The following is a 51,499-nucleotide window of genomic DNA, read 5'->3' as shown; positions in this document are numbered from 1 at the left end:
ATAGGATAAATAGACAAAGTCTTTTCCCTGGGATCGGGGAGTTCCAGAACTAGAGGGCATAGGTTTAGGGCGAGAGGTGAAAAATACAAAAGAGACCTTAGGGGCAACTTTTTCACGCAGAGGGTGGTACATGTATGGAATGAGCTGCCAGAGGATGTGGTTGAGGCTGGTACAATTACAACATTTAAGAGGCATTTGGATGGGTACATGAATAGGAAGGGTTTGGAGGGATATGGGCCAGGTGCTGGCAGGTGGGACTAGATTGGGTTGGGATATCTGGTCGGCATGGACAGGTTGGACCGAAGGGTCTGTTTTCATGCTGTACATCTCTATGACTCTAAGTTATCAAGATGATAGTGTCAAAACAGGACAGACATTAAAACACTTAAGAGCAGTCTTAGACTGCCACCTAGTGTGAATGCTCAGTAACTGATTGGTTAATCTGACCATTCTCCTGAATTGGTAGGGGAGCCTATGAAGAGAAAAGCTTCTTTGCGCTTCACTTTGTTATTTTCTAAATCGTTCAAATGTGTTTCAGTTTCTGGTCTATGATACTTTATGTTGTGCTTTGAAATGTATTCCATCCTTTTTGTGACAAGATTTTGTCTTTTGGGAGGAGGTGGTGTTGCAGTAGTGTTAGGAAAGGCATTCATTTCTATTATAGTAAGCTTGGAGAGATTTATTTCCCGATCACATGCCTATCAGGTCGTCTCTCAGTAAATCCACTCTATTTCCATTAATTGAATCAACAGAAGGACATACGGTATTTAAAAGTGTGTGTGGTGAAGAAGTGTCAACAACTGTTCTGTGTAAAAGAGCCTCCTAACATGGTATATATATATGAACAAACCATGTAAGGTATTTCTTGAACACATTTCTCTTGAACACTAGGCACAAACTAATCAAAATCTGTGGTACTTGAATTTTTTAAATGGTTTCAAGTTGCTTATATAATTCTTCTTGGCGATGTAACTATTATATAGGCAACAACTAGGAGTGGCATGGTGGCTCAGTGATTAGCACCACTGCCTCACAATGCAAGCATCTCTGGTTTGGTTCCAATCCTGGGTGCCTGTCTGTGTGCAGTTTGTATGTTCTCCCATCTCACAGTGTCTGTGTGGAAGGTGCTCCAGTTTCCTCCTGCAGGTTAGGTGGATTGGTGATGGGAAATTGCCCATAGTGTCCAGGGAGGTGCAGGTTAGGTGGGTTAGCCACTATAAATGTGTGATTACAGGGATAAATGGTGTCTGGGTTTGGATGGGATGCTCTTTGCATGGGTCAGTACAGGCTTGATGGGCCAAATGGCCTTCTTCCACACTTTAGGGATTCTATGAAGTGCAATGTGTGGATAATTTAAAGAAAACACAAGACAGAGGTTTAAGTCAATAGTTCAATTTATTTTTTTCATTTTAGTTTAGGAAAGATAAATGCAGTTTTTATATATGGTTGTCCTGAATTATTTAATTACCATTTAATGAGATTTAACACAAATGTTTCCATTGCTCTTTTAACAAAACTAGTAGTCACACTCATCCAGAACAAAAATAGTTATTTCACCAGGCACATACAAATTGTTCAAATATCATTTACTGAATAAAAATATATCAATATCTTAGTATCTTTCAGACTATATTAATACATTTTAAATATGAAATATGGCAAAGGAGTAAAAGAAGATATGGCGTTTGATCCAATGGAGTTACATTTCTCTCGTAGCTTCTTTCACCCACTGGAAGATAATCTATTTTGAACAATGAATTTATTCTTCAATAGTCTAAACGGCGTGCTATTCAAAAAGGTTTAACATTCTGATTTTTTTCTATCAATTCTTCAGTTTCTCCTTCAAATTTATGTCCCTTAGCATGATTTTCATGTTTCATTTGAAGTTGTATTCTGGCAATCGTTTTAATTATTACTAGGGTCCCACTTAACCAATACCTAATATGCAGAGCTGAACTTATATAGAATTTACTTTATAAGTTAAAATTTTATGTATATAATTTAAGCCATACAGTAAATGTCTGTGAGTGGTATACTCAGACTGTGTTTACATATGCTGGATGCATTATTGATTTATGCACAGAAATCATTGAATTCCTCACTGACATGGGTATTACAGATACTGCTGATGACAATAATTCTCTTTCTCTACTATAACAACCTTTGTAGTACAATGATTATTATGCTGATAGATAAAGACTGGATTGTACATAGAAGACAGTTCTTGTTGATAGAAGATGATGATGAATCTATTTCTAAAATCAAAACAAAAAGATTTTTAACTCAAATTATTCAACATGTTTTGAAAATCTCAAAATGCATTTCTGTTATCAGTAAATGTTATTAACAGAATTCCCTTATAAACAACTTCACTTACCTTGGATACTTATTACATCTGGAGGTATTATGTCTGGGCTCCCTCCTGTCAGGCCAATTTTCAGGCTCCTCACCTCACTTACTGTATGTTGACCAATCCACATTTGGACTAATGTGGAATTTTCAGCATCCTTAACAGTTTGAAGGTTAACTCCAAGCAAATTTCTCAAGTCACCAGGGCTGAGTGTCTGAAACAAAAAGAATTGTGTGCCACTTTAAGAAAAATGGTCACTTTTGTACCACACAACATACCTTATTGATGCTGCATAAAGTGCTGGAAAGTGACGAAATTGTGGGAAAGAACTGAAACTTAAAGAATAAAAATGATTTGCACTTCCATGAAGCATTCATGAACTCAGAATGTCCCATCATGTTGCTCAGTCAATTAAGTACAGCCTTCAAATGTGAATGTTGTCAGTTTATTGAACCCTAGTTTATAACTTAATCCAATTTTCACATTTACTATAATATGAAATGATTAATAAATGACATGACCAAATTAATAACGCTCATGCTTTTTGAGGCCATAATCTTACTCAATGCCACCCCACCACGTTTCACACCATCCTGTCACTTTTCTAATGGCTAGCTCTTGGTGTGGAATCTAGAAATGGTAGACATTTACTACTTAAACTGAGTAACAATTGTCTAAACTCTTGTCAAGAATGCTTATTAGCAGATTATTTGATTTTGAAAGTCACCACTGTACAAGGACAAGCTCCATTCTGTTCACCATCTCCTCCCAGCTCTCTCTCTCTATCTTGCACACATACACAAAAAAAAAAGTATTTTGTTTTTCCATACTTTTACTTGTTCAGGATTCAGTGTCAAGAATACACTAGGGTCCATGTTGATAGTGTCGGCAGCAAGAGTCCGTAAATCAGCAGTTGTTGCAGCAGCTTTAGAAGATGAAAATTAACTTGTTAAATAAAAATGACACTGTACTTTCCGAGCACTGACATCTTAAAATAAATACAACCTCCTGTGTGCAATAAGCTTCGGTAATACAATGATCATTATCAGTTCCTAGGTAACATTCTCTTCTCATACTGAGACAAATCTTATTTGTACTTGATCTGCCAGTTTTTATTTTTACAAGTGTTAATAAGAGGTAGACCTAAAATACCAAAACAAGGCACACAAAATTGAAATGCAGCAATTTTTTGGGAGATAGTACCAGTTCAATCTCAGACTACTTTCATTCTTAGTGTCTATGTCAATAGTCTGTCGGTTAAATCAGCATTTTACAAACAGCCTCAAGTAGATGTTACTCCTTAATTTGTTACAATAACTGTACCCGTGTAACTAGATAAGAATTAGGTAGAAGAGGGTTTTTCTTAAGAAAAGCAGCAGAATATTTCTTCTGCTTCAACGTCATATTCTGAGGAATTTCATACGTTCAATTTGTACTTCTACAAATTTTATTAGTCTTTTGCCAATCGTGAAAAAAGTCTTTTTTTATAAATCAGCCCTGAAAATTGTACAATTAAGTACAGAAAATAAATCCAGAATTCAAAACAATTTCTCTATTGCAATTTATTTCTGTATTACTTACCAAGGTATGTCTTCATCTGATTATAATAAATGACTGAATCAGAAGTTTGTTTCTCGATTATGCTTTTTGCTTTGTTGTATATTAGCGTTTTCTTTGATTGAGAGCATGAGGAAATATTCAATGTGGATGCATTGCTGCGGGAAAATTGTTAGAACAGTCTGAGTTATTTTACTTATGGAAAGCAAGCAATATTGCATTCAACTAGTGTATTTTTCAAAGGATAATTCAGTGTCGGAGACCTGGGTACCAGTCTTAGCATTGCAAGTGGCCATGGTAGAAATGGGTCGATGTGTTGCAGTTTAATAGTATCTTAGCAGGTACCCAAGGCCTCAAAGCATTGGGAGGAGATGCTTAGATTTCCAACAATACTCAGGGAGATTACTTTTGGAATATTGTGTTCAATTCTGGTGTCCCTGCTATTGGAAAGATGTTGTGAAACTTGAAAGGGTGAAGAGGCGACCTAGAAGGATGTTGCCAGGGTTGGAGGGTTTGAGCTCTGCGGCGAGGCTGAATAGGCTAGGGCTATTTTCCTTGGAGTGTCGAAAGCTGAGGGGTGACCTTGCAGAAGATTATAAAATCATAAGGGGCATGGATAGGGTGAATAGTCAAGGTCTTTTCCCAAGGGTAGGGGAGTCTAAAATTAGAGGGTATAGGTTTAAGGTGAGAGGGGAAAGATTTGAAAAGGGCCAAAGGGACAACATTTTCATGCCAAGAGTGGTTCATGTATGAGTCATAGAGTCATAGAGATGTACAGCATGAAAACAGACCCTTCAGTCCAACCTGTCCATGCCGACCAGAGATCCCAACCCAATCTAGTCCCAACCGGCCCATATCCCTCCAAACCCTTCCATTCATATACCCATCCAAATGCCTCTTAAATGTTGTAATTGTACCAGCCTCAACAACATCCTCTGGCAGCTCATTCCATACATGTACCACCCTCTGCGTGAAAAAGTTGCCCCTTAGGTCTCTTTTGTATCTTTCATCTCTCACCCTAAACCTATGCCCTCTAGTTCTGGACTCCCCGATCCGGGAATGAGCTCCCAGTGGTGGTGGAGGCTGGTACAATTGCAACGTTTAAAATGCATCTGGATAGGTATATGAATAGGAAGGATTTAAGGGGCTATGGGCTAAATGCTGGCAAATGGAACTACAATTGAGAATATCTGGTTGGCATGGATGGGTTGGAACGAAAGGTTTGTTTCCATGCTGTACAACTCTATGGCGCTATGATTGTATTAGCTGGCCTAAGATTTTGAATCACTGAGAGAGGTATTTTGAAAACAAGAAGGTTTGTAGTGGATGTTCTTAAGGTCAGATTGAAGAATGTATTAAGAGTATCACATAGAACAAGGGAACACTTGGATTTATGGTTGTAGGACTTAAAAAGCTTGAGGAGGGAAAACAGTTAAAAAGAAACAGTGATACTCAGAAATGAATGTACTGCAACGTAATTCCATGGCTTATAAGATGCAGTGGAGCCAAGTTCAGCATTCATAGGTTTCCCTGGTGTTTCCTTTTGGATTGGCTGGGGGTTTGGTACATTAAGAGTTTTTGAAAGCACTACTGGAGTTAACACTCCTGTTGAGGAGGGATGGCCATGAAAATGAACTCCAAACTACCATCATTCCCGTTCAAATGATCAACCTGCCCCAACTGTACTTCCACATTATACATCTTTACCAGCACTTTGCCCATCATCATTTATGGTCCTATTATGCCTGATTTTTATGTCCTTATTGTCAAGTACTTAAATCCATTTGTTCAAGTTAAGGTACTTCAAATTACTGGCTAGGAATGTGGAATTTTCTGATCAAGACTGCTAGGATAGTTTACAAATACAATAGCAAGCTTGCAGAGTTATTTAATTATTTGTAAGTTTGCAAAAAAAAACTCCTAAAATGTTGAAGTTTTTGTATCAAACAAAACATTACACCTTAAAAAATGCTGAGGAGGGATTTGTTCTTAATTGAATCTCAAACAATAATCAATGAAAACAAATTTTCTCTAAACAGTCTGTTAACTGGATGAAAATATTTACAGCCAATTTAGTCTCATCCAAATAAGTTTCATATTCTACCCTTATTTTTAGATATTATTTTCATTCTCTCCAATTATTTGTTGTCTAGGGAAAAAGAAATAGGGCAATGTAGTTGCTGGTAAAACGAAAAACAGTTCACCACATTGACATTGAGTTAGAACAGTCAGATAGTATTGTACCAACAGTGGTGGGAGATTGTAATTACAGACAATTCTACAGAGAGAGTTTCATTAGAAATGGGGACATGCGAGATTAAAACAAATATTTGTGCAGTCATCACTTTTTACATATTCATTTCCATTGCATCTTCAATGGATTGCTAAATTTTTAAACAGAATTATGTTATTTACATATGACAGCATTTGTTGTGCATCTTTCTGTGTTGTGTTGAAACAGGCCTTTAAGGGAATTAAAATCTAACTGAAGCAAGTAGACCTCAAGACTAATTCAAAATTATATTTTCTTGCTGAGAGCCTTTGGAGAATTGGAAAGTGATTGCAAATTTCCAGGCCCTTATTGAAGGGAATCAGTGCAAAAAATGAGTTCCTGTGTGGGTTAGCACTGAGACATTTACATGGTGTGATGATGCTGTGGCCTTAAGAGGTTATTTTGTCCTGCTGTTCTTTGAAGAGAGAGATTGAATAAGAGGTGCTGAATACTCTGTGGCAACATAAACAGGTTGTAAGGCTTTAGTTTCGTTTTTAAAGTTGGAACAATAGAAGCAGTAGCCTGCTCTCTCAGACCAGGACTTCTCATTTTACATTTTTTAAGCTTTAAGCAGTTGTTGTTGAAGTTTCAACAGAGCTGTTCCTGTTGTGGGCATGAAGATTTGGAAGCTGGTTTTTGATTACAGCTGAGTGTTCTCTTCCTAAGCTGCTAGATTGCAGGTGAGACAAAATTGGTTTTCTGAATTTGTCTTTTTGCCAAAGGGGGTCTTTATGGGATGTTACTATATTGGAACAGTTTATTAGTAATAGTTACTGTATCTATTATTCTGTTCGGTTTTCTAATAGAGTTATGTTATTCCAAATTCCTCTTTTTTTGTTTGTATTTTAACTACAGTGTTTAAATAAATTGTGTTTTGCTTAATGTTGAGTAGTTTGAGCGCTCACATTGCATCTGGAACAGGCACTTCACATTTGCCTTTAAAAATAAGAAAAAGCTAGGGCTAGGCTACCTGCTTAAACTATTTTGAGGGTGTCTGGCCCCTAACAACGGCCACATAAACACAGAATACAGGTAACTAATTCACAGCATCCTGGACATAAGGAACACTTACCTGATTTCAGTGGCGCTGATTGCCTGGATTTGGCTTTCATCAAGAAGACACAGCACATTTCCACCAATCAAATTCAACACATTTGCATCTAACACTCCACCCGCTTCCAAGTACCTTGAAACAATTGCTTTTCTCTGCGTATTAGAGCGACAGAATGTTAAAAGCATGACTGTAGTCACAGCAAGTAATCTTCTATCAAAGTGAATTTCCCATGACAAAGATTTCAGTGTATTTTAATTTATTCTTTTTGGTTAGTATTTAATTTATCATTTTTTTTTCATTTTTCAGTACCAGAGAGTATTCAGTTATGACACTTTGTTAGTACAACGGTATCTGTTATTGCAGAATCAAGACTGCCTTCAGTGTGTTCTGTTTAATGTCTAACCTCAATCTCAAAGCTTAATTAGGAGAACACCTTCTTTTCACTTTGCAGCAAATCTGAATGGCCTGTTCAGTTGAGATTATCAACTTATAGTAACTGTGAGTTCAATATCTGCACTCGCTGAGTTGGGTGAGCCAAATATTTCACAAAGAATCTTTCGACTAGATTTGAGTTCTGATCTTAGGGATAATTGCCCAGGTATTCTGATGATGTTATGAAACCTTTTTTTAAAATTCATTCTCTAGATGTGGGCATCGTTGGCTGAGCTAGCACTTATTGTCAATCCATAAATGCTCAAGGAGGTGGTGTCTTCTTGAAATGTGACAGTCTGTAGGTAGATCCACATTGCCATTCGGAAATGCGTTTCAGGATATGACCCAGCGACAGTGAAGGAACAGCGATATATTTCCCATGTAAGGATTTTAAATTAGATTAGATTCCCTACAGTGCAGAAACAGGCTCTTCAGCCCAACCAGTCCACACCGAACCTCCAAAGAGTAACCCACCCACACCCATTTCCCTCTGACTAATGCGCAATGGGCAATTCACCTGACCTGCACATCTTTGGATTGTGGCAGGAAACCTACATAGACACAGGGAGAATGTGCAAACTCCACACAGCCGGTCGCCCAAGGCTGGAATTGAACCTGGGACCCTGGTGCTGTGAGACAGTAGTGCTAATCACTGAGCCACCGTGCCGCCCCCAGATGGTGAGTGGTTTGGGAGGAACTTGTCGGCTGTGTATTTCCCTCGTATCTGCTGCCCTTGTCCTTCTGGTAGTAGTTGTGGGTTCTGAAGGTGCTGTATGAGGAGCCTTGGTGAATTTCTGCAATGCATCTTGTAGATCATACATGCCACTGCTACACAGTCTTGGTGGTGGAGTGAGTGAATGTTCTGGGTATGGTGCCAATCAAGTGGGCAGCTTTCTCCTGGACAGTGTCAATATCTATGAGTGTTGTTGGTGCTGCACTACTGCAGACAAGTGGAGAGTATTTCATCACACTCCTGACTTGTGCCTTGTAGATGGTGGACAGGTGTTAGAGAGTCAGGTGGTGAGTTACTTGCTGCAATATTCCTAGGCACTAACCTGCTCTTGTAGCCACTGTATTGATGTGACTAGTCCAGTTAAATTTCTGGTCAGTGGTAACATCCAGGATGTTACACAGTCGGGATTCAGTGATGCCATTGAGTGAAGGAGCAATAGTTAGATTCTATCTTATTGGACATGGTCATTGCTTGGTACAAATGTTATTTGCCACTTGTTAAAGTGAGGACTGCAGATGCTCGAGATCAGAGTCAAAATGTGTGTGCTGGAAAAGGTCAGGCAGCATCCGAGGAGCATTAGAGTTGACGTTTTGAGCATAAGCTCTTCACTGGGAATGTAAATAGAATTATGTTATTGGTCCAAACCTGGATATTGTCCATTTCTTGCTGTATGTAGCCCTGTACTGTTTAATATCTGAGGAATTGCAAATGGTGCTGAACATTGATGTTTGCACCATGAACATTCTCACTTCTGACCTTATGACAGAGGGAAAGTCACTAATGAAGCAGCTGAAGATGGTTGGACGTAGGAGACTACCCTGAGGAACTCCCACAAAAATGTTCTGCAGCCCTGGAATTTAGCTTTTTTTGTCCTTGTTTAAACCAAGGTTGTAATGAGGTCAGGAGTTGAGTGGCCTTGGCAGAACCCAAACAGGGCATCACTGAGCAGGTTATTGCTGAGTGGGTGTTGCTTGATAGCACTGTTGATTGATGGTGAAGTAATTGGCTGGATTGAATTTGTCCTGCTTTTTGTGTACAGGACATACCTAGACAATTTTTCACGTTGTTGGGTAGATGCTAGTGTTGTAACTGCACTGGCTCAGCTTAGGTAGGGGAGCAGCAAGTTCTGGAATAAAGGTCGTCAGTATGATCAGAATGATATCAGAGTCCATAGCCTTTGCAGTGTCCAATGCCTCCAACCATTTCTTGATTTCACGTGGAGTGAATCGAATTGGCTAAAGAGTGGCATCTGGGATGTTGGGGACCACTGGAGGGGACCAAGATGAATCATCCAGTTAGCACTTCTGGCTGAAGATTGCTGCGAATGCTTCAGCCTTACCTTTTTCACTGATGTTGTTGTGGGTCGGAGACAAGTGGGCAATAAGAGGAAACGGTAGGTGAAGGAGTTTGGGTGCCATCTCGGTGAGATACCAGAGATGTGGATGACTGCTTATGCTTGGCTTGAGGAACTAACAAGTTGGGAAAGAGGGGCAGTGGTTGGTGCCAGTTTGGAATGTGGGGAAGGAGGGTGTTGGATCCAGCTGGGTTGAGTTTAGTAGTTCAGTTTAATAGATATCCAGGAGTTGAAGCAGATTTCTCTAATTCACACTCAACCGTTAAGTTTGGCTGAATTGGAACTCTCCAACATCCCCAAAATTATGGTACTTTCTTGGAGGGTTCCAGACACTGGGGAGTTGCCCATTGGAATTTTCAACTTCCTGGACACTTCCTGCAAAGTCAGCTGCTACCTCCAGATGGTACTAATGTACAACATTGGTTTACACTTCTCTTACAACTATCTGGCCATTGGAATATCTGGGGCAATAAATTGAAAGCTCTATCTACAAAATCCACGTTTCCATTTTGGGAGCAGCCTTTTACAAGGAGTAATTTTAAAAGGAGCAAAATTCCCCACAGTAACCATTAGGCCGTTATAAAACAGTTCTCCATTATGGGATGTCAATAAAAATGATAATTAATGTTTTCAACTGTAATCCTCTGTTAAATATTGAAAGAAAACAAAGAAATGTCAGTCTAATATCAATCCAACTGACTCTATTGCAGACTTGTCTTCTGCCATATATTTCCCCATATTCAGAAACAAATTAGATCCCAATCCAGACCGTCTGAGTTCAAAGTCAGACTCTCTTTCAACCAAGACAATCCCTCAACTTAATTATTTTTGTTAAGAATTTCTTTTGAATTGCTATACCGCGATATCACTCTGGCTGTTTGGCAGTAGAGCAGAAACAGTTTCCACTTTGGTTATATTCCAAGTGCTGATCTCTGTGGAGTTGTACGCCACAGCAATGAATCCCAGCAGCTGAATTTTCTCTTCTGGTAGTCCGGCTGGATAAATCTGTTTCAGAAATATTCAGGGTTAGAAAATGTAAACAGAAAATGCTGGACAAAGATTAGCTAGCTTCTAATGTTTTAGGTCTGTGAGCATTTATCAAAATGATTAAGTCAGATAAAAATTAGAGATGAATTATAACATTTGTTAACATTGTGCATGATTAAGAAAAAAGTAAGGAACTAAACATTGATCGTTTTCTATCGAGTCATAAAGCATGGAAACAGACCCTTCCATCCAACCAGTCCATGCCGACCATAATCCCAAACTAAACTGGGCCCACCTGCCTGCATTAGGCCCATTTCCCTCCAAACCTTTCCTTCTCATGTACTTATCCAAATGTCTTTTAAAATTTGTAAATGTACCCATATCTACCACTTCCTCAGGAAGTTAATTCCACAGACAGTCCAAAAGGTTTTATATTTATTATAATTTGCACAAGGAGGCAATTGATTAGGATCTTCCAACAGATTTGGCTAATCTATTGATTTAAATTAGTTGGAAAATCCACTCATGCCCTGGCAGGTTGTTGAGGAGTCTGTTGACCAGGGAAATTCTAGCTTTCTTGCAAGATTTCTGGGCAACTCTGGATTTGGAACAAAAATTGTAAAGATTGATGCAGGACATTCAGCCCATTGAACCTGTTCCTCCATTCCATGGGATTATCTACCTCATTGTCACTTTCCCACGTTATCCACATATCCCATGATCTCACTAGTCTCTAGAAACATATTGATTTCAGTCTTGAACACGCTCATTGATTGAACTTCCATAACCCTGCAGGGTAGAAAATTCTGAAAGGTTTATCACCTTCTGTGTGAAAAAAAGCTCTCTTCACCTCAGTCTTAAATGGCCAATCCCTTATCCTGAGACTACATCCCCTGGCTCCAGACACACTAACCAAGGGAAACATCCTATACACACCCATCCAGTCACACGCTGTAAACATTTTGTAAGTTTCAATGAGATCACCTCTGATTCTTCACAACTCTTGAGAATTCAGGCTCAAAAAAGCCTTATTCTCTCCTCATAAGAAAAACTAGCTTTCTTTATATTTGTTCAGGGTATCTGGGCATCGCTGGCTTTACCAGCATTTATTGCCTATCCCTAATTCCCTAAAGGACATTCCAGAGTGAACCATATTGCTATGGGTCTGCAGTCACATGTAGACCAGACCAATTAAGGGTAGCAGATTTCTTTCCCTAGTGAACTAGGGATTATTTAATGATTATTGACAGCGGTAACATGGTTGTCTACTCCAGATTTGTTATTTTTTTAGCCATTCCAACAGATTAATCTATTGAACTTTAGTTTCATTCCCTCATTGACAAGTGTATTCTTCCATAGATAAGGAGACCAAAACTGTGCGCAATACTCCAGCTCTGTCTCACCAAATATCGATAGAACAGCAGGAAAAGTTATGATCCTAGCTAATGTTACTACTGAACAAGTAAGATCCCAAGAATAAAGTCTGGGCTTGACAGATCATATTTCACTTAGTTTTCAATGGTACCGGTCTTTCACTGAACCATAACATTTAAACCACACATTTGGTTTCAACCACAAAAAAGTTTATTGTGCAAAAGAAACAAAAGTAAAATAAAATAAACCAAGCTCTTTCTAAATGTAACAGCTTGAAAGACTTCAAAACAAACACAGCAAAACAAAATCCAATCTCCTCTCTAATGCCAACACTTTTCAGTTAAACAAAATCCAGAGAAATTCCTTCCCATCAAATCAGTAGGTTTGACTTAATTGCATATTCACTATTCTGGTCTCGTAATCTGTGAGACCTTTTACCTTGACCACTCTCACAACTGAAAGCTTAGACATTTTCAGTCTTTGAATAACCAATTTCTAACCAAACACTTCTGATCTGGAAGTTTCACAAACAACATTCCTTCACTAAGGTAACCAATTTCCTTAACTGCTCTAAACTACTTCCTTTTTTTATGAGAGACTTACTTGCTTCTGATCCCAGCCAGGTCTTCCTCAAACTACCCAAAATCTCTAACTATCTTCCTCTTCCTGGCCTCTGCTAAACTAATGGCTTAGTATTTTCTCTCACTAGTTGTTAAACCCCAGAGTATCAATAACACTTCAGGAGACATATATTGGTTTAAAATCATGGAAAGACCTATCTGGTTAATTTTTAAATTTTTTTCACAAGAATAGACCAGCAGCTCTAGTTTAAAATTTAAACTAAAAAAAATCACACACCTTTCATCACTTAAGACATCTTTATGGCTGTACTCAAAGACCCTTATCAACACACCATTTTCCTTCCCTACTGATTGTTTTATCTGCACTTTAGCTTTAGTGATTTATGAACAAGGACACAGGATGTCCCTTTGGAAACCCATACTCTTCAACACTTAGCAGTTAAGAAATATTCTGTCTCCCAGCTTTTTTTCCCTCCTGATGTAGAACTCCCATTTCTCTTATGTTGGAGCCAATCTGGGGCATTGCCTGATATTGGCACTAAAACACTCAAAGTATGACATTATTTCACAAAAACACAAACCCATTTTCTGTACTTTTTTTTTGAAAAGGGAGAGGAATGAAGTTGAAAGAATTGAACTATTTCCTATTCTCCCGTGAAGTCTATAAAGAGGATCCAATAGGTGCTTTTTGTCTTCGATACGAGGGTGAATTTGACCTCTTATAATTGAATGAGGTACTCTATCTACATAGGTTTATATCTTCACTGTGTGCGCTTGAATAAAGGTATCACACTGTGGATGCTGGAAATCTGAAACAAAATGATTACTGGAGAAACAGAGCAGAGCAGAGTTCTGAAAAACAGTCATACAGGACTCAAAACATTAACAAAATGGGCAGCACGGTGGCACAGTGGTTAGCACTGCTACCTCACAGCACCAGAGACCCGGGTTCAATTCCCACCTCAGGCAACTCTGTGTGGAGTTTGCACATTCTCCCTGTGTCTGCGTGAGTTTCCTCCCGTAGTCCAAAAATGTGCAGGTTGCCCATAGCGTTAGGTGTAGGGGAGTGGGTCTGGATGGGTTGCTCTTCGGAGGGTCGGTGTGGACTTGTTGGGCCAAAGGGCCTGTTTCCACACTGTAGGGAATCTAATCTAATAAAACTCTGCTTCTCTCTCCACAGATGCTGCGAGACCTCCTGAGTTTCTCCAGCATTCTCTGTCTTTGTTCATTCATGTACTTGACTGCCATTCCTGGTTAATGACCCATTAGATTTATCTATCGTTATTGACTCTAATGCTGTAAGTAAGTGTGCGCTGAAAAGTGTAGATGCACATCAGTATTTCTGTGTCTCTCCTCCACTGATCTAACATCTAAAATAATATCTTGTGTCTCAACAGAATTCCGATATCGTTGCCATGGATTATTAACATTTCGAGACTTGGCTCAAATCTCTAGGAGTGTTTCCCTCTCAGGAAACGTATCTCAGAAAGCAGAATTCCTACACCTCCCAAATGCAAATGAATTTTGCCAGCAACCAAAAGTGCTGAAACGAATGGACACTTTTCAGACTATTATTGCCAGCAAGGAGAGGAAAGAAGCAACTGGCCATCAGGAAGTACCGCCTGCCAGGTTGTAACATTACAAGCCTACAACCAGTAATTTCTTGGAACATGCTTCTTATGGGCACTACTCCCAATTAGCAATGCTGAATCAAATCATCAGCCTGGATGTTCAGTGAAATAACCCCAAACAGGCTGGTATCCCATCATCAAGTCACCCGGTATTGACACACAAATGGTCCTTGATTTTAGTATTGCCTCTTCAGGGTCAGCTATCAGGTTGTCAGCATCTCCTCGTTTTATCTGTCACAGGGCTCCCTAAATGGACCAGGTTAACAGCCCCAGTCAGGGAACTCATATTCAATAAAGTCCACCTGGCTGAACTCATTACAATCACTACATCCAGTCACCATGATTTTAAGCAGCTGAGTTATAAAATGATAATTCCAACTCTGGAATAATTTTAAAAAAGAATTGACTGGGAAGGAATTTAGTTGCTTATTTTCATAGTAACCCAATTCTCTTTGCATTATTCCAGTTAATACAGAGGAACCTTGATTATCCGAATATCAATTATCCGAATTTCGGATTATCCAAAGGAGATCTCAAGGTCCCGATAGAAACATTACGTCAAAGAGGTGTTTCCAAAACTGATCGCGCCTTTTGTTTACAATGATTAAAAACAAACTCGGCTTACTGAAATGCTGCCGAGAACAGTCCTGGACATCGATGAGAGCCCAGGTACCATCTCAAATGACTGACTATCCGCCCTCTCTCTCCCCCCTCCACAATTTCCCTGGAGTTCTACACAGGGATTTACCCTAAACCCACCCGACCCAGATAATCTTTCCAATATTGTCCTGTCAAAATGCTGCAGGGAAAAGTTGTGTGTGTGTGTGTGTTCTATTTTGAGACTCACCACCCCAAAGGCAGTATCAGTCTTACTGTTGGACGTGGGAGTGGGAGCGGGAGCGGACAGGAGCTCACAGGGGCGGGGCTTGCACGCGGTGTGTTGCTGCCTCGTCTCCTCAATGGGGAGCAGTCTTAGCAAGTGCTCGCTGTGTCAATCCCATTGAGCTGATCGGGGTGGGTGGCAGACTACAGCAATGCTGCAGGTCCATTGTACACAAATGTGTGTCTGCTCAGAAACACCCTGAGACAGAGAGAGGGAGCAAGGCAGATAGAGCGAGGAAAAAGGAAACTTCTGAAAACTCCGAGCCCCAGAGGACAGGCATTGAATCAATTAACCAAAAAATCCATTATCCGAACGAAATAGTGCCTATCCATCTCGTTCGGATAATCGAGGTTCCTCTCTACCAAAAAGCCAGGAAGAAAGGGTGTCAGCCTGGAGCTCTTTCTCCACAAATGACTGTGGACCCCAGGCTAACACAAATAGTCAAGACAGCTATCGGTCATCTTCTTCAGGCCAGTCTATCAAAAAATGTGGAACAAGCATGGGAAATTGGACTTAAGCTGCAGATCAAATGTAATCAAATTGAATGGAGGAACGGACTAGAGGGGCTGAGTGGCCTTCTCTTATTCCCACACTGATTCAAAACAAACAACTTTATTCTATCAGTTTGGCTGCTGTAAGAAAAGGCTATCAAGACAACAAGGGTTTCCATCAGAACCGGCTGCTTTACTATTTAAAGAGATTGACAAAGGTAAATTCCTGAGATACAATGGCAGAACAGGCAAAAAAGAATTCACATTCTACAATAAAATAGACAAGCATAATCATTAAGAAAACATTAAAGTATTTACTGTTTAAATGTAAACCTTATGATTTAATGGGGAATTCTCTTTGAAATGATAACCCCTACACCAAATGTTCACTTCACCTGTACAAAGGCACATATCTCGTTAGTTTTTTTGTTAAACTTGCAACAATTAGAGTCATAATCAGAGATGTACAGTGCGGAAACAGACCCTCTAGTCCAACTTGTCCATGCCAACCAGATATCCTAAACTAATCTCGTCCTATTTGCCAGCACTTGGCCCATATGCCTCAAAGCGTTCCTATTCAAATACCCATCCACATGCCTTTTAAATGTTATAATTGTACCAGCCTCCACCAGTTCCCATTCCATACACACACCACCCTCTGCATGAAAAAGTTGCACCTGTGGTTTCCCCTCCACTTTTAAATCTTTCCCCTCTCACCCTGAATCTATGCCCATTAGTTCTGGACTTGTCCATCTTAGTGAAAAGACCTTGTCTATTTACCCTATCCATGCCAATTATTTTCACATCATGTATCTTTACCTCACTCAGTTTGGTTTTGAGCATTTCTAGCTGTTCTTTTGAAAATGCAAGAGTTCCCAGCTGAGACAGTCGATCCTTTAGGATATTATTGTCCAGGCAGGCATTCAAATCAGTTGGACTATATTGTGCAGGTAGCATTACATCAAAAGTCATTGCTGCTGTTATTTGGTCACTTGTACATCCTGTGAATATAATCATTAAGAAAAGAGTGATTAGTATAAAAATCAAAATATTTACATTTATCCTTCTGGATTGCAAGTTATGCTGTGGTGAGGCTTTCCAGAATTGTTCCCAAGTGAAAACTGTGAGCATCAGTAAGTTCTCCAGCACCAAAGGTCATTTAACATTTTACGGCTGGACAACACACCAGATGGTACATTGACCCACTGAGCCATTAGAAGCGCTCTAACCTTTGATTGCCTCACCTATGGGAATGTTGAATGTGTCATTGAACGTGGACATTTTGCTCTGTCTGAGCACACCACATGGAGGAAAACTGGATAGGGATGCATTGTATGTCAGGAGTGGAAAGCAACTTAACTTCCTCAAGGTGCTGTTGGAGTCATACAGCGCACCCAGGACCAATAGCAGGAAAATCTAAAACTGCAACTGAGTAACAGAACTCCAAGCTCCTAGAGGTCAGGGCTACACAAGTGAGATTCTAATTTCCTCGATTTATTTTTGGAGACCACCAATAAGCCATCTCTTTGCTATGTCATCTGTAACTTTAACACGGCTAAGGGAAGGAATTAAGAACAAAATTTAAAATCGTGCAAAGCAGCAACAACATTATGGATGGAGAAATGCCGATAAAGAATCAAGTCAGAAGCCACGAGACACCAGGTTATAGTCCAACAGGTTTATTTGCAATCACAAGCTTTCGGTGCACTGCTGCGAAAGAGGGGCACTCAAAGCTTGTGATTTCAAATAAACCTGTTGGACTATAACCTGGTGACATGTGGCTTCTGACTTTGTCCAACCCAGTCCAACACCGGCATCTCCACATCGTGGATTGAGGACCAGTAAAGGAAGATTTGAAACCTTGGGAATATATTCTGGGTCACATACTGCCTTCAATGAATGGCAAATGGTAAATTAGGGGAGAGAGGTTGAAATGCTCCTGGGACAGACTTGAACTAAGAGCTATTGAAGCACTGAATTCTTCCTGGCAAATGGTTATTGAGGTGAATGCCAAACACTCTTTAAAAGCAAATAGGACAAATACTTGTAAAAGGAGAAATATGAAATGATCACAAAGTTGCAGAAGTTGAGAAAGCACTGGCATAATCATCTGTGTCAACTTAGCCTTCTCTGGCAGCAATTTTTACAATTTCATGAAAATTCTCTCTCATTGAGATCGTGTCCAGGCTTATTTAGAAATGTTGCTGAGCTGAGTTTATGATGACGTGCCCTGTCAGTCAGTAGAGTGTCAAACACTGAGGCCTTTGTGCGGCTGCCCTGTTTAGTTCTTGTTAAGCATGCCATGTCAAGTCTAAGTGCAGATCAGCCAGTGCAGAATTGCAAAACCTTTGCAAAGAATCTGAATCCAAGGAGAAAGGGAGAGAGCTACAATAATTTTATAATCATGACACAATTACAGGTAATGTGATTAGAAATCCAATGAATTAAATCTGCAAGAATATTTCCAACCAGAATTGGCAGCATTACACACGTGATCACATACCAGTTTCCCGTCTTGATCTCGTTTGCAGGGACAGACCCGAGAGAAGGTCTTGCTTTTGTTGGAGTTGATATCTAGACTGTCTCCTCACATACTGTCGCAAGCCTTTTAAAATGACAGTCTGTGGAGGGAAAAGCACTGTTAACCAAGTTTCCATTTTTAGAAAGATAGCACATAAAACACAAGACCTAGTAAACTTGGTAAAGTTTACACTTATCAGAGGAGCTGTTGTGTCCTGGAGTACCCTTCATGTATATCCATTAAAAAAAATTGCCTTGTTTTCTTAATAAAATACTTTCTCAATAAATTAAGTGTTTTCTTGGCTTCATTCTGGGTACATCCAACACCAAAATGGTTCCGACTGCCATTGTTGCTAATATCTGCAATTAGATGTTTCCTAGCCAGTGGTAAAGAACAGACCACATATCAGCTCTGATGAAGAGTCGAAATGTTAGCTTGCTTTCTCTCCATGGATGCTACCTGACCCACTGTGATCTCCAGCACTTTTTGTTTTCAACACTGTATACAATGTTAATGAGGCCTCAGCTGGAGTACTATGTGCAGCTCACGTCACTACACTATAGTAAGGCTGTGATTGCTCTCAACAGGAGTCTCACCAGGATGTTGCCTGGGCTGGAGTAGTTCTGCTAAGAGGGACAAGGTACATTGGGGCTGCTTTCCTTAGAGCGGTGAAGGCTGATGAGGAATCCGATTGAGACATACAAAATTCAGAGGGACATGACAGGATGGATAGGGGGAACTGTTTCCACTTAGTGGAGGTGTCAATAACTAGGGGACTCAGTTTTAAGGTAAGGAGTAGAAAGGTTAGAGGGGATTTGGTGAAACAAATGTTCACCCAGTGTTGTGGCTACCTAGAGCTCACTGCCTAAAAGGTGGGTAGAGGCAGGAACTCTCCAGATATCTAAGAACTATTTTGATGAACTGTTGAAATGCCACAGCATACAAAGTGACAGGCCAAGTGCTGGAAAATGGGATCACAATAGTTGGACGTTTGATGACCAGTGTAGACAAAGCTGGCTTCTTTCTGTGCTGTAAAAATGTTGACTCTGAGAGCTAACTAAGCTGACGTAGTAATATTTGGGACAGTAAAATAAGAAAATGAAAATATAAAGAGAGTTCTGGAAACTTAACTTTGGCATGCGTTCACTAATGAGCTTAAAATCTGATAATTAAAATAAATGGGAAAGATGCTAAATTGAAATCTCCGCTACTGATCTTAATGGAGGGACACCATGTTGGCTAACAGAGAATATACACCAATGGATAATCAGTTTCAATCTGGTCATGGTGCAACAATACCATGGACAGAGACATGAACAGAGGGACAGGAAAACAAACAAGCAGACAACAGCAGGCTGTGCAATGAAGTCTAATCATCAAATCATTAGGAAAGCAAATAATTGGAGAGCATTTAATGGAAATTCCAGCTTACAAACATACTGCAAATCAGCTAATTATAATACTACAGGCTAGATACTCACTTAGGAGAAAATGAGGACTGCAGGTGCTGGAGATCAGAGTCAAAAAGTGTGGCACTGGAGAAGCACAGGGAGTCAAGCAGCATCAGGAGAATCGATACTTCGGGCATAAGCCCTTTATCAAGAATGCTTGGCGGGAGGGAAAGCTGAGATAAATAGGAGGGGTGGGGGCAAGGTAGCTGGGAAGGCAATAGGTCAATGCAGGTGGGGGTTGATAGTGATAGGTTGCAGGGGAGGGTGGAGCGGATAGGTGGGAAGGGAGATGGACAGGTGGCATAGGTCATGAGGGTGGTGCTGAGTGGAGGGTTGGATCTGGGATAAAGTGGGGGGAGGGGAGATAAAGAAACTGGCGAAATCTACATTGATTCTGTGTGGTTAGAGGGTCCCAAGCTGGAAGATGAGGTGTTCTTCCTCCAGTTGTCGGGTAGCTTGGATTTGGCAGTCGAGGACTTACATGTCCTTAGCGGAGTGGGAGGGGGAGTTGAAGTGGTTGGCTACAGTGGGGTTATTTGGTGTGTGTGTCCCAGAGATGTTCCCAGAAACGTTCCGCGAGTTGGCTCCCTGTCTCCCTAACATTGAGGAGACCACATCTAGACCAACGGACACAGTAGATGAGGTGTTTGGATGTGCAAGAAAATCTCCAACCTATCACTATCACAATCCACCTGCATCTACTTATCGCCTTCCCAGCTACCTTCCCCTCACCAACCACACCCCCACTCCTATTTATCTGCCAGCCCCTTTCTCCTCTCCCCACATTCCTGATGAAGGGCTCATGCCCAAAACATCAATGCTCCTGCTCATCGGATACTGTCTGACCTGCTGTGGTTTTCCAGCATCACACATTTCGACCTAGATACTTATAAAGATTTTTATTGCATTATTGTGAGTAGACCATCAGAGATTTTTAAGTCAAGTTAACATAATTTCAAAGCTTTTTTTAAAAATAGTTTTATACCTTTCTAACTTTGTTCCATGTACTTCTGCTTATAGCGAAGACAAGTGACCCTAAATTTTCCAGAGTGGACTCAGTCCAATTGGAGGGATCACTGAAGGCACATGAAAAAACAGCATTAAATTACTACAAAATCAAAATGCAGAGCTCGAGATGTATGCTAATATGTGAAGGTATTTTATTCAAATACCTTCACAGAATACCTAAACATCACAGAACAATACGTAGGTCAAAGTTGCTTTTTACTTAAAAAATGCAGACACCATAAAACAAAACTGTACTAAACTCAGGTATGTGCGTTACAAATTCATTCTTGTTATGTAATAAAAAAGTCCATTATTGCATGTTCTAAAAAGTCACATTACCCTCATAATACAATGCCAACTATATAACAGATTTAACTTGAATAAAGTTTTTTATATAATCAATCTCTTGGAGTGCATTAATCCTGAACAAAAATAAATATTAAAATCTCCCTCATTCGTTTTATCTAAGTGTTATTGGGCTATGTTCAGGGCAAAACCATTTTTCAAAATCTCAGCATACTTTAACAAAACACAATAAACATGAAGCTCGAGAAGAACAAGTGCCTATGTTCGTAACACTGCCCTCTGAAAGGAAAGGAAACGGTTAAAGCTTACCCAAATGTGCTATTTTGGTTCAGCAGGAAGTCAATAGCATCGCGCTGGGCGGGTGTATACTCGACACAATTTTTCAAAGTCTCTAATATAGAAATGTCAGCTGTTTTGATGTCTCCCTCATAGTCACAGGTCAAATTGTTCAAGATTGTCACATTATCTTTTGACAGATTTACATTGGAAAATTTCTGAAAGGAGGAATACATATAAAAATGGTAAGGAAGCAGGCTGTATTTTGTTTTCCATTATTGTTCCCTTTCTTCGTTCAGTCAGTCTTAGATATTCTTGGGCTATTTATAATTTCTTTGGCAGCAAGGAAAGGTTTTACAGCTAAATATGCTGGGAGTTTAACTAGCTAGCTAGCTGGCTGGGAATGGGTGGGACGTTTGACAAAAGGTTGGAAAGATGCAAGGAATTCTGTAAATCAGGATTCTGCCACAGACTTCGGAGATCTAAGTCCAAAGAAAGGTGACGTTAACACTTAGTTCGCTACCTGAACCCCAGCATGATTGTCAGGCTTGAGATTCCAAACGCACAGTGAACAAAGGGTCTCTAGAGGAAATAGAAAATGCTGCACAAACTCAGCAGGTCTGGCAGCATCGGTGGACAGAGAAACTGAGGTGACATTTCGAATCTGACAGTTCTGAAGACGACACGTACTGGATTCACAATGCTAACACTTTAAGTTGGAGATAATGGTGTAGTGATTCAACCACTGGACTAATCACGAATGCTCAAATTCAAATAGTGACAGCAAAGGGAATTTAAAGTCAATTAATCAGTCTGGAACCAAAAACTACTCCCAGCAAGGATGACTGTGAATCTATTTTTGTTTGTCATGTGAAGCTGTTGTGTTCATGAATATCCTTCAGGAAAGGAAGGAAATCTGCCATTCTTGCTTGGTCCAACTTATGTGCAATTCCAGACCCATAAAAACCCATAAATTCCTAACTGCTCTCTGAAGGGGCCTAGTAAGCTATTCAGTTCAAAGGCAATGAGAATGGACACCCCATGAAAGAATTAAGATCAAATTATTTAGCTATTCAGATCCTGGAGAGACTACATAAAGAGTATACTATTAGTATCCTTATTTGTGTTGAAAATACAATCCTGCTCCTCTGATGCTGCCTGGCCTGCTGCACTTTTCCAGCACCACACTTTTCAACTCTGGTCTCCAGCATCTGCAGTCCTCACTTTCTCCTAGTATCCTTATTTGTGTAAGGATTTAACTGTATTGGAAGCTGTTCAAAGAAGATTTACTCATCTAACATCTGAAATGGCAGGCTGTTTTATGAGGATGCGTTGGACAGGTTCGGATTGTATCCACTGAAGTTTAGAAGACTAAGAGGCAACTTAATTGTAATATAGAAGAGGGATTCTAGAACAAGAATTTTTTAAGAATTAGCAGTCACCCACTGAAGATAGAGATGAGGAAATATCCTTATCAGAGTAGATCATAAGTCTTTGTAATGCTCTTCCTCGGTGGTATAAGGTTATTCTTGGGTTATGTTTAGGCAGTAATAGGTAGATTCTTGTCAAGCAAGGATGTAAAAGGTTACAGGAGGTTGGTAGAAATGTGAAGTAATCAGATCAATAGCAGAGACGGCTCGAGGGGCAAAGTGGCCTACTCCTGATCTAAGATATGCCATCTCATAGACATTCACATTGTGTTTCACTTCCCTATTATCCTTGCAAGTTTATTAATGTCATCCTGTACTTTGTGCATTCTTCCTTTGAATTGACTACACTTGCAAATTTAGTCTTATCTACAAATTCTGACATTGCTCTTGACTGCAGATTTCAAACTCACTGCAAAGGACAACTGTAAATGATGAAGGGCAGTGGCCCCATCATCAATCTACTGTTTGTCAGTCTTGAATACTATTGTCAATTTTGTCAACTTGTTCCTGAATTTCTGGAAATGCTGCTCTCACTAGTCTGTCAGTTCCACAGTAAAACAGCCAGTAAGGGTGGATGAGGGAATTTAAATACTAACTTCTCTGAGCTTTGAAAATATCTGATGCGCTTTTTGGTTTGGCAGGTATGCCTGAGATGGAATAATGCGCCAAGGCATTTCTTAGGGCTTTTTTCCAATCTGTTACCATAGCTTCAGCACAACCTTCTTGTTTTTAATTTGTTCTTAGGATGGATGCACTGCTGGCTAGGCCCACCATTTTAATATGCACACTTGGGAGATTGGTGGTGAGTTGCCTTCTTGACCTGCTGCTATCCTTGGAGGTATAGGTACATTCACAGTACTAATAGGAAGGGAGTTCCAGGTTTTTGACCCAGTGGCATTGAGGGAACTGTAATATACTTCAAGGTCATGATTATGTGTGACTCAAAGGAGAATTTCCAGGTAGCGGTATCCCTTAGCATCTTTTGCCAGTGTCCTGTGAGGTAGAGGTCATGGGTTTGGTAGGAACTTGGACAAGCTGCCACTAGGAATCTTGTAGATCAGACTATTTTGTGCTGGTGGTTAAGGGAATTAATGTTGAAGTTGGTGGATAGGCTGCCAATTAAGTGGCTGCACTCTCCTGGATGTTGACATTTGGATGTGAATATCAGAGGCATGGTTTTGGAGCCATAGGAAGAACAGAATAGCTGTGATCAGAAGGAGCACAAAACGCCCATCCATTGGCATAAAAATTGCTGCAACAACAGAATTAGCTGAGGTCATAAGTTAAGCTTAAAGACAGCTTTGAGAAGGAGAGACCCCAAGGGGACAGGGTCTATTTTGAACAAAGAATCATACAAATTAATATACAGGGTGTTCTGCACAAACAACAGCTGCAAATGTCTGTAGTTTTATAAAAGCTGATTGGGAATAGACAGCCTAACGTTTGTGGCAAGCATTAAAAAAAAAAGTATGATTCCACAATAACAGTGACAAATGATAAGTTTAAAGAATGACAAGATTATGTTTAGTTTAGACAAGTTCATTGAACTGTGAAAATTGATTGAGTTAAGTCTTATTAATGGATAGATGTTGTCTTTTTAGGAAAAGAAGTTAATGTAGAATATTCAAAGTAAGTAAATTTCACCTTAGAAGACAGCATGTGACTGGAATCAATTATAGTGCAGCTGCAAGGTAGATGGACAGTGTTTAGTCATCCACAAAAGTCAGGTATGAAAGTAACTGCTCACAACTCGTTGGCTAAAGAATGCTAACAGTAGGTGTAACCAGAAAACCTTACATATAACTAACTTTATATTAAAACTGATATTATGAATCTTGTAGTTGTTAGTAACAGCTAATCTCCTTGTGTATCTCCTGTGATTAGGACAATCAGAAACAGAAGATGAATAACAGAATTTGATAGGGATAGCAATGAATACAATGCATAACAGAATTTGAGCAGTCCTTAGAGATAAGCAAGTCTGGGAAATGTCTGAAAAAGAGTATAATGAATGAGATACATCGTAAGAACCAAGGCCTGATAATATGATATCGGGTATAACATTATGGGGAACCCTGGGCTGTCTGTAGAGGTGTCCATCATTGGTCAGCAGTTTCATACGATTGGACATAGGGATTAAGGGGGAAGGAACAATGCAATGTTGCTTGTAATTATTACAATCACTAACAATAGTAATGAATATAAATGTTGTATCCCATTGGGGAAATTACAACGTCATTGACTTCTCTCCCAATCTGAGCTGTGTTTAAAAGGGTGACTAGGGCCCACATGAAAACACAGTCATCAACGAACATCCTCACTTTTGACCTTATGAAGAAGGTAAGGTCATTGATGAAGCAGCTGACAATCATAGAATCCCTACAGTGTGGAAGCAGGCCTTTCAGCCCATCAAGTCCACATCGATCCTCTGAAGAGCATCCCACCCAGACCCATCATCCTACCCTATTCTGTAACCCTACATATAGCATGGCTAATCCACCTAACCTGCACATCTTTGGATTGTGGAAGGAAAGTATAGCTCTCAGAGGAAACCTACTCAGACACAAAATGAATGTGAAAACACCACACAAACAGTCACCCGAGGCTGGAATTGAACCTGCGTCTGCAGTATTGTGAGACAGCAGTGTTAACCACTGAGCAACCCTATGATGACTGAGTCTCAGACACTATTCTGAGGAACTCTTGCAGAGATGTCTTAGACCTGATTATTAAGTGCAAACAGTGTTTCTGGCAAATTATCACCAGTTTTGGCAACTTTGTGGGAAAGGTCTGAGGAAATTTATCCTAACAGGCATGTGCTACTGAGACTTTATAAAGCTCTGGTTAGGCCCCATTTGGAGTACTGTGTCCAGTTTTGGGCCCCACACCTCAGGAGGGACATACTGGCACTGGAGCGTGTCCAGCGGAGATTCACATGGATGATCCCTGGAATGGCAGGTCTAACATACAAGGAACGGCTGAGGATCCTGGGATTGTATTCATTGGAGTTTAGAAGGTTAAGGGGAGATCCAATAGAAACTTACAAGATAATACATGGATTGGAGAGGGTGGACGCTAAGAAATTGTTTCCGTTAGGCGAGGAGACTAGGACCCGTGGGCACAGCCTTAGAATTAGAGGGGGTAAATTCAGAACGGAAATGCGGAGACATTTCTTCAGCCAGAGAGTGGCGGGCCTGTGGAATTCATTGCCGCGGAGTGCAGTGGAGGCCGGGACACTAAATGGCTTCAAGGCCGAGATTGATAAATTCTTGATGTCACAAGGAATTAAGGGCTATGGGGAGAATGCTGGTAAGTGGAGTTGAAATGCCCATCAGCCATGATTAAATGGCGGAGTGGACTCGATGGGCCGAATGGCCTTACTTCCACTTCTATGTCTTATGGTCTTATGGAGTTCACATCTCACTGCTTCAGCAACATGCACATTCATTGAGAAGAAAGAAAATAACATTCAGGACTTTTAGACCTGCTGTGTAACCTGCCCAGCTCCCTGATACAACAACCACTAATTGATCTCTGACTAATCTCAACTCAATCAACTGCAAACTGGGGGACATCCTAGGACAACATTGTAAACATATTCATGTCCAACTGATTTTCAAAAATGATATCATTTTGTGAACCACATGAAACACTTTGTGAATGAATGCTCTACTTTGTTCAATGAGCCTGCTTCCCTGAAATAAAGTTAAAAAGCTTTGCAAGTCCCGGAAAAGAAACTACAGCTAAAAATGGAACTAGTCTGTTCTCTCCATAGATACGAGCTAATGGACTGAATTCCTGGATTTTTTCAGATTTTTAAAAATTGTTGCTTCTTGATTGCAAGAGTTCTAAGATTAATTGCAGATCTTTTAGATGCCAGGAGGGAAATAAAATGAGTTCATTGGTGTTTAACCTTTACTTACGATAAGAAAATACTCAATGACTTGTTCCCTGTTGCAGATTAACAACAAACTATTTTTCCACATACAAACACACCAAGTTGAAATTTCCAATTTATTCACTCATGGGATATAGGCAGCTCTGACTAGGTCCATCCCTAATTGCCCAGAGGGCAGTTAAGAGTCAACAACATCACTGTGGGTCTGGAGTCACATGTAGGCCATCCCAGAAAAGAATGGGAGCGTCCTTCCCCAATGGGACATTAGCGAATTAAATGTGTTTTGTTCCCTCCTCTGACAATTGACAATGGCTTCATGGTAATCATAATACCCTTAATTCCAGATTCTTTTACTGAATTCAAATTTCACCATCTGCCATGACAGGATTTGAACCCAGGTCCCCCAGAACATTGGCTGAGTTTCAGGATTAATTGTTTCGCGATAACACCATCAGTCCATTGCCTCCTCAACTGTGACACCAGCAATAACCTGTTTATTTAATCGGGAGCTGGCAATGTCAAAATTGTAAGACACAGAAGAGATTGAAAGTTCCAAACAGAATCATTAAGTGTTTTGCAAAGTATTTAAAATGCTCATTGATAATCTGAGGTGGAGTTTTGCTACTGGTAACTGAGAAACAGCATTACTTTACAAACAGGGGACAGGAATTAATGGCAGATAGACTTTATAGTGGACAGTTACTGATCATCAATACGTACAATGAACATTGATCCCATTGTGTTAATATTATCAAGTACAGATGTTAGTCCAGAATAGGCATTTGAGCTCACCAGGCATCTTTGAGCATTTGTCAACAGATTCTTCCTTCTTGCTGATCCTCGAGATAAAATAGTAATGTTGGCTCGTCCAACTGCCCGGACGAAATTTTCACAGGGTTCATTTGCGAATGTCTCAGGGCTAAGAAAAAGAAAACAGTGAATATTCCAGATTAAAGTCTACTTCATGATGGATTAAACACAACTTTTAATTCTCGCTTATGTATTGTAACTGCTTTCACCCATCAGTGGATAGCCTTCCCCCCACACACTGCCAAATTAGCAGTTAGAAGGGGAATTAATGCCCAATAAGATGGGGGGGGGGGGTGGTCTTTCCTTTTCTGCTGGTAATAACTCAAGTGAGGCTGTTAAAACATGGAAAGCAAACCTGTGAGGGTTGATGTGGTCTCCATGGCGAAGTCCTTTGTTGAAAGGCAGTGTCTTATTGAGGAATTCAGCATTGGGAAGGGGAATTCAGGGTACTTGTTGCTGAGGTCCTCACTTCTCATGAGCCCTCGCCCTGTGAAATCTCCCCACCATCACTTAACTCTGTGGTACTTGGCCTGTCCTTGGTGCCATTGTGGTAGCAGCCACTGCCTCCTTGGTCACACTGCTGAGCAAAAGAGCTGTCAGCCAATACCTCCACTCCTGAGATACTGATTGGCCTATATTTCAGTGGGCTTTTTCCAAAGGAGACAAGCTCACCAGCTCACATAAAATTTCCCTAAAATTGTTGGTTTTAAGAGTTCAGATCAATAGTTATTTGAATGGATTACCCCGATTTGCATTTTGACCTTCTGTTATGAATCAATTGGGCAGCACGGCAGCACAGTGGTTAGCAATGCTACCTCAAACGGGAGGAATTCGGGTTCGATCCCACCTTTGGGTGACTAGCTGTGTAGAGTTTGCACATTCTTCCTGCGTCTGAATGGGTTTCCAGGGTACTCTGGTCTCCTCACATAGTTCAAAGATGTGCAGGTTAGGTGGATTGGTCAAGGGAGATTGCCCTTAGTGTCCAGGGGTGTGCAGGTTAGGTGGATTAGAAATGGAAGAATGGGGGGGGGGGGGTGCGGTTCTGAGTGGGATGCTTTACAGAGGGTCAGTGCCAACTCGATGAACTGAATCGCCTGCTTCAACACTGCAGGGATTCTAATTAGTGGTTTATACAGAAGAAAGCACCAAAATAAAACTTGCATATCTTACTCGTAGAACAGCAAGACATCCTCAGGCAAGGCAGAAATATTCCCTGGTTTTCCACTGGAATTCAGCCTTCTGGTCATGCAAATCAGCTGAGAAACCAAATTTTCAACGTTAAATAAAATTCACAAAATATCGAAAACATTTTTTCTCAAGTATATATTTATCTATATAATATAGTTTACACATCTTTATCTGAAAATAAATCAAATATTAAAGTTAAATTTTGAGCAGGTAAGAAATAAATACTTTTCTTTTCTAATTGCTGGTTAATTATTTAAAAAAAACACAATTTAACTTTCAGCTGTATAGACAGGCCAACAATATAACTTACTCAAAATAAAGACAGCCACTTACACAGAGTTAAAACCTGGCCTGTATATTTTGTAGTAAAGCAAAATTAGCAACAAGCATCTGATAAAGAGTCATGGCATGCAAAACCTAAACTCTCTCTACAGATTCTGTCAGACCTGCTGAGTTTCCCCAGCACTTGTTTTATTTCAGACCTGCAGCATCTGTACTATTTCACTTTAACTTGATTATTTTTTGCACTTCAGTTGACCATGAAATCAGAATTCTTGTAAATTTTAACATCAACTTTGGGCGATAATAATCGAGATCTTATTCAAAATAATAAAGTAAAATTTGTTAAGATCAAGACAATACTTTTTGTCAATTTATGCCCCAAATAAAGATTAAGGGATGAATTTTCCCATTTTTTTGGCAAGGTGATTTCTTGAGTGAGATTGATGGTGCCTGGTCCATCATTGTACATTGTGACTTTTCTCAGCAACCCTCCACTCTTCATCTCAAAACAAGCCAGTCTCATTGAAGCCCATCTTGTGTAAGCTGCAAGCTGGGGACAACACTTCACATGTGGTCCTCCAAAAAGAAAGGGGCTGAGAAAGAAACGTTAGCTCCCCAGTTTACCAACAGGGACTTGGAGGTGATGAAGGACAGGGTGGTAGAGAGTAGGACAGTGCTGAATCCTCCTGAGGGGGCCTTGCCGCCTGACCCAGCCAGCTTGGACTGAAATAGAACATAGAACATTACAGTGCAGTATAGACCCTTCAGTCCATGATGTTGTGCTGATCTGTGGAACCAATCTGAAGCCCATCTAACCTACACTGTTCTACTCTCGTCCATATGCCTATAAAATGAACATTTAAATGCCCTTAAAGCGGGCGAGTCTACTACTGTTGCAGGCAGTGCATTCCACACCCCTATTACTCTCTGAGTAAAGTAACCACCTCTGACATCTGTCCGATATCTATCGCCCCTCAATTTAAAGCTATCTCCTGTTGTGCTAGCCATCGCCATCTGAGGAAAAAGTCTCTCCAACCTATCTAAACCTCTGATTGTCTTACATGTCTCAATCAAGTCACCTTTCAACCTTCTTCTCTCTAATGAAAACAACCTCAAGTCCCTCAGCCTTTCCTCGTAAGACCTTCCCTCTAACATCCTAGTAAATTTCCTCTGAACTCTTCCAAAGCTTACACATCTTTCCTATAATGCAGTGACCAGAACTGTACGCAATACTCTAAATGTGGCAGCACCAGAGTTTTGTACAGCTGCAGCATGACCTCATGGTTCCGAAACACAATCCCTCTACCAATAAAAGCGAACACACCGTATGCCTTCTTCAACCTGGGTGGCAACTTTCAAGGATCTATGTACCTGGACACTGAGATCTCTCTGCTCATCTACACTACCAAGAATCTTACCATTAGCCCAGTACTCTGCATTCTGAGATAGCGCCCTCTCAGTGCGGTATCCTGTGCAAAACACAATGCATAGCAATGCAGGAAGGATTTAATGATTTTCTGGGCTCAGCTGTATTGCACTCACAGGCCACATTCAATCAAACTGTACCACTGCACATGCATTTCATCAAAGTACATGAACTACTGCTCTCATCGTTGCATGTATCATATCCACTCAATGATGCCTACCCACTTCATCCTGCCAAACTACTAATCGCATTCTGCCTACACTCTCACTTAGGACATCTGATCACGTCTCCTCTCCCAAAGGTGTTTGATAAGGTCCTGCACACAAGGCTACTTAATAAGAGTGATGTCAGGGTAGTATATTAGCGTGGATAGAGAATTGGTAAACTAGTTTGTGCAAAGTGAGTATGAAGAAATTAAGTCATAAGGTACAAAGTGTGTAGATGAATAAGATGTTTGTTTGTGTATGTCTCTGTGTGTATGTGCGCACGTCTGTAAGTGTGCATGTGTTTGTGTGTATATGTATCTGTGAGTGTGTGTGTGTGTGTGTGTGTGTTTGCGTGTGTGTGTATGCATGTGCATGTGTTTGTCTGAGCACATCAAAACCTGGCAGAAGCATAAATGTTCTGGGTGTCCCTGAGTACCACCCTGAAGTGGCACATGATTTTGTTCAAGATCAGGCTTGATGATGTACTGAGGGTGCCGATTTACTGATGCCAACTTGCTTGGACAAACGGTGAGGAAGATGATGTCTATAGACCATACTCGCTGAAGACAGAGTTGGATGTGGGCCTAGAGAAGCAAGTGGTGGACTGCTGATACCAGACTGAGCCTCTGACTTTCATGATGGAACTGGTACTGTCTAGCTTCTCAGGTAAACTGTGGAGAATTGAAAATTACATAGAAATGAAGTGATCTGAGCTATTATGATGCAAACTGAAATAAGCCAGTCAGCACTCATGAGATAAAACCTAAATGCCAAATTCAGGTGGTAACAGCAAAATTGGAAGAAGTGACCTGAAATGTGAGATTGACTTTTACAAGAATTTTTGCTGTATTTTCCACATTGCTTCCCATTGTCAAGACTGTTAAAGGGAGTTATAAGTTATATGCAATGAATAGATTTAAATGCCTTTGTTCTATTTCCAGAAGGCAGATCATCCAAAGACTACAATAGCCGCTCATAGCTGTGAACTTCCAGGGTGTTTAATTCATAATTTGATTTATGTAGGAGTGCACCAAACAGAAATAGTAATTTAAGAACATTCATGATTTTCAATTGTTTTCAAACAGAATTTGGGTTGACTTTAACATATTGCAATTTTTAGCTAAATAAGCAAAAAGTTAAAAAAAATTAGAAATTAATACATTAATTGTTGGTAAGAAATTCATTGACTATTGTGTTTAAATAATCTTCAGAAAATAAACTGATGTAAGGTTTTTGTAAAAGTAATGCATGAAAAACTTTGATGTGAACTTCATTGCTCATGCAACACAACATGATCTCAACCCAAGGATACAGACCGGCATTTTATCCTTACAGATGCCAGGATACATATCACTGAATTATAGAAATATTTGGAATTGAAGGAGGCCATTTAGCCCATCGTGTCTACACACAGGTAGAACAGATGTCACTTCCTTCTATGCTATATAGATGAACATAGTGTTTAATTTGAACATTAGCTTACCTGATCTTGGGTCAGTGAAGGCTTACCCTTCGTGGCTTTAACAAATTGCAGGAACTGGTCACTGTTCAAGTTGTTTCCTGCTATACAACTGAAACCTTGCAGAACAGAAGCTGAAACACTATAACATGAAATAACATTAATAACCTTTGTCATGTGATTTTCACAAACTTGTATTTAGAAAACAAGTGTACATAATGGTATCCTTTTCCTGATATTCCATGCAGATTATAATTTTTTAAGATTGCTTTTACAATTTTACGGTGGGTCAGTGGTTAGCACTGCTGCCTCACAGCGCCAGGGACCTGGGTTCAATCCCAGCCTCGGGCGACTGTCTGTGTGGAGTTTGCATATTCTCCCTGTGCCTGTGTGGGTTTTCTCCAGGAGCTCCAATTTCCCCCCACAATCCAAAGATGTGCCGGTCAGGTGAATTGGCCATGCTAAATTGCCCATAGGGATGTTTTGGTTAGGTGCATTAGTCAGGGGTAAATGTGGTGTAAAAGGGTAGGGGAAATGGGGCTGGGTGGGTTAATCTTCAAAAGTTCAGTGTGGACTCGTTGGGCCAATGGCCTGTTTCCACACTGTAGGGATTCGATGAGTCTATGACAATATGCGATTCATGTCCTTGTACTCCAATGACCAGAAGTTAATTCTACTCAAAGTACGGTCTACTATAATTGCTCTAACAGATCATGGTTCAAACATGGAACTAAAAGCTATTAATATTTACAAAACAAACAGAATTTTATCCAAAGATATGAAACATAACTTTTTTGTGTATACTATGGATCGAATCTCAAAAGATTAGACTGAGATATTATTTTGTGACTGGCATATGTCTGACCAGCTATTTCATTTAACAAAGTTGCAACATCTTATGAAAATTTATTTCAATGCATTTGAGAATAAAATACTTACTCATCAAAATTAATAGTCGAATTTTCTGTCAAAGTGCCAAAGAACACAGCAGCCTATAAAAGAAGTCAGAATCATAAATGTACATCTATTTCCATTAACTTTAACTCATTTGGAGCAGATGCTGTTCATCTAAATGGCAAAATTAGGTCATAATTATTCAATTAAAAATGTTAAGAAATACTATGCAGCTTTGGTACTACTCACAACAACTTGAGCAATGTATTGATTATTGAATATTTTAGTCAGAAGTCACACAACACCAGGTTATAATCCAACAAGTTTATTTCAAATCACAAGCTTTCAGAACGCTGCTCTTTCGTCAGGTGAAGTGATTTCAAATAAACCTGTTGGATTGTAACCTGGTGTCATGTGACTTCTGACTTTGTCCAGCCCAGTCTAACACTCCACATCATGATAATTTTAGTGTATATAATTCACAGGAATCCAAGAATAATTTACTCTCCTTTTGACCATTACAAATTTAATGCTTTAAAACAAAGGTACAAGATCTAAATATTCTGAGAAAAATTGCCAATGTCAGCAAAACTAAAGCCGGTTGGGAACAGTTAAGTTCTTTTTCCAAATATGCTGTGGATTAATGAGTTCAATATATTATGGTCTTGTCAGAGTCTATCAGGATACAATTAGGAATTGCTTTGCGACAGACCTACTATTAAGGCACAAGAAGTGGTTAGTAAATTGTTAGGCTTCAACAACTTTACTGTTCCCAAGTAAATATTTTCAAATTTACAATGGAATGCCAAATCAGCACCATGCTATCTCTTTTTTAATTATATTGAAATGGAAAAGGCGATAGTAAGAAACAACGGAGGAAGCTTCTGAGAAATGTGGGCGTGCTCAGTACATTTGAGATGGGGGGGGGTCAGAGAATGGTGAAGCCCTAAACAGTACACTGCTGTAGTGTTTCTCACCCACCTTCTCAAATTAAACAAAATGAGAGTGAGAGAGAAAGAGAGAGAGAGCAAGAGATTGTTAGAAAATTTAATTGAGGCTTCAAAACTGCACAGCTTCTGCAGTGAGGTAGAAGTGTTGCAGTTGAGGTCAAAGTGCGGGCTTTCGTGAGCATGGGCCTTTGCTGAGGAGGACAGGCAAAATTAGGGTACTGGCGTTTGGAAAAGAATGGACTTATTAGGGATAGTCAGCATGGCTTTGTCGGGGGAAGGAATGTCTTGGCTCACAAATGTGATTGAGGTTTTTGAGCAAGTGACAAAGATGACTGATGAGGGTGGGGTGGTGGATGTTGTCTACATGGACTTTACTAAAGCGTTTGACCAGATCCCTTATGGTAGACTCTCCAGAAGGTTAAGTCACACGGGATCCACAATGATTAGGACATTGGATACAAAATTGGCTTGGTCATAGGAGATATAGGGTAGTTGTGGAGGCCATCATTTTTTTAATGGAGGTTTGTGACCAGTGGTGTTCTACAAGGAGAGGGCTGGGCCTTCTCTTGTCTGTAATCTTTATAAACAATTTGGATGAAAATGTAGGTGGTTTGATTAGTAAGCTTGCCAACAACACAAACATTTGTTTAGTTGTGGACAGTGAGATAGGATATCAATAGATACAACAGGATACAGGTCAGTTTAAAAGTTGGGTGGAGAAATGGGAGATGGAGTTCAGTCTGGAAAAATGTGAGGTGGTGCATCTTGCGAGGTCAATTTCAAAAGTAGTGATATACAGAGTGATCTCGGATACATGGCCAAAGCTTACTGCAAGGGGCAACACAAGTGGATAAGGTGGTAAAAAAGGCATTTGGCACGTTTGTCTTCATCTGTCAGCGCACTGAGCATCAAAGTTGGCAAGTCATGTTGCAGCTGTTCAAGTCTTTAGTTCAGCCATCTTAGAATTAATGTGTGCAGTTCGAGATGCCACACTATAGGAAGGACGTGAATGTTTTGGACAGAGTGCAAAAGAGGTTTTCCAGGAAGTTGCCAATATTGGAGTATAGTAACTATAAGGACAAATTTGGATTGTGGCAGATGGAGTTTAATTCAGATAAATGCGAGGTGCTGCATTTTGGGAAAGCAAATCTTAGCAGGACTCATACACTTTATGGTAAACTCCTAGGGTGTGTTGCTGAACAAAGAGACCTTGCAGGTTCATAGCTCCTGGAAAGTGGAGTCGCAGGTAGGTAGGATAGTGAAGAAGGCGTTTGGTATGCTTTCCTTTATTGGTCAGAGTTTTGAGTACAGGATTTGGGAGGTCATGTTGCAGCTGTACAGGACATTGGTTAGGCCACTGTTGGAATATTGCATGCAATTCTGGTCTCCTTCCTATCAGAAAGATGTTGTGAAACTTGAAAGAATTCAGAAAAGATTTACAAGGCTGTTGCCAGGGTTGGAGAATTTGAGCGATAGGGAGAGGCTGAACAGGCTGGGGCTTTTTTCCCTGGAATGTCGGAGGCTGGGAGGTGACCTTTTAGAGGTTTATAAAGTGCTGGCAGGTGGGACTAGATTGGGTTGGGATATCTGGTAGGCATGGACAGGTTGGACCAAAGGGTCTGTTTCCATGCTGTCCATCTCTATGACTCTATGACTTGAGTGTCAGAGGCTGAGGCATGACCTGATAGAGATATATAAAGTTACGAAAGGTGTGGATAGGGTGGATAGTCCCAGCGTGGCAATGTCAAATACGGGGGGCAGAGCTTTAAAGTGAGGGGGGAAAGTTTAAAAGAGATGTATAAGGCAAGTTTTTTTTATGCAGAGGGTTGTAGATGCTTGGAACGTGCTGCCAGGGAAAGTGGTAGAAGCAGATATGACAGGAATTTTTAAGAGGCATTTAGACAGACACATGAACAGGTGATGAATGGGGAATATGGACCATATGCAGATAGATGAGATTAGTTTAAATGGCATCATGATAGGCACAGACATGGTGGGTTGAAGGGCCTGTTCCTGTAGTGCATTGATCCATTTCCTGTATTACCTTTTGCAGTAACTGAATAACAGAACCAAACTGAACAACAGAACCAAACAGCTAATCCCATTCTAACAGGCATGGATTTTGTGCTCAAAGCTAACTGTACTTTGGCGCTATATTAATAAGTTCACTCAGAATTTGTAACAATTCTTGCAGGCACTAAAACTAAAAAACAAAATTTCTTGTGAAATAAATGGTGCTTGTTAGAGGCTGGGCTTAGTTTATATTTGGCCTGTTAAACGTCTCAGTTGACATTGCCACAGCTTTCATAGATGGAAAAGTTGTCTACTGCACAACATTGGTTACTTGTCTGTGGATGAATGTGAAATATTACAGATAAGCTGAGATTTTATTTGAGAGTCCATCAAGCAATTCAAGAGCTTACTTGTTCAGGTTTCCACTGTTTATTGTTCACAAGAGGCAGACCAATATTTTTAGAAATCAGTCGAGGCAAAAATATTTTGGATGCAAGCTGATCAGGAACTCTCTGTATAGCTGTAATGGGGTTATTCGAAGATACAATAACCTAGATAGGAATCAAAGTATGAAAACATTTAGTAAAAATGAATCAAAACAAAAGTTTTTTTTTTAAATGGTTTGCTTCAGATCTTCCTGAAACTGAAGTATTGTTTTGGTCCATGTTGACCATAATCCCAAACAAAACTAATCCCATCTGCCTGTGTTCAGCTCATATCCTTCCAAATATTTCCTCTAAATATTGTAACTGTTCCTGCATCCACCACTCCTATGGATGTTCATTCCACACCCGAACCACCCTCCGTGTAAAATGGTTGCTCCTCATAGGCTTCTTAAAATCTTTCTCCAATCACTTTAAAAACAGTCTTGAGGACTAGCCAGGCCAATTTCTGCCAAGGAAACACATCTGATGTACTGACAAAAACAGTACAGCTGAAATTTCTCAATAGCAAGATGGCTAATTAGTGCATAAACAGAGGACCATGAATGTGTTTACATGAAATGAGTCTGCAGTTTTCCAATAAATGTTGGCAGCATCTGTGCAGATTTGGAAGACCTTCCTTATTTATGAAGAGAAACACATGGGGCAAAAATTGCAGTGTGGAATGTGATGTGTGGTTCCTTGAAATCCCATTAACTCTGCTAAAAATCTCTGAGTCCATCAGAAGGAACATCCTTGATTTAAATACTCCTCATGGGAATGTCCACCTTGGACTCTTAACTATACCATATTTTGGAACCACTGGGTAGAATTGTGATAGGTTTATTGGTGGGGTGGAGGTTATTTTCACCCTAGGGATTGGACATGCCTTCACCCTGTCTTATCTGTACTATTTCCTGGGCGCAAACAGTTCCTATTACTTGAAATGGTAAACGCTGATAATCCATTGCCCAACCAAAATGTAAGAGACTTGCAAAATGGGCGTACCAGCTCCAGCCCTTTCTGCATCATTGGTGTTTTAATAGACAGGTTCAAGGAGCGCTGATGGAGTTACAGTGAAAAGGGTTCCAGTGAAATGGTTACAGAAGTCAAGTAGTATTGCTTCAACATCTTCAAAGTGCTGAAGTTAACTGATTGTGAAGACTTTACTCAGTCTTGTTGTCTATTAGCATAACTGTATATTCAGAAGCTGTTCTACATCCCGAAAAGTAAAGTGAAATAACCATTCAAAGTTTGTGAGAAGATTTGTAGCTCGGGTGCTCGTTGTTGTGGTTCTGTTCGCCGAGCTGGGAATTTGTGTTGCAGATGTTTCGTCCCCTGTCTAGGTGACATCCTCAGTGCTTGGCAGCCTCCTGTGAAGCGCTTATGATATGTTTCCTCCGGCATTTATAGTGGTATGAATCTGCCACTTCCGGTTGTCAGTTCCAGCTGTGCGTTGCAGTGGTCGGTATATTGGGTCCAGGTCGATGTGCTTATTGATTGAATCTGTGGATGAGTGCCATGCCTTGAGGAATTCCCTGGCTGTTCTCTGTTTGGCTTGTCCTATAATAGTAGTGTTGTCCCAGTCGAATTCATGTTGCCTGTCATCTGCGTGTGTGGCTACTAAGGATAGCTGGTCATGTCTGATGACACACAGATGACAAGCAACATGAATTCGATTGGGACAACACTACTATTATAGGACAAGCCAAACAGAGAACAGCCAGGGAATTCCTAGAGGCATGGCATTCATCCACAGATTCAATCAATAAGCACATTGATCTGGACCCAATATACCGACCACTGCAACGCACAGCTGGAAGTGACAACCGGAAGCGGCAGATTCAAACCACTATAAATGCCGGAGGAAAGATCACAGAAGCGCTTCACAGGAGGCTCCCAAGCACTGAGGATGTCACCTAGACAGGGGATGAAACGTCTGCAACACTGAAATAACCATTTTTATCCCACAAATTTATTGGGCGCTTACCTTTTGGACAACTAGTACTTGAACAGGTTCAGGAGCAAGCAATATATTTTCTACGAAGGTAGCATCTTTGACAGCAGTGACCATCTCACTGCTACTGACATTTCTTATTGCTTCACTTGAAAGCCCAGATACCAAGGTTCCCATTTTCAAGAGGTTGGTTGCGTTGTTAAACTATAAATAGAAGACAAAGCCTGAATAGACATGATAAATTCTGTTCTTTTGCCTGTTATTCCTTCAGTGGCCTTATTCTGATACCTACATAGGAAACATGACTACACTGGAGCATTTTTTTCCAAATCGTTGGTCATGTATGGTGCCTTAATTTATTACATTAGGATGGGATTTGGGTCTAGGTATCTTCTAATTAATTTATTTAGGTAAAATTTGACTACACAGCTCTAGATTTCCATCCATTAACTTTAATGGACAGTGCATTATCATTTGTACTCTAGCAGATTTCTACCATGTGCTTCTAATACACGCTGCTATTAGCTTGAAACAAGTAATCGGTCCTATTTTGTTAATTAATTCCGAAGAAAGGCTATCCTTTAGTTTAGTTACAATCTTACCTGAAATCCGACACGGGTCAACTTCGTTACCAATGCAAATACACTTCCCATGGTCCAGCCATTGACCTCACTCAGGGAGTCCAGGGATAGTAAGATATCGTTGTCACTGATATTATTAATCTGTGTTGTTGACAATCCAACAGCTGATTGGCCTAGGTTACCAAGAGTCTCATTGGAGAAGCTGTCAATTTTATTCACAAGGGAAACTGCAAACTGCAAGAAAATACAATCATCAACGTTTCCTGAAGGATTCGTACATTAGGTTTACCTCACATAAGGATCAATGGTCGGCACAACATCGTGGACTGAAGGGCCTGTTCTGTGCTGTACTGTTCTATGTTCTATGTTCCTTCTTGAGGGTGTGACCTTACCAAATAATAACAACTTACAGGTTTGGGAGATTTTACTAAAAGCGTGGAGTGAGGGAAAGTTTTGAGAAGTTTTAAAACATCAATGAATGAGGTATGGGGGTGGAAAGGGTCTGACAAGAGAGTTCCAAAGGTTCTATTGACAAACGAAGAGTTACATGATGGGATGCACAGGAGATCAGAATCAAAGGAAATTAAAAGAACCGCAGATGCTGTAAATCAGAAACAAAAACAAATTATTGGAAAAGCTCAGCAGGTGTGGCAGCAATGATAGTCAATCTCTTCTGATATAGACTAGATCTATTCCTACTGAAGGGCTTTTGCCAGAAACGTCGATTCTCCTGCTCCTCGGATGCTGCCTGACCTGCTGTGCCTTTCCAGCACCACTCTAATCTAGACTCTGGTTTCCAGCATCTGCAGTCCTTGTTTTTACCTTGATGAAAAGATGTGTATACTGGTTCAGCTTGAGAATGAACTCAAAGGGGGAAGGCAACACAGCAAGTGTGATATATTGACATGGTCCGAAAACAAGAACTTTGGTCTTTTTGGTGTTTAATGGAAGTACCGTCCAGATTATAAATATTAGTGCCAGACATCCAATAGTGAAACAACAGCGCAAATGCAATCAATAAAACAAAGCCTAAATGTTCTGCCCAATTTACAATGACAGAATTAGGCAGAAAATATAATGGTGAATAATTGGCCAGTCCCCTGTTTCCTCTCCCATTTCTGAGATTGCTTGCTGGATAATGTAGAATGGTTTCGATAGCAAATACCCCATGTAATATACATTACAAATATGACACCCTTGTTACATACCTTATTACATTTGTGCCTTAGCAATGATTTGATTTGATTTATTATTGTCACATGTGCCTAGGTACAGTGAAAATGTTTATTTTGCGTGAAGCACAGGCAGATTATACTATACAAAGTTCATTAGGGTAACAGAAAAGGCTGCAGAGAAGGTGCACAAAGAGTGAGACCAACATTAAATGTAAAATTATATAGGGCCGCTCAGAAGTCCAATAAGAGTGGGGAAGAAGCTGTTCTTGAATCTATTGGTGTGTGTGTTTAAATTTTTCTAGCTTCTGCCCAATGGAAGAAATTGGAAGAGATTATAACCGGGATGGGAAGGGTCTTTGATGATGTTGGCTGCCTCACCGAGGCAGTGAGAAATGTAGATGGTGTCAATGGATGGAATGTTAGTTTGTGTGATGGACTAGGCTGTGTTCACGACTCCCTCAAGTTGATGCAATGAAGACTTTTTGTACCAAGTGTCCAGAAATATTTTGGGCAGTGCATTGGCTATTGAAAATCAAGCAATTGTGTAGCTATAGGTACCAAAGTATATAGGCATATATTTTTTGAATTTAAGGTGGCTGCAGCCAAGCTTTATCCCACTGGCTGGGGCTGGGGAGCCCAGCAAAATTAAGAATACCACAGAGAAGCTCGGAAATTTGCTCATTGCAGAAGTCCTGCCATTCCCCAAACTTGCAAGAATAGAATAGCTCTCTTTCTCCCAGGCTGAGAATTCCTACCTGCAGTTGTTCATCTGTTGGTGTTGTTCCATTTGTGCTGAGATTCTGACAGGCTCTGTTTGCTTTCTGAAGTATAATTTCAGCTTGCTGTGCTGTTAAAGATTGAACTGTTGTTGGGGTATCAACAACAAAGCAAACCAAGCTGTCAGGAATGCTATGTGGAAATTGAGAAAATCAATCGCAATCAGAATTCATTGTGCAAATACATGTGCAACACATCATAAAGTGCATTAAATTAACAATGCAAATATTGTTATGAGTAGTAAATCTCTGGTATACAAAGCAATCAAATGTACCATGAAATTTCTTTACTGCTTTGCCTTAAAGATGATCAAAAACTGCGCAGCAGAATTTGAACAGAAATAAAAATTTACAATAACAATCTGGTATACTTACAACGGAGAGGCCGCATTAAGATTTTAACTAGAACAAAGACAGTTAAAAACAGATTGGGTGTAGTTAAAATAATGAAGGGTACTGATGATGCTTAATAGAATAAGCAATTTCAATGGTTGATGAGTTGTTGTTAGCTAGAGGGCTTGAATTGAAAATCACCATAAATAGAACAAAAGGTTCAAAAACGTTTTTTTCATGCAGAGTGTTGCTAGAGCATGGAGTAGCTGACACAGGATTGGAAGGGAGATGTTGAAATTTCAAAATCTTAAACATCAAAAAGAGTGAGGTCAGTCGAAATTAAAATAAAGGCATAGCAATGTCAAAGGGCAGATAATAGTTGGGTCAATCACAAGGCCTCCTGCTGTTCTGCAAAGTTTTAAGATGTTTATGAATAATAGTTTTGATAAAAACAGTTAGCAACTATAATGCAATGTACATTTGATTTAGATATTAAACTTAATCACTAGCTTCAAATTTTACAATAAATATGCAGTAAAGTAATATAGCAGTGATTTGGCTGCAATTTTGTACCTAAAGTTGCCAGAGTCCTACCAGACCATAGGGCTGCTCTCTCACTAAGGAGAGACGACTGATGTTGATTGGACCTGGAGGATCACCATACCTCAGGCAAGGGGAAAAGTTGAGGAGATTTCTTTTAAGTAAGCTCAGTTTGTGCATGAATTGAACCCAGATTGTTGGCATCACTCACCAGCCAGGCGAAAGTGAAGACTGCAGATGCTGGAGATCAGAGTCAAGATTAGAGCGGTGCTGGAAAAGTACAGCAGGTCAGGCAGCATCTGACTCAAGGTCTCTTGCCCAAAACATCAATTTTCCTGCTCCTCACATGCTGCCTGACTTGCTGTGCTTTTCCAGCACCACTCTTATCAATCACTCACCAGCCATCCGGCCAACTGAGCTAACCACACTGAACCACATTTCGATTCCAGAATCCTCCACCATCAACATACTGGGAGTTACCATTGAATGGAAATTTAATATATATTGCTTGATTAAATACTCCCATTGCCCAGATGAGAACATCACCAACAACAGTCAAGAAGCTCAATACCAATCAAGACAAAGCACCCTATACGTATGGCGCAGCATCCATTATTTTAAACAGCGTGCATTGAAAAGAAGCACTGCAGTGAATCATCAAATTCATCCTTCAAAAGTACTTTCCAAACCAATAATCTTTACAGTCTAAAAGGTCAAGGACAGCAGACACATGGGAACACTACCATTGCAAGTTCACCCCCACGCCATACACCATCCTGACATGAATATATGTCGCGTTCCCTCACTCTCCTTGTCAACATCCTGGAACTCCTTCCCTAATAGTATTGTGGGTGTAACTTTACCACATGGACTATAGTGGTTCAAGTGGCATCTCACTACCAGCCTCTCAAGAGTAATTAGAGATGGGTAATAAATGCTGACATTGACCATGATACTCATGTCCCAAGGATGAACAGTGAAAGGTAATAAAAATGCTTTCATGCCTCCCTCAAGTTAGGAAAGAAAATAATAATTTGAGTATGCAGGTCAGTTTTAGTTCCCGTCATGAGATGTCAGGTGTTTAAGTATTCTACAACTTTTAAGCAACATATACCTTGATGCATTAAAGACTGCATTTTCAAACAGTGCACTTGCGTAAAACCTCTGGACATCTTCAGGAAGCTCAATACTGTTCAAAAGAATTAGATTTTCCTGGTTGGCGGCAAATATCTGCAACTGTAGAAAGTAGGTATTAATAGGTGATAAGATTTTTGTAGTAAATATATTCAAGGAATTACAATTCAGAGACAAAAACTTTGTTCACTTCTTTTGTTATGATAAATCAGATCCTCAAAGAGATTATCGACATGGCTTACTTTAAATTGAAAAATGCGCTGATTTTTAGAAGCAGACTGCTACAGAGACAATCACTTCAGCTGTAAATTAAGTGGTAGTCAAAAGAGAGAGAGAGACAGACGGAGAGAGCAAGAAAAACTATTAAGACGTAACACCTTAAGATGTCAAAGAAACAACAGATTAGACTGTGACTTCTTGTGACTACAAAGATTAAAGGAGCTGACAAACCCTTATTCAACAATTCAAACCTTATGGATTATGTCCTAAATTTGCGACACATTTTGTGCACTTGCTTTCCAAGTAGTAAATCCAGTTGCAACTCCACTGGAATGATCTAGTGGGACTGAATATTCTTGTGTACCAGACTGGGTTTGAGCCATGACAGTCATAGCCAAAGGACTGTGATTACTCTTATGTCACAGGTGAAGACTCCAAGTGGTGCAAACTAGTTAAACAGGAAATAGGGCAACAAAGGACTTTTTATCTCAACCCAATTATTAGAACTCAATTACGGTCAAAAAGCATCAGCAGTACAGAGTCTCAATGAATCTCTAAAACTATGGGTCATGAAACTGACTGATGTGACAATGCTACTGGTAACCTCCACTGCAATGGCTACATCAAAGTATCTGGTATTTGCAAACAATTCAGAGACTGATCTGCATGTCTGTGTGGTTTTAAACTTTTATCTTTTCAGAATCCCCTCTTATTTGTATTAATAATTCTTTTCACATTTGAAATTAATAAACTCACCTTTTGTTCACTCAAGAAAACCTAGATAAATTGGCTCCTTTAAAACATAAGGTCATTTTGGTCAGGGGAAAAGGTACCAATAAAAGGAAAGAGGTCGTTTTTAAATGAACCTTGTTGCAACCAACAGACGGGGTGGGTAAATGAAGGAGAGTCAGTTCATCTCCCCCTCTCACCTGAACACTTAAAGGTTTGGGGTATCCCGCCTGGAATTGGAGTGAATTTGGGAATCTTGCTTGTGATTGTAACACTTCGTAACGATAAGCAAGTAAGGAAAGTAACTCAAGCTACAAAAGTAACATAGTTATACGTACTGTTGCATTGTCAGTGAGCAGAGCAAGGTCATCTGTGCTTGTATATTTCAGAAATTTGCCAAAGTAATTGGCAAACCAGGCAGTCGAGTTCAAAGCTGGATCAGACACATTATAACACCTTGGTTTAGGACCTGGGTAAACAGAGAAAGGGTATCAGCATGAATAATTATTTTTTTTTTAGTATTAAAGAATCTCCTGTGAAATGGAATGTCAATGAATTTTCCTCAGAATGTATTCATGATTCTATCTTAGTTAGGTTTGAAGTTTGCAGTTTCTGATGCGTATGGAGCTCCAAGTAGTGACATTTGTACACAGCTGTAGGAATAACTGTGACACAGAATGGGGAATAATCAAATAAGATGTGATGTACTTTACAAACTTAATATATTATCAAATTAAACTACAAAGTTACTGTACAGAACAAGAACTGAGCATCATCAGGAAATTCTTCTGCATTGTCCCTCCCATGTTTCTATTCATTTTTAAGGAAAGAGTGAGCACAGAAAGGATTTTTTAGATGGTTCAGCACCAGAACATGTCACAATTTTTAGCTCCTACTCAAGTCACATTGTTATAAAAATCCATACAGCTGCTGCATTTGTAGAGAAGGTAACTGTGGAAAGGCATGTGTTAAAAAAGTCCACATGCACTATCATTGCAACTTTAAAAACTGATAACAGAGTAAAATAGAAGCCAAATACCTTTGCGTAGATAGGTTCTGATGCCATTGTACAGTTGCCGCTGAATGTTAGTTGTAAATTCAGAGATCCGTGCATTCAGGGTCTGTATTCTAAATAAAGTTTCAAAAATATGAATATTAAATTTTTTATTGATCAAACCTCTTCACCATGGAAGAGATACTGATTAAGTCGCCCAGTATGCAAGGCTAAATCAATAAGATTTATTTTGCACTGTCAGTCAAAGCCACAATTATCTCCCAGTTTGCCAGTAAAGCAGAGTAACATTTCTGGTTACAGGTTAGTAGCATCATTTTCCCAACATGCGAAATGATGGTGAGAAGACTGTGCACACCATACTCCTGAATTCAGTGAGGGGCAGACTCTGTCCAAAGTATAAAGTTGAAAGGTTATTGCAATTATTTTTGGAAAGATTTTAATTCACATTTTCCCTCATCTTTTAAGCACACTTGGTTATTATTTTCCTTGCTGACTCCTTTAGCCAAAAGGTTCAGTTGAGATGACAGGCAGCTATATCCCAATATTGTCCACTTTGCTGAGGTCTGACTGCATTCAACCAAACAACAACAGGTCAGAGGATAACATTTTCATCTCTTCCGTCAGAGGGTTGAGGATTCAATTCCCGCTCCTCGGACTTGAGTACAAAATTTTACATGGATATTCCAATACATTACAGAGTGAGCACTGTAGGGGAGTGCAAAATTAGATGGCACAGGTTTAAGGTGAGAAGGGAAAGATTTAAAAAGAAGCAACCTTATCACGCAGAGGGTGGCCCGTGTATGGAATGAGCAGCCAGAGGAAGTGGTGAACATTGGTAGAATTATGACATTTAAAAGACATCTGAATGGGTACATGAATAGGAAGAGTTTAGATGGATATGGTCCACATTCTAGCAAATAGGACAAGATCAATTTAGAATATCTAGTCTGTAAGAATGAGTTGGACAGAAGGGTCTGTTTCCATGCTGAACCACTCGATGACTCGATTAGGAGCTGCCATTTATTGAATGTGATGTTAAACTAAGATGCTTTTACTTTCTAAGGTGGATATAAAAAAGCCCCAAGGAATTATTGTGAAAAAGAGTGAAGAGGGACCCAAAGTAGTCTGGACAATATTGAGTGCTCAATTAGTAATGCAGCTTGTGGGATATTGTTGTGGGTAAACTGGCTGCCACATTTCCTATTGTACAAAAATGAACGCACTTCAAAATTACTCAAGTGGTTGTAAACGTGAGCCTACATTCAAGTTTCCTTTGTATACACAGTATTTCTGATCATTCTGCCACTAACTTTATAATGAATTGATTTTTCTGTGTCTTTGCCGAGTGGGAACTTGCAGAAAGACCTCTGCATCTGTGCTCTATAACTGTGCACTGAACAGTGCTGCCTGTCTACACCAATTCTCTCGGCTTCTCACTGAGTAGTGCTTGCAATCCACTTGGATACTATCCATAACATTGTTCATCGCACCATGACAGGAATTCTTGTATCTTCAAATTGCTATTCCATTTGAGCTCCAATGAACTCTGTTGTTATTTTATTTTATAGTAAGAATAACGTGGAAGAGGTGCAACAATTTTTGGAACACTGACCAAAATAAGATAAAAAGCAATATTTAGATACTTTTAAAAGTTATAATATTGTTGAATTAAACAGTAATGTGATGGAAAACAAAATCATTACCAATTAGCTAGTGCTTTAAATGTATAAAAGTAGTAGAACAATAATTTAAAATCCAATACTCAGAACGCACATGATCTGAGCTCCACGGCAACTTGCATTCGTCAGAATTAATTCAACCAAACTTTCATTCAGTCCTGGTATCAGCAACTGAAGCCTAGTCCCAAGCCAGGTCTGGAGTTCTTCTTCATTTGAACTGGAAATAATTGGCTCAGCACGACTCAGAACATCACTCAGTAAGGTTGACCTCACTTCAGGGATCAATGTTACATTGTTCTGGAAAAGTGAAGAAACAGCATAAACTGCACAAGTGCTATCAGAATAAACTTCAAATGGTCAAATTCACATAAAAACACTCATCACAAAGAAATTCTTAAACCATGAACCCAATTGTAACTAATAACGAAGCGGTTCTTCATTTAGCAAGTGCTGTTTTAACTTGTTTACATTAGACTGATTGGACACCAGCTGAGACCAATAAAGTGCTTTGTTCTTTTGATCTGAGACAATGGACACTGAGTCAATATGCTTGAACCTTATCTAGCAGGATAAGGAGTTTGGTGATTTGAAGTCTTTTACTTGGCTTCATATAATGAAGCATCAAACAAGACATTATTTTGTGCTGACACTGTGGTTTTAAGAGGTGTGTTTGTCCTGGTTTATTTTAGAGGGAGAGAGAGATGTGGGGGGGCGGGGAAGCAAGGGGCGGGGAGCAGGTGATGAGCAGCCTATGAGGAAAAAAAAACTTGTGAAGCCTTGGGTGTTTTTTTAAAGCTGGAACAATACAAGCAACCTGAATGGGTGTGATCAAGCTCCAACCACAGTACCAGAGATTTTTAGTTTTTAGCTCTCAGCAGCAGTTGCTGTTGGGATCTTGAAGAAGTGGAAGCTATTTTTCCCTCTCTCGAGTTCAGCCAAAAGCTGGGGAGGTGGTGGGATCCTCTTCCTGGGCTGTTGGATTGCATGTAAGACAAAATCTATTCTCCGAATTTGTCTTTTGGCAAGATTATGTTTATGGGATGTTACTATATTGGAATAGTTAATTAGTAATAGTTACTGTATCTATTATTCTGTTAGGTTTTCCAATGGGCTATGTCATTCCAAGCTCTTCTTTCTTTTTTTGAAATTTAACTATAGTGTTTGAATAAATTGTGTTTTGCTTAACATCAAGTAGTCCGACCAATTGTACTGCTGGACCACAGTATCCCATATTTACCTTTATAATAAGAAAGTGTTAGAGTCTAGGCTACCTTTATAACATATTTTGAGGGTGTCTGGTCTGGTCCAGACTGAGGATAGATTTCTGCCTATGATTCATTGAGGTGTTGTACTGTTTAAAATAATAGGGGTTTGATGATGTGTACAGCACTCCATTAGGTGTATAATTGTGCAGCACGTTTGGCCAGTTGATAGGAACAGCAGCACAATGACAATGCCAGAGGACCAGGACTAGAGACCAGAATCGATGCTCCAGAGATTTGGACTTTCCAAGGGGCACAGGACCCAGACACCGGAAGAAAATAAGCAGGTCTTGGGCTCACCTGCTGGCAATGGGACCTGTTCAACAATTTTACTACAGATGCCCTCCTAAATTAGTCCACCATCCAACGAAAGACAGCAGGCAGTCTCCTGATGCTCTTGGCTCAGTCACTGTGTCAAGTGTTGGAGGGAAAGCTATAACAGCGAAGTCACAGGTGTTGCTTTCTCCACCCTGACTCCCCCAACCCGCCTCACTCCTCTTTGCCACTGGGAGACCACCCCTGCTACATCGGTGGCTCCTTTATCTGGCAAAAACCTGAAGCACATGTAAAGTGGGCCATGATAATGCCTTTACATATGCAAATCGCCCATCTGTATGCTGAAGGCAAGCGGCTTCTCTGCGGTCGGTCTCACCATCACTGCATTGTGCTGATGGTGGAGGTGTGTTGGGAAGTCATCCAGCCTGGTGCAATTTGATTTTACTTCACTCTCCTTCCCCAACTGCCTGCTGGGGTCAGTTCATGTCCTTGCCATGAGTTCAAACCCTAACAACCTAGAAGTTTTTTTTAGAAAAAAACAAGTATGAATAATAATGTTATTGAAATCACTAGAATGTGGTGAAAATCCATTTAGTTCACTCATATTGTTCAGGGAAGGTGGTCTGTCATTAATACCTGGTCTGACTCCAGATCTACAGCAATCAGGGTGCCTCTCAAAATTGCCTCATAAGTCATTCATTTTCAGAAAGGAGTAAAACTATACGGATCATCTAACATTAACCTAGCCTTTTACAGTCTAACCTGCAACGTACTGCTCACTAACATCTGAGGACATCTACCTGGTCTGAAGACATCCAGGTTTGGGCAGATAAACATGGTAAGTAACATTCATGGTACACAAATGTTCAGCTGCACCACTTCCAACAAGAGTAATATAACTATCTTTCCATAATGTTCAGTGGCATTACCATCATTAAGTCTCCCAACATTAAATATCTTTGGGTTGCCTCTGACCAGAAGCCCAATGGGGTCATCCATAGGAATACTGCAGCCATAGACCAGGTTAGAGGTTGGTGGTTATGCGGCGAGGATTCAATTTCAAGGCCTCAGAATCCATGCACAAGTCACAAATGTGATGGAATACTTTCCAATGTCTGATGAGTGCAACTCCAACAACACTTAAGGAGTTCAATGCCACCCAGGACAAAGCCACCTGCTTGACTGGCAAATGCCTCAGCATTACCTATAACACTCACTCTGTTCAACACCAATACACTGAGGCAGCAGTGTAATACCACATTCATTGCGACAATTCTTCATGACAGCCTTTGACAGCCCCTTCGAAACTCATGACCTCCAATATCTAGAAGGCAAGGCAGCAGCTACCTGACAACACCATGACCTGCAAACCATACACTATCTTGACTGGGAACTCTATTGCTATTCCTTGACAGTTGCTGAGTCAAAAGGCTTGGAACCCCCTTTCTAGCAGCATTGTGTGTGGACCTACATTATAGGGACTATAATCATTAAAGAAGGCATCTCATCTTCTCAAGGGCAATAGAAGATAGACAATAAATGTGATTAATGATGCTCACATCTCAGTGAAAAAAACCTTAGAATTTTGGATTACATTTGGTTGCATACTATAATAGACTCACAATCTATTTATTATTATATTTTGTTTCTCGGAGTATCATTAGCTGTTTGCAATTTCCTACCTGCTTTGCCTCAAAGCTGAAAGTGTCCATGAACTGTGTAATGGTATCTTCTCTAATGACACTCATGACCTTCATTACATCCTGTGAGTCCTTCAATGTTCCATTGCTGGCAGATAATTGGGCAAGCTGTCTTACGGTCAACAAATCCACCACGTCAAGCTGAATGAAAAGGAAGAGAAAAGAAAGATTGATCAGAACTTGAGTACTGCTGATAAACGAAACAGTTTGTCAAAACTATTCATCTTGCACTCAACAATTGGCAAGAAATACCAGTGTGAAAGAAAAACAAGATTTGGAGATGCCGGTGTTGGGCTGGGGTGTACAAAGTTAAAAATCCCACAACACCAGGTCATAGCCCAATAGGTTTATTTGGAAGCACTAGCTTTCAGAGTGCTACTCCTTCATCAGGTGGTTGTGGATACTGAAAGTTGGTGCTTCCAAGTAAACCTGTTGGACTATAACCTGGTGTTGTGGGATTTTTAAAAAAGAAAAACAACCATTTTCATACTGTATGAGAAAAGGTGTGTTGATTATTTGGTAAATGTACTCTGATTGGTAGAGGCGTGGCCACGGAGAATCCACCAATTAGATGATGACTGACTGTTAAATGTCAAACCTTGATTAAATTTAAATGGGTTCTGATTGATACAAGTAAAGTCTGATCAGTGAAGTCACTGCCCTGAGAAGTGAACCATAGAGTGACTGTTGGCCATTTTGTCATGTTGAAACAGGCTCAATGTACATGGATATTTTTTCTATCTGTGATTATTATATGTAGCTTCTAACATGGTTTTAAATGTGTTGGCAGTGTAATTCCGTGCATGCCCGAGACAATTTAGCAAGTGTCATCCAATAGCTGGCTCACATCTTTTGTTAAACAGTGTGCTTAGAGTTTTGAAAGCACGGCATATTGAGAATCTATCTAACTCAGTTTTAAAAGCACAGTGGCTCAGTGGTTAGCACTGCTGCCTCACAGTGCTAGGGACCCAGGTTCGATTCCACCCTTGGGCAACAGTCTGTGCAGAGTTTGCACAGTCTCTCGGTGCTTGCATTGGCTTCCTCTGGGTGCTCTGATTTCATTCCAAAGTCCAAAGACGTGCAGGTGTTGGGTGGATTAGTCACAGGAAATGCAGGGATAGGGTCTGTCTGGATGGAATGTTCTTCAGAGCGTTGGTGTGGACTTGATGGGCTGAATGGCCTGCTTCCAAACTGTGGGGATTCTATGAAATTTATTTCAAGACTCTTATTCTTGTACCACTTTCTGAAGATTCATCACACCCAGACAAAAATTCTCTGCAATTGCCATTGAGGGCCGTGATGGTGTCGTAGTACAGTACTGGTAAGATGCTAGTCCCAAAGTCTTGCAGTTCTTATCAAACAACATATCCCTTTAGCTGGCTGCAACAAGCAGAGTACTGAGCTTGGGATTTAAAACTGTTCTTTGTGAGAAGTGTATGATAGGCTCAAAATAAATTATTGGCTTCCTTTACACAGTCTCCTTTTCTTCTCAGTGACTTCAATGTGTGCAATGTAAAACAGGCTGCCTGAGGAAACTCTGACAGTGTGTGCGCTGCTACCGCACATTTTTATTTCTCAACTTCTCAGTGTCAGTATCAGAAACCTGTGTTGTGACTTATACCTGTAAGCATGTTTCCGTTCTCAAGGAAGAACTTTTGCTTTTACAAGCTTACTCTTGCGAAGAGATTATCACTGTTCAGATGTTAAATTTAAAAAAATGCTGGAAGAACTCAGCAGGTTTGGGAGAAGTTTTGGAGAGTCAATTTTCAAGTCAAACGTGACATTCTGAAGGAGCATATGACAAACAAATCAAGTGCAAGTGAAGGTCACACTTCACCTGGAACCTGCACTGCTACTCAATAAAGTTCATGGCTGATCCAATTG

The 51,499-nt window shown here is 40.1% G+C and overlaps 1 protein-coding gene across 1 annotated transcript; it reads right to left on the bottom strand.

The window, feature by feature from the left end:
* Nucleotides 1-1,376: 1,376 nt before the first annotated feature.
* LOC122560555 (mesothelin-like protein) lies at nucleotides 1,377-49,750 on the bottom strand. The gene is made up of 23 exons (XM_043711305.1): nucleotides 49,598-49,750; nucleotides 46,472-46,674; nucleotides 44,723-44,811; nucleotides 44,022-44,152; nucleotides 42,716-42,837; nucleotides 40,708-40,861; nucleotides 38,799-39,011; nucleotides 38,230-38,400; nucleotides 36,228-36,368; nucleotides 32,900-32,952; nucleotides 31,985-32,102; nucleotides 28,570-28,655; nucleotides 27,382-27,508; nucleotides 21,295-21,479; nucleotides 20,657-20,747; nucleotides 18,203-18,320; nucleotides 16,519-16,700; nucleotides 10,611-10,757; nucleotides 7,252-7,385; nucleotides 3,932-4,065; nucleotides 3,181-3,275; nucleotides 2,378-2,564; nucleotides 1,377-2,255 (listed from the first exon to the last, which is right to left on the bottom strand). The coding sequence occupies exons 1-23, from the start codon at nucleotides 49,670-49,672 to the stop codon at nucleotides 2,152-2,154; spliced, it is 3,060 nt and encodes a 1,019-aa protein (XP_043567240.1). The 5' UTR covers nucleotides 49,673-49,750; the 3' UTR covers nucleotides 1,377-2,151.
* Nucleotides 49,751-51,499: the final 1,749 nt, after the last annotated feature.

This window comes from Chiloscyllium plagiosum, chromosome 21 (genome assembly GCF_004010195.1).
Source record: "Chiloscyllium plagiosum isolate BGI_BamShark_2017 chromosome 21, ASM401019v2, whole genome shotgun sequence".
NCBI classification, from domain to species: Eukaryota; Metazoa; Chordata; class Chondrichthyes; order Orectolobiformes; family Hemiscylliidae; genus Chiloscyllium; species Chiloscyllium plagiosum.
The sequence above is the reverse complement of the archived record's forward strand: the minus strand, read 5'-3'. Positions and strand labels throughout refer to the sequence as shown.

What these genes read in the sequence shown, in the direction of transcription:
- LOC122560555 (XM_043711305.1), bottom strand. Translation starts at nt 49,672, where the DNA reads ATGAAGGTCATGAGTGTCATTAGAGAAGATACCATTACACAGTTCATG. An exon ending in TCAGCTTTGAGGCAAAGCAG is followed by an intron (nt 46,675 to 49,597) that starts GTAGGAAATTGC and finishes TCACTTTTCCAG; the next exon opens with AACAATGTAACATTGATCCC. An exon ending in AGATGTAATAAGTATCCAAG is followed by an intron (nt 2,256 to 2,377) that starts GTAAGTGAAGTT and finishes TTTTGATTTTAG; the next exon opens with AAATAGATTCATCATCATCT.